This window comes from Tupaia chinensis, unplaced genomic scaffold (assembly GCF_000334495.1).
Source record: "Tupaia chinensis unplaced genomic scaffold, TupChi_1.0 Scaffold000002_1, whole genome shotgun sequence".
Classification (NCBI taxonomy): domain Eukaryota; kingdom Metazoa; phylum Chordata; class Mammalia; order Scandentia; family Tupaiidae; genus Tupaia; species Tupaia belangeri.
Window position 1 is genome coordinate 397120 of NW_006159428.1, and position 72089 is coordinate 469208.

Consider the following 72089-nt stretch of genomic DNA (forward strand, 5'->3'; position numbering starts at 1 on the left):
TACATGAGATATTTATAGATTTAGAAAAGGGCTGAAGAAGTTAGTGTTCAAAAGAATAGACTCAGAATCCGAAATCCCTTTTGAATCTTGACTCGAATAGCTGTGTGACCTTGAGTAAGGAAGTTATCCTCTCAGGGCCTCAATTTCCCCATCTGCATTTTGTTTTTATTTCATTGTTTCATGTAAGGATTAAATATAAGATAATATCATAAATGTACTTATAGCCCAACATTTAGTACCATGCTACCCAAAGTCTCCACACTCAAATTTCAGTTTACATCAGAATTACCTACAGGTCTTGTTAAAAAAACCAAAACAAAAAAACTACAAAGTCTGGTGATGGGGGCCAATACTAGCCTTCCTATAATTAAAGTATCAAAGCGGTACTGGTGCTGCTTCTCCTCAAATCACATTTGAGGACGACTGCTCTAGACCCCAATTAAACTGGCTTTGAAAAGTTTCTGAAAGTTGCTTAGCTCTCGGTCCTGAACCAAGTTATTGAACTTCTCTAGCCATCATGTATAAATAGGGTAATAAATCTCTTATGGTGTTCTGAAGATTAAATGAGGATGAATATACCATACAAACTACCATATGTTAAGCATTCAGTAAATGTAGCTGTTTACATATTTTGTTAACTGCTGTTATAATTAAGGTAGATTTCTGACCTAAATGTAATTGACAAGAACCAAATATAAATAACTCAATTTGGATGCCCCCTATATAGTATTCTCATTCTATGAAGACAGAGAAACTTCTCTGCCACCAGGTCGCATGTGGCGTGGTGGTTAAAGGCGCTGGACTCCCATGTTGGCTGACTATGGTTTGAGTTCAATCGGGTGGCTTGCTTTCTCACTTTGTCTATCAATCTGTCTCTCTCCAGTCAAATTAAAATAAATACATAAAAGTTAAATAAAATAATTCTTTTTTTAAAAAAAGAAACTTCTCTGTTGCTGCAGTTACTGGAGACTTCATTAGAACTTCTCCAGACTCAGTATCCTTGTTTGAGACCATCATGAACTCAACTGCCTGGGTAAGTCGTCTTTTTTCTCATTCTTTTACTTCTCCTGGTCAGAGTTACCTAGTCCTCAAAATAACACCTTGGATTACCCATCTGCCCCACACAGTACTTAGAACCCTCCTTTACCTGCACTAAACTTTCTTTCCAAGCCCTCCTTACAGCCCTTTCCTGGTTCCTACAGGGTCCCAAGGAATAGAAAATCCATACTCCACAAGTCAAAGGAAATAGGAGCTCCAACTCCTGTTCCTCAGCCTGACCACACAGATCTAGCTTTCCTGGAATCCCAATAGCATTTTCCAGTGGAAACATTATTATAAACAGTGGCTCACTTCCAGGACACTAATAGTACAGCGAATAGGATACTATTAATAAATAGACTTCACCAGGCTGGCAAAGGCAACATAGCATCATTTATAAGATTATTTACACAATAAAAGCCCATTCCAAGTTCCACACAACCTTCACGTTGATTTTTTTCCTCTCTTCAAACATTCATGCAATACCTTTCTGCTGAGCCCGCATTTTCTTCTGCCTGGAATTCACTGCTCTTTGGAAGCTTCTACTCCCCTTTCAGTGATCAAATTGAAGGTCATCAGCAAACGCTTCCTTAACCAGCACACTTCAGCCAAATCCCAAATACACACCAAAACCTCGCCCACCCTCCAAGACACAGCATTTTAAATCTATCTTTACAGTTTTCTGTCTCCAATGGTTAGGTTTTCTTCTTGCGCAACTTTTACTTTGCAAATGTTCAAGTATTCCTAAAAGCTGAAAGAACAGTTCATTAAACAATATATCTGCACACCCTATTAGATTCAAAAATTGCCAACATTGTGCCCTATTTACTTTCTCTCTATACACACACACACACACACACACACACACACACACACACACACACACACACACACACACACACACACACACACACACACACACACACACACACACACACACACATATTGCATTATTTAAAAGCAAGTAGTGGATATTAACACACTTCTTTTCCAGATACTTTACTATGTATCTCCTAAGTACACAATTACATCCACACAACCACAACACCATTTCCACCTAAGAATTCCCTAACATTATCTGTAAGTAGCTGCATGTTAACTTTTGGAGAACAAGAACTTCATCCATGTATTTCCAGTACTTAATTTGGTGCCTAACACTTATTTACCATCAATAAATATTCTGATTATTATTTCATACCCTGATAATGAATATTCTGCAAGTCGTTGGGTTTAAAATTTAAACTGCAATCTTTGACTGTACAAGTCTGCATCTCTTGCGCATAGGTGTAATTGCTTCCTTTAAATAAGCCTGTGTTGGATAGTATATTTTGAGGGGTTCTAAAGTGCTTAATTCTGCATTACAATACTGATACACAACAAAGACAGAGGTCATATCTGTATTTTGTCAGACAGCTAGATAAGCACACCAAAACTTTCTGAATAAATGCCTTCCGTCACTGAAAATGTGGGTGAAGAAATTAGAATCCAGGAAGAACAATAAGACAATAGCACAACACAGTCTGTGGAGTCAGACTCCTTTCTTAACAGAGATCAAATGTTTTCTTGTACCAAAGTTTACTACGTCGAGTTATCTGACTTTTCTAAGCCTCACTACTTCCGTGAAACGAGGATAATCTAATGTATCACCTGGGATTGTTGAGGGCAGTTAATATGAAACCATTTAGATAAAGCCTCGGCACACGTAAGGACTCAGTAAATGGCAATGATCCTTATTTCATCTACCTGAGATAAAAACGATATATTTTATTTAAGACTCTAATAGCAAACCAAAATCCTACCCAAGTATAGAGAGGGGATGCAAGCTGCTCAAGTCAGCCATATGTCCTACTTGTACAGCCAAGCCTTCCAGCACGCGAAAGCAGGCTACGCACGACCACCCACGGGACTCCGAAGTCGCCAACTCCCACGACGAGGCCGACCATCTCGTGAATGGGAGCCGCTGGTCATCTCCGCTCCTTCTCCCTCAAGGCGCCCAAGGATGCTGCACCCTCCAAACCTCCGTCCCTACTGTTAAAAGCTGCAACGCACAGGCTTTTGTTCTCGTGAAGTGGGTGTGGAGGAATAAAGGCTAAGGAATAAAAGGAGACATCATTACCGAAAGCCATCCCCAAACTCGAGGCTACCTACTTCGGTGGAGGGAGATGCGCGGCTCACGGCAGAAGCGACTCCCTTCTGGCTGAGCTGCAAGTTCTGGCGTCTCCAGCCCAAACAAGGAAAAGGGGAAGCAGTCCGGGGTGAGAAGTCAAACCGAGACAGGGCCCTCGAGGTTGTACTGTCACGCCTCCACGCCCACGGTGTCCTTTGCTCCGCACATGCTCCCAGAGGAGCGCGCGTCCAGGGTCCGAGAGCACAGCTGGATCGAAGCAAAGGCCCAGGCGCCGCAGCAACCCTCAGGCCCTACCCAAGTATAGAGAGGGGATGCAAGCTGCTCAAGTCAGCCATATGTCCTACTTGTACAGCCAAGCCTTCCAGCACGCGAAAGCAGGCTACGCACGACCACCCACGGGACTCCGAAGTCGCCAACTCCCACGACGAGGCCGACCATCTCGTGAATGGGAGCCGCTGGTCATCTCCGCTCCTTCTCCCTCAAGGCGCCCAAGGATGCTGCACCCTCCAAACCTCCGTCCCTACTGTTAAAAGCTGCAACGCACAGGCTTTTGTTCTCGTGAAGTGGGTGTGGAGGAATAAAGGCTAAGGAATAAAAGGAGACATCATTACCGAAAGCCATCCCCAAACTCGAGGCTACCTACTTCGGTGGAGGGAGATGCGCGGCTCACGGCAGAAGCGACTCCCTTCTGGCTGAGCTGCAAGTTCTGGCGTCTCCAGCCCAAACAAGGAAAAGGGGAAGCAGTCCGGGGTGAGAAGTCAAACCGAGACAGGGCCCTCGAGGTTGTACTGTCACGCCTCCACGCCCACGGTGTCCTTTGCTCCGCACATGCTCCCAGAGGAGCGCGCGTCCAGGGTCCGAGAGCACAGCTGGATCGAAGCGAAGGCCCAGGCGCCGCCGCAACCCTCAGGCGATCGGGTTCCGCAGGTGCCGTTCTCCTCCGGCCTCGGGGCCTCACCTGCCACGGCCGCGGTGGCCACGCGAGCTTTTGGAGACGGCCGAGCCCATTCAGGTCTCGGTTCCCTCTTTAATTCCAGAGGCAGTGGCGAGGCGTTTGTCAAGTGATTCCAGCTGTAGGTGTGGACGTGGTCTTCTCCCTTTAGCCGCAGCTCAAGGGCCACAAAGGGATACCCCGAGTACCACCGCACCTCACGGATCTCGGTCACGCCTCTTCACTAGCCTCGGGTCTCACACAGAAACCTCACCGGGCGGAACGATTTCCGGCAGGATCCAAACGATCCGCCCTAACCTTTCCTGGCCGAGGTTCCACGGCCCGCTGGAAGGACTCGCCGTTTAACGACCCGGGTAGTTCCGCTTCCGGCGGCACCGGATAAGTCGCGAGAGGAAGCTTAAATCCTGTCGCTTGCATTTAGGACCACCTCGGTGAGTGGTCGTTCTGGTGTGCTTTGTCATACCTACTGTTTTTTAAAGTAAGGCGTAACTTGTCAATAATTTCTAAATCATTCTTTCCTACTGGCATAATGCAAGGCTAGCGTCTGTGGTGACTTTGCGCAGGCGCCCTTCGGGCGGGAGGGCCTTGGGCGTTGCGACGTCCCGCGGGAACTGGGTGGGACGGAGCGAGTGCTGCTGTCGGGCCCGGGGAGTCCTCGACTCTCGGAAATCGAGTTTTATCTTTGCTGCTCATGCTAACCTTAGCGGGGCCTTGTACCCGAGAACCAGTTAAGGAGCCGTGGAAGGGCTTAGGAGATGCTCCCTCACCGTTGAAGTAGGGTCCAGGACTTGAGCCCTTGAACCAGTTCAACAGTGGAGTGTGGTATTTTCTGGCGCTGAAGAATTTTCTCCCGCTGCTTTTTCATAGTTGTCATTTAAAATGAAATTTTGCCCCAAATTCTTGTGGCCGGACGAAAAGCGAGTTCAAAAGGGAATGGGGACCCATAGTTTTAAAGGAAAAGGCCACCCTACTCAAGTGTGGATTTTCCTTAAGCGGATATATCTGAACCAAAATAGAGATTTTTTTCAAAATACAAAATTATTTATCTCATATTTATGCGTATGAAAATAAAGGCAGTTTTTGTTAAATGAATTTGCACGCTAAAGTGAAGCAAATTTTAGACAAGTGTCCAGTGTATTTAAGTTCCAAATCTGATGGTATATATTGTAGAATTGCACTTGGTCAGTTTTTCACTTAAAATAGATTAATTGAAAAGTCAGAATTCCCATCCCAAGTTACGTGTTTTTTTTTTTTAATTTTATTTATTGTCACTGTTTTTGATTCACTAGAGAGGGAGATCTGAGAAAGCAAGCCACTAGGTCCAGACTTGAACTGTGTTCCATCACGTGGGAGTCCAGCACCTTAACTTAAAGAATTATTTGCTTAATTTTATTTATTATCATTACTTTTTAATTTGACGAGAGAGAGAGACAGGGAGGGGGGAAATTAGAAAGCACACGACCAGGTATAGGAGTTGAACCATATACCACCACGGGGAGTCCAGCGCCTTAACCACCATGCCCCTGTTGGCCCCTAAATCCTAATTTTAATTAAAGTGATATGTAACTGCCTTCATTGAACACACAATACAGTTATCAAAGGAATTAAGCAATAAGTATTTACACAGGTACTTGTCATTTTATTTACAAGGAACATAATGTAAAAAGCTCAGCAAACATGACCCTCACATTCCTCTTGCAAAACTAGAGTTATAATCAGTCATTTCATTACTTTTTCTTATTTCTACATATTTAAATACATAAGTAGTTGACAGAAATTTTTGGAAATATGAGCACATCCAAGGAAGGCCTAAAGTAAATTTCACATATATAATTCAAGCCAATTCTCCTTTACCATTGTTTAATAATTTGGGTGAGAAGGATCAGCAGGTGGTGTGGTGGTTAAGGTGCTAGACACTCCCACATGGCTGACCATGGTTTGAGTCCTGAAGCTGGAGGCTTGTTTTCTCCCTCTCTCTCTCTCTCTCTCTCTCTCTCATCTCTCTCTGATCAAGTTAAAATAAACAAATGAATAAATAAAAGAATTAATTAAAAAAGTGAGTTTATTTGAAAAAAAAAGTAATTTGGGTGAGAAAGAATATATTTTATTTATGTTCGTCCTGTATATTGTAGCCTAAATGCACTTCTTCCATTAACTAATTTAAGACAAATGATTTCTAGGACACAAGTAGTCAATGGGCTTTGAAAAGGAAAAAAAAAGAAAAAACTACTAATTATTTTTGTAAATAAATACCAAATACTAACTGCAGAACTTTTACCTTCTACTTAAAAGGTCATGCTTTTAGTCAACTGATTTTTCTTTTTACAAATTTTTCTTTTAAATATTTTATTTACTTTTTTTTTTTTTTTATTTTTACCCGGGAGGAAAAGCAAGAGGAAAAAAGGAAGCCGCTAGGTCCAGGACTTGAAGCGCCCGCAGTTGGCCATATGGGAGTCCAGCGCCCTTAACCACCACATCACCTCCTACCCCTCTTTTTACAAATTTTTTATTTCCCCTTGTTGTCTGTCTCTATACTTTCCGACCAACAGTTTGTGAACTAAATGAATCTACAAAATCACTTCAAAGTATATGACTCTTGAGTCCTCTGGGTTTTATTGTTAGCAGTAAAACATAAATAAACATTGCTATAAAACGTTAATCACCGTTAATGAAAGGAAAGAGATTTTAAATTCTTTCTCCTTGTTAATGAAGATTTTGGGTAAAGGATTCTGTTACTCAAACAACATGATATGGATGATGGTAATATTTAAGTGTAACTAATTATACATTGCTTTACCATTTGAAAAGGCCTTTTCAAATCTATTATGATTCTCATAATTGTAAGAAGCAAGGAGAAATATTACATTCTTTTTGCAAACATAGATATTGAGATTTGGATAAGTGTCACATGCCTGAAGTTCTAACTCTTGAAGTCCATACCTCTTTAGAGACACATATATGTGCAGGAGAAGTTATGTTTTCCTAAGTGAAATAAGGAAAGTTTGCTGGTTTTGTTTTTTGGGGGAGAGGTTTTTGTTATAGGTGCATGTACGCTCACCAGAAATTCAGAGATAGGAAATGAGAAATCACTCCCCAGGGGGGTTGGCCACGGCACAGTCCCTTCTCTTCCATTCTCCTCTCTGGATCTTGGGCACGCACGTGCACACGCCCCCTGCATGGATTTAAGCCACAGGGTCTGGACTCAAACCACGGTCGACTACGTGGGAGTCCAGCGATATAGCCATTACGCCAACTGCTGGTCCCAAGTTTGCTGTTTTTTAAGTTAATGATTTGTCTCTTGTCAGGAAATACAAGTGATTTATTTATTCACAAATGGGTGTCCACTCTTCCAAATATTATGTTAAACATTGCAAAAATGAAAAATTAATATGAGAGATCTGCAAAAAGTTTATGGAAAGTAAGTATAAATACTATGAGAAAACTGCATGGATTTAAATTTTTTTTGCACCAAAACAAACTCCTTTTTTTTCCTTGAAAATTTTAAAGTCCTCTCATAGGTATTAAAGATAGCTTTTCCCTGTCTATGCTTTACTTTTTCATTTGATGGTACCTTTAAAATCTTACTTGTTATTATAATTTTTTTTTCTTTTATGGATAGTGTCTTTTGTGATTTATTTAAGAAACTTCACTTGTGGGACCAGCAGATGGCTTGATGGTGATGTCAGTGGACTTCATGGAATCAGCCATGGTTTAGTCCTAGACCCAGCAGCTTAAAACTCAGCCTGAAGCATGTGCCTGCATGCCCAAGATCCTAAGAGGAGAATGGAGGAGAAGGCATTGTAGCATGTCCACCCCCGCCCCCGGGGGGTGGGGGCCTAATTTCTCACTTTCTGTCTCTGTCTCTCTCTCTCCAGCAACTATATGCACCCTATAGCAAAAATCTCTCTTAAAATAAAATTTTTAAAAAGTGGACAGAAGTCTGACTCCTTTTTCCTATTTTTCCAAAATCTTTTCCAGAGGCCCAGAGGAAGTCCAGTCCACAAATGTTAACAGACCATTTTGACCCATTGGTAACAGGATTCTTTCTGCATCCTGCCCCTGGCATAGTATTAGAGTATCTTTGTGATGTATAAGCCTCTTGATCACTGTTAAAAGTACATTCTTTTCTGGGGCTTGCAGGTGGCATGGTGGTTAAGGGCACTGTTCTCCCACATGGCCAACCATGGTCTGAGTCCTGGACCTGGCAGCTTGTTTTCTCTCTTTCTTTTCTCTCACTCTGTCCCTCTCTGGTCAAATTAAAAAATAAATAAAGTTAAGTAAAATAATTTTTAAAAAAGAAAAGTACATTAGTACATTCCTTTCTGATCTCAGCAACCTTCCTTTTCCAATCACTACCCTAAAAACCTATAAGCCTCCCCCACACACACACATGTCTTGTTTTTTGGGGCCAGACCAATGAAAACCTTGTCACTGAATTCCAAACTCTTGTCTTGCTCTCAAAATCAAATGAAACAAACCCCTGTACCAGATCACTCCAAGACAAAGGCATGTTTTACCTCCTCTCTGGCCTAGGTCACTCATATTCTGCTTAGAAATAAACTGTATTAATTATTATTTTTACAGAGTTGGATATTTTCCGTCTATAGAAACTTCATTTGTCCCATGTTTTTTGTTTTTTTTTTTTGGAGAGATTTTCACTGTAGAGCGCGTGCGCTCGCCAGACAGACAGAGAGAGACAGAGACAGAAAGCGAGAAATCACCCCCCAGGGGGGATGGTCATGCCGCAATCCCTTCTCCTCCATTCTCCTCTCGGGATCTTGGGCACGCATGCACACGCGCCCGGCGTGAGTTTTAAGCCACCGGGTCCGGGACACGAACCGCGGTCGACCACGTGGGAGTCCAGAGACATAGCCATTACGCTAACTGCTGGTTCCCAATTTGTTCCATGTTTTTGAAGATATTTTCCTATGTTTTCCTCCAGAAACTTTGTTACTTACCTTTTATGTTTACGTTTATGATTTATCTGGATTAATTTTTGAGGACAGTGTGAAGTAGGAGGTTAAAGTTCATTTTTTCCTATATAGCTATCCAATTGTTCCAGCATCATTTATTGAAAAAAAAAAAAAAAACACTTTCCCCCATTGTGTTGATGAATTTGTTGTAAACTATGACTTTTGTGTGGACCTAATTCCGGATTCCCTGTTCAATGCCAGTGACCTATTTGCCCATCCTTATGCCAGTACGACAGTCTTACTTATGTATTGAAATCTGATCCATTCATTTATAAAATGTCTTAAAACTATGATAAGCCATATTTGTTTGATTTGGAACTATAGCCATCTGCTATAAAATGAAAAAAAATTATATACTTAATATTTAATTGAAAGTGAATTAAACTGGGATGAGACTAATTGTTTTATCATACTTTATAGAGATAATTAACCTAGTTTTTAGGTTATGATAAGACTATGTTAGCATTGCAGAATCTTTGCTTTTAAAGTGGCTTGTACTTTATGCTAATCCAAGGTTAAGGGATGTTAGAAGTACACAGTTATTCTTTCTGGAGGTTATAAGTAGATCAGAAAGAGGGTTATTGAGTGTGCAGAGGGCTACATCATAGGGAAAGAGCTCACTGGCTATTTGAGCCACGATTTACAAGCACTGTCTGTTCTGCTTTATTCCACCCTTCACATCTCTGGGGTCGTAGGTAATCGACTCATCCTAAATGCTTTAGCAATCAATAAACATCTGTATTGTTTTCAGAATTTCAAAATCATAAGCATTTGTATCAGTCGAAGTCCTAGCAGGAAACAAAAGATACCCTCTGTTGGAATTAAAAAAAAAAAAATGGACTGAAACTCCTATTCTTAGAAATATGGACTAAGAAACCAACACGGCACCTGAAGACTACCAACAGAAAATGGACAGGGTTGCTGGGTTGCACCCTAATTCCAGGAAGAGGCAGGAAATAAATATCCCGACCATTTTCTCCTGTGAAATTTTGATTTGCCTGTTGGTGCCTCCCATCAGACATTTCCATCCAGAAAACTATAAATTCATCTGTAAAGTTTAGTCTCCTAGGACATAACTAGATAAAAAGGTCACAAATAATTCGGGGTGGTTGGGGATGATGGGAAACAAAATACCAGCACGTAATAGTTGGTTTCAACTATTGTCAAAAATAAAAGGGCTGTTTTTCTTCTTAATTGTTTCCCATATTATTTAACAGTCTAAAATAGAGTTTTGTTTTGTTTTGCCAATATACCCAGGTTTTCATTTATAACATTAACAAAATATCCACAGGGCCCAAAATTACTTGTTTAAGAAAAAGCAATTTTGGAGCCAATCCCTTACCTTAGTAGCTAAGGCGAGCTGGACCCACATGGCCGATCCCAGTTCAAATCACAGCGCCTAACACTTAGAAAACATGCCAGGTGCCTGTGCTTGCCCCAGTCCCAACAGAATAGAAAAATGGAGAAGAAAGGACTGCAGCATGACCAAATATCATAGGAGGTTGCTTTCTTTCCCAGTGGTCTTTATCTCTGTCTCCTTGCCCTCCAGCAATTAAAATAAATAAAAAACAATTTACAGGTATTAATAGTTCAGAAGAGTGTGAGATATGGCTGTTAAATACATGATTTGAATAATGGGAATTTTTTTTTTTTTGGTAGTATGTAATGATCCTGAATATGTACAATGGAACTTCGAAACATTTGGAGGAAAATGGAATTAAAGTACAAGCTTATTTTGGCACAAAAATCTTTTTGAGATCTTTGCATAATATTTTTATAATATGCCTTTCCATTAATTTTTTGAAGACCTTGCATATTTGGAAATAATATAAAACTTTATTTCTCTCCTCATAACGTAACATTTATTTAAATGTCTTGTAACAGAACTATCCTATGTCAGCAACCTTTCAATTGATAGCAATGAGAGAACTTGAAGCAAACCTTTTTGCAGAGTACTACTTTGTTTCCTGTTTTGTCAGTATATGGAAAATTTTCAGCATTTCTTATCTCATGGAAAGAGACAGGATAATTTGTCATGATGTATCTCAAAAATAGCATTCAAATATTTTAGTTTGCATACATCACTCTGTGTTCCTTTCTGTACTGTAATTATCTCCCTCACAGATAATATTCTGGGAATGCTCAATTCCGGTGTAAGCAGAAATGTGACAGAGCCTGAATTGAAATAGCAACTGACATAGCTTATCAGTCCAGTTACATATTTTATTACCCTTTACCTAGGTTCACAATGGTCCGTAGTGGAAAAAATGGTGACCTTCATCTTAAACAGATTGCATATTATAAACGAACTGGCGAATATCATCCAACTACACTGCCAAGTGAGAGAAGTGGCATAAAGAAGAGCAGCAAAAAAATTTGTCTTCAAAGGTACAATTAACATCCCAGATCTTGAGTATGAGTTATAGATTCTTTTCCACGTGTGTTCTGTGTGTAATCCTGAAAAATCTCTGTACTAGTTGGTTGTTGCTAAATCAGGTGAGCCGATGATGACAATCAAAAACAAGATAAAAATTACACTGAAACGAATTGAAGACTGGTAAAAATGAAAAGGGCAGTTAATTATATACAGAAAGTTATACCATGGAAGAAAGCAAAACATTTACCTAGCTTTACTTCTGCTTTTTGCTCTCTGGTGGCTCCCATCCTAACGGTGCCCTTTCAAGCACTGTTGCCACTGTCAGTGGGGAATTGATTTGATGTTTCACATCAAACTGTTGACAGAGTTAACTAGTTTGTTTACCAAAGTGAAAAATGGAAGAAACTAACGTTTTTGTTTTTTTAATACTGACCAAGAGTGTTTCTTTATTTTTTTTTCATATGGTAATTCTATTTTTAATATTTTTAGCAACTGCCATACTGTTTCCCATAGTGGCAGCACCATTTATGTATTACCATCAACAGTGCATAAGCATTCCTATTTCTCCACATTCTTGCCAACACTTGTTGTTTTAGTTTTCCTTTTTTTCTTTTTTTCTTTTTTCTTTTTTTGATTTTTTTATTTACTACCATCATTATCTTGTTTATATTACATTGAATCACATATAACATTACAGCGTATTACATTTCTTTTTCCAGAAGGAATACCATTCATATCAGTCAAAACAGAGACATTGAAATCCCCATTTCATTATCCAATAGCTTTTCATTATTTTTCCCAGTCATCATTATTATTATTCCAATTATTTTTTTAAACAATCACTAAAACTGTTTTTCTGTTATTTCCCTCTAGCTACCAATACACATTCTTGGGATTATATTTATTTTGGGCTCAGATCTTCCTGAATGGATTAATATTTGAAAGGCAGTGAGATATTTATTTTGAAAAATCATTATTTTTCCATTCCGCCCCTCTTCTTTCAAAGGGAAAGATAATTTTGGGATAAGTAAAGCAACAAATAGTCTGTCATCAGGTAACCAAATGAATATTGGTGTTTGCGATTAATGGGAGTTTTGCCTAAAGGTATAGCATTGTGCTTTTCCCCAAACAAGCAAGAATATTCTAATACATAAATGTCTTCTCATGTCTCCCTAACAATAACTGCCATATACTTAAGAACAGGCAGACTCATTACCTCATAGAGGAAAGGGAGAATTCATTCACTCATTTATTTACCTAACAGAAGTTTACTGAGTTCCTGCTGTGTACTGAGCCTTGGAAATATATTGATAAATAAGATAGATGAGGTTTTCAGGGCCAGCAGGTGGCATGGTGGTCGGAGTGCTGGTCCCCTACATGGCTGACCACGGTCTGAGTCCTGGACCCAGTGCCTTGAGACTCCTGCTGGGTGTGCATGTGTGTGCCTGGAATCCCGGGAGAATAGTGGAGAAGGGATTGCAGCATGGCCATCTCCCATAGGGCACGGGGTGATTTCTCACTCTCTCTCTCTCTCTGTCTGTCTCTCTGGTAAGCACACATGCCCTATGGCAAAACCTAAAAAACAAAAGACATTTTTGCTCTCAAGTTGCTTACTTTATAACTTAATTAAGGAACGTTCCATTTGGCATGTGCTTAAGCACATTAGTAGCTTAATGATATATTCTGAAGCTTGAGTAAGCTACCCCATCTGTAGTGAAGAGGTGGTGATTCTCTCTGTCCCCTGGTTGCTCTCCAGCTGCAAATTCTTCTCAGATCTCCCAAGGAAAATAGAAACCATTTTGAGCATTAAAGTTCTTCCTCTTTCTCACTTTATCATCCTTAATTTCTACTCAAATATAGAGAAATCAGAGGTGGTTGCTTATAAAAATGTAGTTATGATGAAGTGCTAGTGTATTTTACAAAATTCTGTTCCCAGAAATTACTTATTTGTATGTAATTCACTTGCTAATTTATGCCATTTTCAGGAGAGTCTTACAAGTGTTTTCTTAGTTTGAGTATTCCCATAGAAAAATAATTTTATACTCCCATGACTGTTACATGCTTTGATGAACAAATAACTGTACTTCTATTGATAGCTACAAAAGTATAACAGCTAGTGTTCCTCTTAGATGTCTAGTAAGTATAACAGCTGAAGGCCTTTCAGATTATATGGTGTTATTACAAATAAATTCTCTGTTTTAAATGGATAAAGATATTGTAAAAATAGGACAATACTCATGGTTTTGATGCTAAGGCTGTGATTACCTTAAAACTAGATATAGTTTTGCAATTCTATCTTTTTGATATTATTTATTCTAGAAAAAAAGCTGTTTTATGTTGGAAAAGACAGAAAACAAAGTCGTTTGGTAATTGTTTCAGAAGAGGAAAAAAAGAAAGTCCTAAGAGAATGCCATGAAAATGATACTGGGGCTCATCATGGCATATCCAGAACCCTCACCCTAGTGGAATCCAATTACTATTGGACTTCTGTGACCAATGATGTCAAACAGTGGGTATGGCTTATGTATTTAGAATACTTTAAACAATATATTTCTAATAGATAATCAATATTCTAATAGATAATCAGTATTTATTATTGTTCCAGGTTTATTCTAGGTATTACCTCTTATTAAGTAACTGTCATTTTGTGTGGTTAGTTTCTATTCATAAGACATTTAAAGGGATTTTATTTCCCTTCCCAATTTCATATTACAAAATTATAATTTGAGGTAAAATGAAGCAGTATTTGAGCTACTGAAAAAATGCCATGTTTAGATGAAAGATTATTTAGAGCCAGATTTTCATTATAGAACTACTTTGTGTAGGCAGAATTTAAATGGGGCCGAAATTCATTTGACTGAATCATTACCTCTTTAATAGCAGTAACACAAGTTTGTCTCTAAAGGAGAGTATGTTCAGTAATCTGATCCAATAATCAGCCCACGATGTACCTCCATTTTTGAGGTAAAAATATCAAACACGGCAGAAACCTAAAAACCAAACAAATGCAAAATCAAATTATGAACATAATGAAGTGTGACTTCTGTAACTTTAAAACTCATTCTGACCTTCACCTTCTAATAGAAAATTCACATAGGAATTCTGAGGTCCTCGGAGTTAGGACACCTGATCCCTACTCTTTCTGAACACCTGAGTATATCCTTTCTCTTCCTGATACACTGTTGGGTATATATCTACAGATATATCATGACTTTGCCAACGACTCAATAGATGCCAAATAGCAGGATTTCCTCAGTCTATGTGAGCTCTTTTTAACAATTGAAATAGTGCATCAAAAAGACTAGCAGTTCAGCCATAAAAATTAAAATAACATTTAACTAAGTATCATTTGTGAGTTTTCATTTCATGGGTCTGTGCTGGTATTCCAAAGACCTTGATATTTGTATTTGCCTTCAGAAACTGCCACACCTTCTTTTACAGACATTCAGTAAAATCTTTGTCAAATCTTCATTATTTGAGAAGAGATTTGATTTTGGGAAATGATCAGAAGTTATTTGCAATGAAATAGCTTTAATTGGAAAAAAAATTTTAATTCAGATTTGTAAAACTGCTTTCTAGTATGTTGACTATATTAACATTTATGTATATTTTCTTTATTGTGTACCTGTTTTTAGGTATATTCTTGTCAGCATTGCCAAGTGGCAAAAAATACAGTCATTCTAGCACCTAAACAGCACCTTCTCAAGGTGGAAAATCCGTGGAGTATAGTTACTGTTGATCTCCTGGGACCTTTTCATACAAGCCACGGAAGTCATGTCTATGCTATAATCATGACAGATTTGTACTTGTTCACAAAATGGGTTGTAATTTTGCCTCTGTGTGATGTTTCAGCATCAGAAATTTCTAAAGCTATTATCAGTATATTTTTCTTATATGGACCTCCCCAGAAAGTAATAATGGACCAAAGAGATGAATTCATTCAACAGGTAAGATAAATAAACTACTTAGGTCCAGAAGAATATCTTATCTTAATATAACACAGTCTCCTTTGTGTTATATTAAGGTAGAGAGAATACTGTGTACCGTAAGAGTCGTTAATCTGGAAATTAGATCAGGATTTTAGTACTTAATTATGATACCAAGTCATTACAAACTTATCTTTGGGTCTCTTCAAACGAAAATGAGGATGTTGGACCAAATAATCTTTGTTTATTTACAGCCTAAAGATTCTGTGATTGGTCAAGGGAGACTTGACTAAACAGAAAAAATGTATCATATTCATGAGTGAGAATATTCATTATTCAAATAATATTAAAATGTATTTTTCCCTTGTTCTGCTATTTTTCCAGATTAAAGTTAATCTCTCTCTCTCTCTCTCTCTCACACACACACACACACACGCACACACACACAATAACCAAGCAGGCAGGCCAGCAGGTGGTGTGGAGGTTAAGGCAGCTGGATCCCATATAGTCGACTCCATAGTTCAAATCCCAGACCAGGCATCTTAAAAATCATGCCAGGCATGTATGCATGCATATCCAAAATTCTTAAAGGGGAATGGAGGAAAAGGGATTGCTGTGTGGTCATCACTTCTGGGAGATGATTTCTTATTTTCCCTCTCTATCTCTCTCAATTTGGTGAGTGTGTGTACCCTATAAAAATTAAAAAGCAGGCAAGAATTTATTTGAAAATTCTGAAAACGAAATAACTACTAGATTTAAGGCATATTTTTAAAATTTTATAATTGACATAGTATTGATAAAAGAAAAATCAGAGGTGTCAAACTTTCTTGGTTCATAGCACCCTTGATGACCCAATTCAAAAGAAATACCTGGGGAACCAGCAGTTAGCGTAATGGCTATGTCGCTGGACTCCCACGTAGTCGACTGCGGTTCGCGTCCCAGACCCGGTGGCTTAGAACTCACGCCGGGCACGTGTGCGTGCGTGCGCAAGATCCCGAGAGGAGAATGGAGGAGAAGGGATTGCAGCGTGACCATCCTCCCTGGGGGGTGATTTCTCACTTTCTGTCTCTATGTCTCTCTCTGTCTGTCTGGCGAGCGCACGCGCCCTATAGTGAAAATCTCTCAAAAAAAAGTACCTGAAGTTATATTAGTAAGTAATTTGGAACTCTCAGGTGTGCCTAATTGTCCCTGGGTTCCATTATTGGTCAGGAGAACTCACTCAGCGTGCAGTCACGTTTATGGCTAAGATTTAGTCATTAGTTATTCAACAAATATAATGCAAAAGCAGCCCAGAGAAAATGTGCATGGGGAGAGTCCAGAGGAAACCAGGTGTAAGTCTCCAAGATCTTCTGTCCCAGTGGAGTCACACGGGACATGTTTAGTTCCCTTAATAATGCAGTGTGACAGCACCTAAGGAATGTTACCTACCAGAGACGCTCATTAGGTATTAATGCCTAGGTTTTAATTTGGAGTTTGTCACATGGGCACCCTCTACCTGGCATGTTACAAAATTTCAGACCCTCTGAAAGAAGGAAGGTGTTTAATTAATCAACCACATTGTTAGCATGAACTGTTTAGGCATGCCGAGCCACCCTTACCAGTTAGGGAGTGATGGGAACCCTTTGCTGGTAACCAAAACCCAAGTTCCTAGACACTTGTCAAGAGCCATCCTTGTATGGTTGTCACTTTCAGCCTGAGGTAATGAAAAGCTCCTGCTCAATTCCTCCGTCTCCAGCCACGGGAAGTCACTGACTATTACAGATGCTGCACTATAGGATGATGGAACTTCTCTCAGCCAGGCTTGCTGAGGAACCTAGTGAAGAACACCTGCCTTGGAGAGGCACTCAGACCAAAAGCTGACTTTACACAGCAAGAAGTAAAACTTCGTCGTGTTAAGCCACACACAAGTCTTGAATGTGTTTTAAATGCAAGCTAATCTTGCCTCCCTTTACTGACACAATCCAGTTTTGGGGAAAACCGTTATATTTTTTAATAAATAAAAGTGATTTTAAAACTCCCATGTTTTAAAAATACTTTTGTTATATTAAAATATATTTATTTCTTTTTTAATCAAAAAGTAAGAAAGAAATGATGCTTTACTAATATTGATAGCATCCCAACTCACCCAACAAGGCAGATGATTGTGTTTTATAGATAACATGTGAACTTATCCTAAGAGAAAAGTGAGAACCCACAGCAAGAAGAAGCAATCTCAGTGATCTCACTTTTTCTTTTCGTAGTTAATTAAATGTAAGGATATTATCTGATTTTCACCTCACTACTCCTCACAGAATGGCTGGGGTAGCTTTAATTTCTTGCAGTGAAATAAGCTAATACTAAAATGCAAACACCTGTCAATCACAAGCATTGGCTAGAGATAATTATTCCATTTAACTTCTGGTATTAGGTGTTAGACATATTAATGCGATGAAAGTAAATGTTAATTATTAATGTGTTCTTTTAAGAATTGGCCATCAAAATTCAAAATTATCAGGAAGATCTGAAATAGTGATTGGTTTCTACCTTTAGTCATGAAGAGCCTTATCTTAGGTGAATAGAGTGTTCCGCGTTACTAGCTATTGGAGAATAAAGCTATTTTGATTAATTCATCAGTTTTTCCAGTAATGCTTAAAGTTGTGATAATCCAGAACTCTTTGAGATTTCACTAAACTTGGGACCAGCAGTTGGCGTGATGGCTATGTCACTAGACTCCCACGTAGTCAACCGTGGTTCGAGTCCAGGATCCCTTGGCTTAAACTCAGGCCGGGCGCGTGTGCGTGCGTGCCCGCCCAAGATCCCGAGAGGAGAAAGGAGAAGGGATTGCGGCGTGGCCATCCCCCCAGGTGGTGATTTCTCGCTTCCTGTCCTATGTCTCTCTCTGTCTTTCTGACGAGCACTCGCACTCTAATTTCACTAAATTTAACAGTAAATGTTTACATGCCTCTTTTGCGATGTTCATTAATAATAAATAAAAAGTCACATATTATTTAAAAAGCTTGTTCTTTTTGCATAATGATAGCAAAATAAAATGTATTATTTTGTCAGCAAATACTGACTGCTAAATCATCAAAATAAACTTAGAAGATACTATACAATGTGGGGGGTATTATACACTTGTATAAAAATGTGAACACTTCTAACCTCGGCTTAGCATATTTGCTAAATTGTTTAAATAAAATACTCAAGTACCTTTCTCTAAACCTCTGCAGGAAAGAGAATAAACATCCTCAATGGGAAAATTAATCTTCAAAAAATGCCTTGTGGAAAATTAAAATTTTAATGACCAATGAACTATCTAGTTGACTGGGCAGGGTAGGGGAGGCTCACCAGGCATGTATATCAAGATAGTATTTCATGAACATATTCACAAGATTATTCCTAGGTAACCTGTTGAAAAAAAAACTATGAAGGGTCATTTAAAAGCACTTATTAGGACCTCAGATTGAAGCTGACCCAAATAACAGCCTCAGGGATTTCTTTCTGTATTTTTTAATAAAAAGAGGCATCCTGCGTGAGTACAGATATGTCAACGAGGAACTGTGTTTAGCTACAACCAGCAGAGAGCACCCTTCCCTTCCCTGGTAAGTACACTCCAGTAGGAGTTCATTTTGTACTCAGATAAGAGAAGGCCAGGCTGTCCGAGGCCAAGGATAGCTCTGAATATTACTGGAAACCTATGTCCCAGCATCTTTGGGGTCTAACTCTCATCTCGTGTTCACATCATGACTGCCCAAGCCCATCACGCAGTATCTACATTCCAGTTAGAAAGACGTAGGGTTGGAGGGGCAATGAGCAAAAACATCTTGTACCACTTGAGTTTGCCCGTCAATTTTCACATACATCTTTTTGGCCAAACCTGTGTCACACCTCTATCCCTGCTTGCAAGGGACCTTGAGAAATATATTGGATTGTCTGAAAAGTCATGTGCCCTTTTTGCATAGAAAAATGAAAAAATACATCATCACTTTTCCAACAACCCAATAGATGAGTTTTTGTTTCTCTTTTATTAGCTTTACCATTTTAGTTATTGTCTCATTCTGAAATATTCTTCTTTCAAAATAAATTTATCAGCCAAATGTCTGCTCAACTAATAACGAGGGGCAACAGTCGGAAGGACAAGGTAGGAAGAATAGGTATGATCCATATAAGAGGCTTACTGTCACCAGTTTTCTGAACTCCCTTGACTTATTTGAGGCCCTGCACATCATATAACAGAAATAGAGCAACTAAGTGTCACCAAGTGCTTACTGCATGCCAAGGACTGTTTTAAGTGCTTTACAAACATTAACTCAGTCCTTGAAAGATTCATGGATGAGATTTTCCTCATTTCACAGGTGAGGAAACTGAGTACAGAGAGTTTCAGTGACTTGGCCAAAATCAAATACCATTTAAATGGATTATGTGACCTACTATTAGAGAGACTTACTCCTGGATTTAAAAATTACTTGAACTTAGAGTCATTGTTAAATTCTATTCATCCGTATCCTTAATGTATGTGTGTATTTGCCAAGGCATTTAATCTTCAGCTTCTTATCCTCTGTTATTTTAATGGCTTTGTGTTTGTTTTTTTATTACCAGAGGGTGCTTGTGCTCTCCAGAGGGCAAGAGAGAGAAATCACCTTTCCAGTAGGGCATGATCATACTGCAATCCTTTTTCCTCCATCCTATCAGGATTGGGGGCATGCAAGCCGCGCACGCGTGCGTGCACACACCCCTGGCATGTATTTCAAGCCACCAGTCCAACCGTGTCTAGCTATATGTCCTCTAGCTCAGCAGACACAGGGCTTACCCACTGCCGTGTGAAGCCAGCCCATTTCTTATCTTTAAAATGGGCTTTACAATACCTGATAAAATTGTCATAAGGTTTAATAACAATACTGTGAGGTATCTAGTGGGTGTTCTAACACATAGTAAGGGTTCAATAAATAGCAACTACTATTTTAAACAAAATTTGTATGTTTTAGTATGGAATGGCTATGGTCAGTATAAAAGGTAAGAGTCACATTTTTTCCAGGTTTTTGCTATAGGGCATATATGCACTTGCCAGAGGGAGAAGTGAGAAGTCACCTCCCTACACAGGATAGCCATGTGACAGTCCTTTCTCCATTCTCTTCCTGAGCTTTTGGGCACACATGCACCTGTACCTGGTGTGATATCCAAGCTGCTAGGTCCAGGATAAACCATGGTTGGCCATGTAGGGCCATGGTCCATCACCTTAGCCATCATACCACCTGCTGGCCCAGAATACAGATTTTTTTTTTTAATTTTTAAAAAAGAATTATTTCCTTTAACTTTATTAATTAATTAATTGATTAATTATTTATATTTGACCAGAGTGACAGAGAAGGAAAGTGAGAAAGCAAGCTGCCAGGTCCAGGACTCGAACCGTGGTCAGCCATGTGGGAAGTCCAGCGACCTTAACCACCATGTCACCTGCTAGCCCCTGATTTTTTTAAAGCAGCTTTTTTTTGTGCTTTTCAGATCAATGTTGAACTGTGTGGATTGTTTGGCACAAAGCAGATTGTGATCCCTCATGCCTCTGGAACTGTTAATCCAACTGAAAGTACACCTACCACAATCAAAACATTTCTCTCCAAACACTGCGCTGACCACCCAAACAACTGGGATGATCACCTGGCAGCTGTTTCATTTGCCTTCAATGTAATTCACTTGGTATGTGCCTTTTTATAATTCTGTACTTCTGAGTTATGAAAGTTTCTTGGCTAACTGTTTTATTTGCTGTTGTTTTCTTTAACATAGGAGCCTTCTAAAAGTACTCCATACTTTCAAATGTTTAATCGAAATCCTTGTATGCCCGATACTTCAGATACTGTTCACGAAGTGGATGGTGATAATACAAGAATGTTTACTAAAATTCTAGATGCAATTAAAGAAGCTGATAAAATAATGGAGAATGACACAACTTCAGTGGGCCAGGTGATTCTACTCAATGAAAAGCTATCGTTTAAAACTGAAGTGGTATTTATTTTTTAAATTTCTGCATGTATATGTGTGTGCTCACGCACATTATATCCTTAAATTGGTATCTTTTATCTGTAGAATTCTGCTTGCATTAAATAGGTATTAGCTATGAAATTCTGAGACAGTAGCAAGAAAACCTTGGAGTTTGGAATCAAGTGCTCCTGGATCCAAGTGTTCAGGTTGTTTCACTTCAGGAAATTACTTAACCTGTAATAATACTGACTTTGAAACGTTTTAAGAATTAAATAGGATCCATGCCTACCTATTAGTGCCATCTCAATAAATGTCTATTTTGTTATATTATCATTATCTGCATGTACCTTCAAGTAATTATGGCTTTCTCGTCTTCTGTTCTGTTTTTTTTTTTTTTTGCATTTGCAGATGGAAAACAATCATTCGAATGAACTAAATAAAAGCAAGATCACCATTAAAAAGAAACCAAAGCAATTAAATCCGTTTCATTTAAAAGTGGGTCATGAAGTTTTAAGACAAAGGAAAAACTGGTGGAAGGATGGTCGTTTCCAGTCCGAATGGGTCGGTCCTTGTGTTATAGACCACATTACAGAAAGTGGATGTGCTGTCCTGCGGGACAACACTGGGGCAAGACTTAAAAGGCCGATCAAAATGTCCCACCTTAAGCCCTATGTAAGAGAATCTAACGAGCAAGGTAAATATGTTACTTCTCTACATTTTTACTTTCTTTAGTGAGAAGCTAAAAATACCAGAAACATTTCTTCCTCCCTTTGTTTAAGTTTTCTTTTTCTTTCTTTTTTTTTATTAAAATCTGTATAGTTTTAGATATCCTAGGTAGTCTGTTTTGGATTGTCAGAAAAGTCATGATGCATTTTTGCATAGAAAAACAGCAAAAAAAAAAATACATCATGACTTTCCTGACAACCCAATAGAATGTCTCTTCTGCAACTGTCAGGCTTATGTGAGATGGTATTTTTATTTCCAGTATGCTTTTCACAGCTCATGTGGAAGATAATGAACCTGTTTTGCTAAAAGAACACTTGCATTTTCACTTTTACAATGCCCTGTTAATCACTTTGTGCCTTATTTTAGCATGAGAAAACAGCAGCTATGATCCTTAATGCCAAAGCAACATACTGTCCAGAATCCAGTTGTGAGATAAATATATTAGGGGACTTGGAAAATATATTTTTTGTTTGTTTGTTTTTCACAGAGAATTTTCATATAGGGTGTATACATTCACCAGAGAAACACAGAGAGAGGCAGAAAGTGAAAAATCACCCCCCAGAGTGGATGGCCATGTCCTAATCCCCTCTTTTACTTTCTCCTCTTGGGATTTTGGCCACATACACACATACACCTGGCATGATTTTCAAGCCACTAGGTCTAGGACTTGAACCATGGTTGGCCATATGGGAAGCCAGCAATATAACTGCTATGCCATATGCTGGTTCCAAAATGTCATGAAGTTTTAATGTTGATTCATAGTTAGGTCGTGGATGGGGACAGGTAATGATGCAAAGTGGGATTTCCTCAGCATGCAATTAGATGCTGTAAGAAGAGGTGTTAGCACTCTAAACAGTCGTACTTGCCCCAGAACATGACTGATCCTGAACCATTAAGATATCCTGATCTCTCTAACACTTTCTTTCATAGACTAGTTAAATGACATTTTTGCCATGGTTTTTTAATTAAGTTCTCCACTTTATCAGGACTTTTATTTTGTTCTTTTTTATCTGCTCCCTGGAGCATCTTTGAGGTAGGTAACTGAAAGGGAGTTAATTGATGCCTTCGCCAACTAGTTATGCATTTTCTAATAAAGAAAGTTAAAGCATTAATAGTATTTGAATATGAGTAACTTTTAATGGAAGATACATTGTGGTATTTTTTCAAATTAAACAGGTTTTATTTAACAGATGTAAGCAAATAAAAAGAAACGACACAAATAACCTATACTGACCCTGTATCTTTTTTAGATAGGAAGCCTTTCAGGGCTTCCAGTCTGGGCCAAAACTCTCATGTTAAAAGTTCTTGGTGCCTTTCCTTCTTGTATCAGACACAGTTGGTGTAGTAAGTGAATTTATCTTGGACTAAGTTTGAAGTCTAAAAACTCACAAGTACTTTAATTCTCTTTATTAGAAGATTAATGCTTTGAGACCAGCAGATAGCGTAATGGTTGTCGCTGGACTCCCACCTAGTTGACTGCGGTTCTACTCCCCGACGTGGTGGCTTCAAACATGCTGGGTGCCTTTGTGTGCATGCCCAAGATCTCAAGAGGAGAATGGAGGAGAAGGGATTGTGGTCTGGCCATCCCCCCTGGGGGGTGATTTCTTGCTTTCTGTCTCTGTCTCTGTCTTTCTGGCGAGTGCACAAGCCCTATAGCAAAAACCTCCAATTAACCTATAATAATACTGACTTTGAAACGTTTTAAGAATTAAATAGGATCCATGCCTACCTATTAGTGCCATCTCAATAAATGTCTATTTTGTTATATTATCATTATCTGCATGTACCTTCAAGTAATTATGGCTTTCTCGTCTTCTGTTCTGTTTTTTTTTTTTTTTTGCATTTGCAGATGGAAAACAATCATTCGAATGAACTAAATAAAAGCAAGATCACCATTAAAAAGAAACCAAAGCAATTAAATCCGTTTCATTTAAAAGTGGGTCATGAAGTTTTAAGACAAAGGAAAAACTGGTGGAAGGATGGTCGTTTCCAGTCCGAATGGGTCGGTCCTTGTGTTATAGACCACATTACAGAAAGTGGATGTGCTGTCCTGCGGGACAACACTGGGGCAAGACTTAAAAGGCCGATCAAAATGTCCCACCTTAAGCCCTATGTAAGAGAATCTAACGAGCAAGGTAAATATGTTACTTCTCTACATTTTTACTTTCTTTAGTGAGAAGCTAAAAATACCAGAAACATTTCTTCCTCCCTTTGTTTAAGTTTTCTTTTTCTTTCTTTTTTTTTAATAAAATCTGTATAGTTTTAGATATCCTAGGTAGTCTGTTTTGGATTGTCAGAAAAGTCATGATGCATTTTTGCATAGAAAAACAGCAAAAAAAAAAATACATCATGACTTTCCTGACAACCCAATAGAATGTCTCTTCTGCAACTGTCAGGCTTATGTGAGATGGTATTTTTATTTCCAGTATGCTTTTCACAGCTCATGTGGAAGATAATGAACCTGTTTTGCTAAAAGAACACTTGCATTTTCACTTTTACAATGCCCTGTTAATCACTTTGTGCCTTATTTTAGCATGAGAAAACAGCAGCTATGATCCTTAATGCCAAAGCAACATACTGTCCAGAATCCAGTTGTGAGATAAATATATTAGGGGACTTGGAAAATATATTTTTTGTTTGTTTGTTTTTCACAGAGAATTTTCATATAGGGTGTATACATTCACCAGAGAAACACAGAGAGAGGCAGAAAGTGAAAAATCACCCCCCAGAGTGGATGGCCATGTCCTAATCCCTTCTTTTACTTTCTCCTCTCGGGATTTTGGCCACATACACACATACACCTGGCATGATTTTCAAGCCACTAGGTCTAGGACTTGAACCATGGTTGGCCATATGGGAAGCCAGCAATATAACTGCTATGCCATATGCTGGTTCCAAAATGTCATGAAGTTTTAATGTTGATTCATAGTTAGGTCGTGGATGGGGACAGGTAATGATGCAAAGTGGGATTTCCTCAGCATGCAATTAGATGCTGTAAGAAGAGGTGTTAGCACTCTAAACAGTCGTACTTGCCCCAGAACATGACTGATCCTGAACCATTAAGATATCCTGATCTCTCTAACACTTTCTTTCATAGACTAGTTAAATGACATTTTTGCCATGGTTTTTTAATTAAGTTCTCCACTTTATCAGGACTTTTATTTTGTTCTTTTTTATCTGCTCCCTGGAGCATCTTTGAGGTAGGTAACTGAAAGGGAGTTAATTGATGCCTTCACCAACTAGTTATGCATTTTCTAATAAAGAAAGTTAAAGCATTAATAGTATTTCAATATGAGTAACTTTTAATGGAAGATACATTGTGGTATTTTTTCAAATTAAACAGGTTTTATTTAACAGATGTAAGCAAATAAAAAGAAACGACACAAATAACCTATACTGACCCTGTATCTTTTTTAGATAGGAAGCCTTTCAGGGCTTCCAGTCTGGGCCAAAACTCTCATGTTAAAAGTTCTTGGTGCCTTTCCTTCTTGTATCAGACACAGTTGGTGTAGTAAGTGAATTTATCTTGGACTAAGTTTGAAGTCTAAAAACTCACAAGTACTTTAATTCTCTTTATTAGAAGATTAATGCTTTGAGACCAGCAGATAGCGTAATGGTTGTCGCTGGACTCCCACCTAGTTGACTGCGGTTCTACTCCCCGACGTGGTGGCTTCAAACATGCTGGGTGCCTTTGTGTGCATGCCCAAGATCTCAAGAGGAGAATGGAGGAGAAGGGATTGTGGTCTGGCCATCCCCCCTGGGGGGTGATTTCTTGCTTTCTGTCTCTGTCTCTGTCTTTCTGGCGAGTACACAAGCCCTATAGCAAAAACCTCCAAAAAAAAAAAAAAAAAGGAACTTGAAATTGCTGGGCAGATTTGCTTTAGCTTTTCTAGTTAATCAGGAAGTGCTGATCTGGCCATCCTAAATCTGGCTCTTGATTTGGTCCTTTTGTTGTGTTTCTCTCAATTGCAGAAATTTAAAATTCATGTGATGACTGCCATCGTTTCCTCAGCATCATTTAGTCTCCTGAAAATCTTCACTTCTTAAGCTGATTTTTAGAGTCCTTGAGCTGAATTTAAAGCAAATAAAATGTCTTTGAAGAATCCTATAACTTTTTTAATTGACATAAATATGTACAAGCTATATCCAGATATCTGTCTGTCTACACTTGTCATTGCTGCTCTTTATCAGTTTTGAGACAGGAATTAGACCTAATAAGTAGGTAAATAGGACAGGGACTCCTTAGGAAGAGTCACTATTCTAGGAAATGGACACTCACATAATATATATTAAGATAGAGCCAGCTTATTAAAACAGACTCACTCTGGTCAAGCTTTTTTTTTTTTTTTTTTTTTTTGGAAAGGTTTTTGTTATAGGGTGCATGCGCTCACCCAAAAGACAGAGACAGAAAGCGAAAAATCACCCCCCAGGGGGGATGGCCACACCACAATCCCCTCTCCTCTCACAATCTTGGACACGCACGCACACACGCCCGGCGTGAGTTTAAGCCACTGGGTCCGGGACTCGAACCGCGGTTAGCTACATGAGAGTTCAGTGACATAGACATCATGCTAACTGCTGGTCCCTCTGGCCAAGCTTTTGAGAAGGGCTGTTCACTGATCTCACTAGAGATCAAGTATTAGCTCACTGTTTGCCCACAGGAGAGTTTCTCACAACGAGAGCTGTTTTACAGCTTCCTTAATGAATCACAGCCCATCAGGAAATGCAACTAGACCCATTTTGAAGATTCCTTTCTCTCACCCTTCCCACCTGGCTCTTGGCACCAGGAAGGTTGTTATTGTCCTTCTGCTGTCCCAAATAGACAAGCAGAGATTTGCCACTGTCATGGGACGCTAAGTCAACATCCGGGCAGTGCATCCAGATGTGGATGCTCATTCTTTCAGAGACCACCCTGGGCATGTGTGATACAATAATTGAATTTCTAACCTGAGAGAGATTTGCACAGGAAAAAGCCCAGGAAACCAAACAAAGAAGCCAGAAACTATGACAACCTTCCCCTGCTAATTAATCATTACCAACCTCCAGGATAAAAGTAACACCTAGGAACCAGCAGTTGGCATAATGGCTTTGTCACTGGACTCCCATGTAGTCAACCCGGATTCAGATCCCGGACCCAGTGGCATAAGTTCATGCTGGGCACGTGTGCTGGCGTGCCCAAGATCCCAAGAGGAGAATGGTGGAGAAGGGATTGCAGCGTGGCCATCCCCCATGGGGGGTGATTTCTCACTTTCTGTCTCTCTGTCTCTGTCTTTCTGGCTAGTGCATGTGCCCTATAGCAAAAACTTCTCTAAATAAATAAATAAATAAATAAATAAAGTAACACCTAACCTCATACCCAGTGTAATTAATTGTCCCTCTCAGGCAGCTACCCACCCTCATGCTTTTCTAGCATGGGGGTATATTTCCTTCCTATAAGAAATCTTTACTTTTATACTAAAACTTCTCTTTTTCTTCTTTACATGTGTTTGTGGTTTTTCATTCTCTGTTTTAGGACAGGTCTCTTAAAGATCTGGACCTAAAGAACCTGGGGTTTTACACCTTGCAGCTCAACTCCCCCTCCTACAGCAGCATGTCCTGCAAGTAACTCATCCTGCAAGCTCCTTTTGAGCACCACTAAGTTTGTCAGTGAGCTGGCTTTTCTCTTCAGTATTATAGCCAGGCCTCTGCCAGCTGCTTCTCTCTTCTCACATAAACTCAGCTTCTCAGAGACTGAATAAGCCTAAGTGAAAACAAGAAGTCCAAACAGCCCCTCCAGTATAGATTTAAAAATCCCTCACCTTAGCTTTTTGGGTTTTTTTATTTTTGAAAGGTTTTTGCTATAGGGTGCGTGCGCTCGCCAGACAGAGAGACAGAAAGCGAGAAATCACCCCCTAGGGGGGATGGCCATACCGCAGTCCCTTCTCCTCCATTCTCCTCTCGAGATCTTGGGCACACACGCACATGCACCTGGCGTGAGTTTAAAGCCACTGGGTCCGGGACACGAACCGTGGTCAGCTACATTGGAGTCCAACAACATAGCCATTACGCTAACTGCTGGTCCCCCTCGCCTCAGCTTTTCATTGGCAACCCATTTTCTGGAACATACTCCCTGCCTGGGAGCTCTGATCTTTCTTCCCTCCCTCTCCTAATAAACTCTTCACTTTACTATTCCTTCTATGTCCATGTCTCTACTTCAGAAGTGTGAGGTCCAGAATTGGGTTAGCTGCTCTTCCTGCACTGGGTGTTGGGCCTGCGCATCCCAACACCCTGCATCCTAATTCGCCACATCAGTTTCATAGCTCCGCTGATGACTCATTGGTGAAAGCAGATGTACTTCTGTTGCCAGCTTCTTACCCATTCTTATCCAGAACATAAGGTAGACAGGAAATATTATTAGGTCTAAAATAGTTGTCATTGCTATTTTAAGGAGATCTCTTAATTATATACTCTTTAATCAAAAGGCATTCAATCTCTGTTGATAGTATTTGCTATTACAGTGGCGATGAAATACTGTGAAATTATAGTTACTAGTTGTTATTTTGTCACAAGAAGAGACATGCTAGTGTGGCAATACATTCTAATAGTTTGAGGATCGATCGAGCTGTATAGCATTAATCACCTGTCTTCAGAATAAGAAGATTAAGGGCAGTTGGCGTAATGGCTATGTCGCTGGACTCCCATGTAGTCAACCGTGGTTCGAGTCCTGGACCCGGTGGCTTAAACTCATGGCAGGTGCGTGTGCGTGCGTGCGTGCGTGCCCAAGATCCCGAGAGGAGGATGTAGGAGAAGGGATAAGGGATTGCAGCATGGCCATACCCCCTCAGTGGTGATTTCTCACTTTCTGTTTCCCTGTCTCTTTCTGGCGAGTGCACATGCCCTATAGTCAAAAAAAAAAAAAAAAGAAAGAAAGAAAGAAAACCTCTCCCCCCCCAAAAAGAAAAGAATAAGAAAATTAAATATTCTGAAACCTTGTGTTTTTAATTCTGTTCAGAAGAAATAAATTAATCCAAATCATTCAGATTCTTTTAAGACTTTGATTTTATTCTTTTTTTCTTTAAGGAAATTAGAAAATCAATTTTTAATGCCCTTGTTTTACTCCTTAAACTACATTGTAAAAAAAAAGTCAAACTGCTTATAACTCCTCCCTGCAACATTTTGAAATAACTATTTTAAAGAAACTAAAGACTCAATTTCACAATCTGGTCAAATCTGAAATGATACTTGTATCAAACAGATGTCATATTCATAGCTGAATGAATAGAATGAGAAAACAAATTACTTAGTAAAGCTCATTGTGTCATGTAACTGAATAGAAGAGTCCTTTAACGTGGTATGTTTGTTTACATCTCTGTTTTGAAGACAAAAACTTTATCTTGTTCTTTTCTGCATCCCTAACTGTTGTCCAGTACTGGTTGAACATGTCCAATCCACAAATCTGAAATCCCAAATACTCCAAAATCTGAAACTTGTTGTATGCCTTCATGACACCAGAAGTGGAAGACTCCACACCTAACCGAATGTGACAGGTCAAAGTCGGAACATTGCCAGTGCACAGGACCAGCAGAGCGATTCCCATGTGGCTGAGTTCAGTTTGAGTCCCAGACCTGGTGGCTTCAGAATCACACCGGGTACCTGTGCATGTATGTCCCACATCCCAGGAGGAGAATAGAGAAGAAATTGTGGCATGGCCGTCCCCCCAGGGGATGATTTCTTACTTTCTCTCTGTTCTCCAGCAAGCACACATACCCTGTAGCAAAAATGTCACTCAAAAAAAAAAAAAATTTTTTTTTTGCAGTACAAAATTATCTCAGGGCACGTGTGTACAGTATATATGAAACATAAATGAATTTGTGTTGAGATTTGGGTCTCATCCCCAAGATAGTTCATTATATATGTCTAATATTCTAAAATTTTAAAAATTCCAAAATCCAAAAACTACTGGTCCTAGCATTTCAGATAAGGGATTCTCAACCTGTAGATATATACTAAGGCAGAAACAATGCAGTATGTCATTTTAAATTAGTGGACATATTTAAAAAGTACAAATAGATTAAAGTAATTTTAATAATATTTTATGTACCTCAGTATGTCCAGAGTAGTTTTTGTGCAGCATATATGTAAAGTCCCGAGAGTCTCTTTTCTGATAATTACTGAAATTAAAGAGCATTCCCGTTGGCTTCAGTGGATATGGACCACAGTAGGAGTTGAAACGTATTTGACCTTTGTGAATGAATGAGGATTTGTTTTTTTCTATACAACCAGTTCTTTTGTATCTTCACAATAGTTTTTCATGTGATTAGAGTGATTTGTGTAGAATTTGCTAAGTATAATGTAATCCTCATTCTTCACAGTTTTATTACAGTAAGGTATTTTGAAAGTTATTTAAATTGTTTATTGTAAATAGCAAGTACACTTGTGTGTGGGTGTGCATGTATGTATGTGTGTGTGTATTACTTATATTAGTTACATGTTAGAGGCTCTCCTTTGGGAAAGCCTGTTTCTTTCCAAGTCCCGTGTATCTAAGAAGTGCTTAATCTGAAGGTCTCTCTAATGCATTTCCAGCAAATCAAAGTGGTAACTTCTAAGAGCTTTATAACGAGGCATATTTTTTTCCTATTAACATATGTTTACTGGACATAGTTCTCTCAAAGAAGCCTACTTCATCTAAATGGAAGAAAATTTTCAGAAAAAAAATGTGTTCCATGGGACCAGCAGAGGACATAATGGTTATATCACTGGACTCCTATGTAGTTGACCATGGTTCAAGTCGCAGACCCTGCAACTTAAAACCCAACCTTGGGCGCATGTACATGTGTGCCCAAGATACCGAGAAAAGAAGGGATTGTGGCATGGCCATCCCCTTTCTGTCGCTGTCTCTTGTCTCTCTCTGGCTGGCTGGCAAGTACATGTGTCCAGTAGCAAAAATCTCTCTTTAAAAGCAAAAGGTGTTGGGACCAGCATTTAGCATAATGGCTATGTCGCTGGACTCCCATGTAGTCAACTGTGGTTTGAGGCCCGGACCCGGTGGCTTAAACTCACGCCGAGCGTGTGTGTGTGTGTGCCCAAGATCCCGAGAGGAGAATGGAGGAGAAGGGATTGCGGCATGGCCATCTCCCCTCGGGGGTGATTTCTCGCTTTCTGTCTCTGTCTCTCTCTGTCTTTCTGGAGAGTGCATGCGCCCGATAGCAAAAAACCTCTCCGGAAAAAAAAAAATAAATAAGTGTTCCATTAAAGATCTTTAAAAGTATCTTTGGAAAGTCCTTACTGCTACAGTATCTGATCATTTTGCAGCAATATATAGACCTTGAAGCTATGGAGATCTCCATGGTTTATTAGAAAGCTTCATCAGCACAACTTTTATAGTAGCTAAGCTCAAGTTCTCTTATAAACTTTTACCTGCCTTCTCTAATATCAGTAGGCTAATGGTAAACTTTTTTTTAATAGCCAGAAGGCATGCACACTCACCAGACAGAAAAGCTGAAATAGAAAAGGAGAAACCAACCCCTCAATAGGGCATGGTCACACTGCAAACCTCTTCTCCATTTGTCTGTCCTGTCGAGATTTGGGGCACGTATACACATGTGGAGTGTTTTTCTTTCTTTTTTTTTTTCTAGATTTTGCCATAGAGTATGTGTGCTCTCCAGAGAGGGACAGGGAGAGTGAGAAATCACTCCCCAGGGTGGATAACCATGCTGTAGTCCCTTCTCCATTCTCTTCTCAGGATTTTGGTCATGCACACACAGATGCCTGGAATAATTTTCAAGCTGCCAGATTTGGGACTTGAACCATGCTCAGCCATGTTTTAGTCCAGTGCTTTAACTACCACACCACCTGCTGACACACCCAGAGTGCTTTTCAAGCTGCTGGGGCCAAAACCAAACTGCAGTCTACCATGTAGGATCCTCTCATTTAACCACTCAGCTATAGGGCTGGCCACAGATAGCAGATTTTCATTTTTTACCTTTAGCAACATACTCCGAAAGTGTTTTAATAGCTTTCATTATTTTTCTTCCCTCTTGCTGCTATTGGACATAATACTACTCATCCTGCAAAATTTTGTTTTATCTTTCAGAACTACTTCTCTGGTCCAACAATTCATCCCATACTTTCATACAAAGATCACTTTCTTACCATCTTTAATTATCTATACTTTTATCCTATCATAGATAACTATATCTTCTTTTTTTTTTTTTTTGAGAGATTTTTTCGCTATAGGGCGCGTGCGCTCGCCAGACAGACAGAGAGAGACATAGAGACAGAAAGCGAGAAATCACCCCCCAGGGGGGATGGTCATGCCGCAATCCCTTCTCCTCCATTCTCCTCTCGGGATCATGGGCACGCACGCACATGCGCCCGGCGTGAGTTTTAAGCCACCGGGTCCGGGACGCGAACCGCGGTCGACTACGTGGGAGTCCAGCGACATAGCCATTACGCCAACTGCTGGTTCCCAGATAACTATATCTTCTTAACATCACTTTCTATCTAGTCATTGCTTTCACATTAATAAGAATTGGTGAGATTAAACTTGAGAAACCCTTTAAAACTAAAGTGCCGAACATGCTTTACCTAATGAAGAATTAATGGACAAAACTATATAGCGATGTGTACCTAATGCCATTACACCATATGTTGGAAGACAGTTTAGTTTTGTGTGATTTTTTTGAAGTTTGTAAATTGGAAGTTCCTTAATGTATGCTCAATGAGCTTTTCATGTATTATTACAAAGATGGTTCAGGATATAGTAGCAAAAGTATCAGCTCAGAGAAACTTTCATTGATCTCTAACTTAAATTAGCCATTGATCTTCCTTTAGTTAATTATTGAACTTAAAGTTTGAAGATTCTCTCTTTTTTTTTTTTTTTTTTTTGAGAGGTCTTTGCTATAGGGCATGCGCACTCGCCAGAAAGACAGAGAGAGACAGAAAGCGAGAAATCACCCCCCAGGGGGGATGGCCACACCGCAATCCCTTCTCCTCCATTCTCCTCTCAGGATTTTGGGCACGCACGCACACATGCCCAGTGTGAGTTTTTAAACCACCAGGTCTGGGACTCGAACTGTGGACAACTACATGGGAGTCCAGCTACATAGCCATTACACTAACTGCTGGTCCCAAGTTTGAAGACTCTTTTAAACTATTAAAATCTTTGAGAAAGATCTTAATGTTTTGAGGAAAAGTCCTAAAGAGAAAGGCAGGGGTCCAGGAAGTGAATGCTGTGGTAGAAGAGTTTCTTATTGTAATGAATTAAAATATCAGAGAGAGAAGAATGTTTTTATATAAATTAACCTTTGTAGAAAAAGGTAATGCTGCTACTTTGTCATCTTTTTAACATCATTTTAAGAATTTTTCCCTAATGGTGGTGATAAATTAGCTCAAAATAGAATAAAATGCTGACAAGGAAGATTTCATATTATTGCAATTCAGTATTATCCAAATATGGATTCTATAATGATTGGAGAATTATCTGAATCTATAAATCTAAGGATTTAACAATTCCATTTGTTAAAATATTTTTCATGCCAGCAACTAGTATGGTGGTTAAGGCACTGGATTCCCACATGGCTGACAGTGGTTCAAGTCCCAGACCTGATGGCTTGAAAATCAGGCTGGGCAAATGTTCATGCATGCCCAAAATTCTAAGAGGAGAGGGGAGTGCAGTGCGATCATCCCCCTAAGGGGTGATTTCTCACTTTCCCTCTCTTCCTCTCTCTGGTGAGCATATATGCCCTATGGCATAAACCTTACAAAAAAGAAAAAAATAAAAACAACTTTTATGACCCCACTGATTAACCCAAAAATACTTTACCAGAAACATATGAAGGATATCATTATAAGAAATACACTTTGGGGTGAGCCTTTGTGGCTCAGTCAGTAGCATTTTGAATTATAATGCTAGAAGCCATATGGCCAACCACAGTCTAGATCCCTGGGTCTAACAGCACACTGGGCATGTTTGCCTAATGATCTGGAAGACTGGGAATAGGGATTCCAACGTGATGAGACCCTGTTAAGGGTTGTGCATGCTGTCATGGCTTATCCCATTGCTCTCGCTCATGCACGTGTCATGAATAAAACTTTATTATGATGTTTTTAATCTGCACCATTCTTATTCTTTCTACCCTCTGACCCCATGTCTACCAAAACAGATCAAGGGAATAGGAAGAACTGGCTGTCTTAAAACACTTCATCTTTCTTACATTCTGTTAAATTTATACATCTTTTATTCATTCTTTGTCATGCATTTATTGAGATAGAGAACTCACCAAAAGTCAATCTTGATAGTTTGTTTTTTGTATTTGGGATTTGGTTCCTCATTTAACATGGTTTAATTTTAAAATGATGTTTAATTCTAATTCTAAAAGGTGAACTTATGATGTGTCTTCTTTCAGATAGTCTTTACCTCTTACAAGGTGCAGTAGTGGCAGATCATGACTACCTTGGATTGCCTGAAATTCCAGTTGGTGCCTACCAAACAAATATTCTGGTAGAAGATGCAGCTATTGGTGGAGTCGATCATGAATTACTGGCATCAAGCAAGGATCGTGAACTATTAGAATATAGAAATGCCAAAATCTCTCCACTGATAGAAGATCACACTACTCTTGAAAAACAGACTCAGTCTGCTGGACTCATCAAACCAAGTTCTTGAGTATTTAAGTTAGTAAATACCAAAACTCATTTAAAATGTTTCTTTAGAATGTAGAAAACCCTTGAATCTTGATATCCTATCAGTTAAAAAAGATTGTATAGAAGAAGTGTCTTGATACAATCTTAAAGACTAAACCCTTAAAGTTTATTTTATAATTATTTATTTAACGTTATGCTGCATTTGGATATCAGTATGTGTGTGTGTATGTGTATATATGTGTGTATGTGTATATATTGTGTGTATATATATTATATATATATACATATATATATGAAAGAAAATTCTGTATAATGTACAGAATACATTTTTCTTCCAACTCAAAACTTTCAATTATTTGTCTGGTATGAATACCACACTTTTAGTTTTAATTTTCTGAAATATGTTTCCCACTTCAAAAATGTATGAACTACCTAGTATGGTATTAATAAATATTGAATGAACTATGAGAATGAATGAGATAAAACTTCTTTCTGTGTCAGCAGATCTTGTAAAAACCAATACCATAGGACAAAATTTAAGGTTGTTTAATGAGCTTTTATAAGTATTGGTAATTTCAAATTATCTAGTTGATTACATAGGTTCAGGAACAGAGTTTGAAACTATTAATTTGAAAATATTTTTTCATTTCCGTATTATATATTAAAGCCTCTATTACTAACATTTTTTTCCTATAGTCTTAAAAATCTTGGACATGAAGTAAAGTAGCATTAGGTAAGGGGGACAACAAAGTTTTAAAAAGTAAGAGAAAGCCTGTAGAAACTTTGAATATTCTTACATCGTGTCCAGCGCAGCCAAAACGAAGGCCCTAGGGAAACACAAGCGAGCCACAAGGCAAGCAGTGATCTCTAACAGGAAGGCCAGAGGACTTGGCAGTCTTAGAGGAGTGTAGCCAATACAGGCCAATTCTTTGTATATTTATTGAGATGCATTTGCATTTTTGTACCTGCTGAGAGAACAGGAAATTCCGAGAGTGTTTAGGGAACATGCTGAACTCTCGATATGGCCAATGTAGCCACGTGTTCCTATTTTCAGGACAGAGTGAGTACAGTACTTTGTGTTTCCTCATTCTAATATGTACACATTAACCATTTCAAGGTTCGACTGCTCTGCAGTGCCATTAAGTGTTGGTATGTGTTCCTTCTAAAGTTCATATGTTGAAGTTATAACCACCAGCACCTCGAGTTATGACCTCACTTGGAAAGTATGTTTTTGTAGGTGTAATTACTAAAGATAAGGTGATATCAAAATAAGATATGGTTGGGCCAGCCCAATAGCCCAGTGGTTAGAGGAGCCAGATCCACATGGCCATCTGTGTGGTTTGAATCCTAGCTCTGGTGATTTAAAAATTACACTGAACCTATCTGCATATGTGCTCCCAATCCCAGTAACATGGAGAAACTGAGGAAGAGGAATTGTGGCGTAACCACACCCAGGCGTGGGTGCTTTAAGGAGTGCTTTGTCCTTCTTTTTTCTGTCTCTGGTAAGCATACCCCTCCACATTCCCTAGGAAAAAAAAGATGGGAAAGTTTAGGCCCTCGTCCATTATAACTGCTGTCTTTATTAAAGTGGGAATTTTCAACACACACTCAGAGAATGCCATGTGAAAATTAGGATGGAGACTGAGGTGATCCTTCTACAAGCCAAATGAAGGCCAATGATTGCAAGAAACCTAGGGGACAAGCTTGAAATAGATTCTTCTTCACCACCCTCATAGGAAACCAATCTTGTAAGTACCTTCATTTTAGATTTCTGCCTCCAGAACTCTAAGAAAATAAAATTCTATTGTTTAAGTCATCCAGTTTGCAGTTTTTTGTTAGAGTAGTCCTAGCCAACTAATACACATAACTAGCTACATTACTTATTTTCTAAGAATGAAGAAGACTGAGGGCCTTTGTAAAGAAAGGTGTCATGATTGGAGCTAATCTGGCAGTTAATAAAGAATATACAGGTCTGGAAGGTGGCATGATGGTTAAGGGTGCTGGGCTCCCACATGCCTGACCAAGGTTCAAGTCCCAGACCTAGTGGCTTGCTTTCTCACTTTCTCTCTCTGTCTCTCTTCTCTTTCTCTCTCTCCCTCTCTGGTCAAATTTAAATAAATAAAAGTTAAATTAAAAATAATACTTAAAAATAAGAATATACTAGAGGAGGGGAGGGAAAAGGCATGGAGATTAGTTTAGAAAATTTTACAGTGAGGCCAGCAGATGGTGTAGCAGTTATATCACTGAACTCCCACATGACCCACCATGGTTCGAGTCCTGGACCCAGTGGCTTGAAAACCATACCAAGCACAGTAATAATGAGCAATATGCTTACCTAGAACTATGGCATTGACAATAATAGTCTGTCTAAAAATCATTACAGAATATCTCACATTCTCTTTATTAGCGATAATGATCTGTTGTATGTGATAGTTAAATTTTAGATGGAGAGTTAACCAGCCATAGTGCTACAATATTCCACAATGCTGAGGCCACACTGGAAGAACCCAGGCTTACGTGCAAGGTCTCCCTTTGTACACCAGGCACACATGCCTATGATCTCAGCTGGCTGAAGCCAGGCGTTGGGTTGCAAAGTGAAGACCCTGTTGTCTTTGTCCACTCACCCCCAGGGATGCAAAGATAGTTCAACAAACTAAATAACTCAAAGACTTAAGTGTAAGATCCCAAATTATGTAAATATTAGAAGAAAACGCAATGGAAATGCTCCAGAACATACACCAGAATAAATGTGGTACAGCTCATCAACAGAGTAAACGACAAAAACTGATCACCTCAATAAGGGCATGAAATGCAGTTGGTAAAATTTAACATCCCTTTGATAAAAATCCCCAACAAATTAGGTGTAAAAGAAACATACCTCAATACAATAAAGGCCATATATGACAAACCCACAGCTGGCATTATATTGAATGGGGAAAAGTTTAAGTCTTTTTTTATCTAAGAACTGGAACAAAACAAAGAAACCCACTTTTATCATTTCTACATAGTGCTAGATATCCTAGCTAGGACAGTTAGGCAAGAGAATGAAGTAAAAGTCATCCAACTCAGAAGGGAGAAAGTCAAGTCGTTCCTATGTGCAGATGGCATGATCTGATATACAGATAAACCTAAAGAACTTACCAAAAATTCTTTGAACTCATAAGTGAATTCAGTAAAACAGCAGGATACAAAATCAACATATAATATCTAGTATCATTTCTACATAACAATAAAGGAGTAACTGAAAAATAAGCAGGCAGTCCCATTTACAATAACTACAAACAAACAAACAAACAAACAAAACCCACAACAAACAAAACCCCTGGGAATACATTTAACCAAGATATACCTTACAATGAAAGCTACAGAACATTGATGAAAAAAATTGAAGACAAAAAAACGGAATGACATCGCGTATTCTTAGATTGGAACAATTAATATTTTTAAAATATTCATATTACCCAAAGCAATCTACTGATTTAATAAGATAACAAAAATTTCAATGGGCTTTCCCCGTAATGCAGTGGTTAAACACTCTGCAGAGGAAGCCAAATTCTACATAGTAACCAGCGTTCAAGTCCCACCCTGGCAGCTTGAAAAATATACCAGGCATATACACATGTGCCAGGACCCTGAGGGGATGGAGAATTGGAGAAATCAAAGTATTGCAGTGTGACTAGGTTGGGAAGTACCATCTTTTTCTCTCTTGCCTGCATATGCACGTGCACCCTCTAGCAACACAGAACAAAACAAAACAGTCCCCCGGCCCTCACAAAATCACAAAGCTAGAGGCATCACACTACCTGACTTCAAAATATACTAAATATATAAAGCTATAGTAATCAAACAGTATGGCACTAGCATAAAAACAAACACAAAGACCAGTGGCACAGAATAGAGAAAGCAGAAATCTACATATTTATAGTCAATTGATCTTTGGCAAAGTTTCCAAGAATGCAATGGGGAAAGTATAATCGCCAGTCTTTTATATCACTGTTCTAATAAATGATGCTGAGAAATTGGATATACATATGCAAAAGGATGAGATTAGACACTGATTTCACACCATATACAAAAATCAACTCAACATGGATTAAAGACTTAAGTATAAGACCTGAAAGTATGAAACTACTAGAAGAAAACGTGGAGGAAAATCTTTACATTGATCTGGATAATGATTTTTTGCATTACTTGAAAAGCACAGGGAACACAGCTGATTCCATAGCACAACATGCATTGCTCAAGAGGCTAGATCTCTCATGGGAACTGTGGTTCAGGTCTTTTGTCCCATCAGCCTGAAATGCTCTGGGCTTGTGCATGAGTACCCAAGATCCGATGGGCTGGAGGACTGGAGGAAGACAATGGTGTGTCCACATCCTGTGGAGATTGCTTCTCTCTGTCTTTCTGTGTCTCTCAATCTCACATGAGCTCACATGCACTCTATGATGAATGTGAGGGGAGGATGAAGCTCAGGAAACAAGCAAAAATAGATAAATGAGATTGCATCAAACCAAAAAGCTTTTGCACAGCAAAGAAGACAACAGAGTGAAGAGAAAGCCTATAGCATGAGAGAAAAATGTTTGCAAAATGTATATGTGATAAGGGATTAATATCCAAATATATAAAAAACTCAGTAGCAAGAAATAACTCAGTTTAAAAATGTACAAAGATCCTGAATAGACATTTTTCTGAAAATGAAAACATAAAACCCCTCAACAGATACGTGGAAAAATACTGAAAAATGTGTCATCAGAGATACAAACCAAAAGCATCATAAGATTTTACCTCACACTTGTTAGAATGACTATTATCAAAAAGATGAAAAAAATAAAATTAAGAAGCAAGTATTAGTGAAGATGTGGAGAAAAGGGAATAATTGTTTGCTTCTGATGGAAGTGTGAGTTGGTATACCCACGATGAATTTCCTAAAAAGTTTTAAATAGAACTAACCTATGATGTAGAAATCTGATTTCTGGGTATACACATGGGAACTTCAACAATTCATGAAAAAATGGGGACCAGCAGTTAGCGAGCGTAATAGCTATGTCACTGGACTCCCATGTCGTCGACCGCGGTTCGGGTCCCGGACCCAGTGGCTTAAACTCACGCTGGGCGCGTGTGTATGCATGCCCAAGATCCCAAGAGGAGAATGAAGGAGAAGGGATTGCAGTATGGCCATCCCCCCTGGAGGGTGATTTCTTGCTTTCTGTCTCTCTGTCTCTCTCTGTCTTTGTGGCGAGCGCATGCACCCAATAAGAAAAACCTCTCCAAAAAAAAAAATTATGAAAAATTATATTAAAGTGCAAGTTTATTTTGGTGCAAGAAACTGTAATCTAAACATAAGGTTTTTTTTTTTTTTTTGAGTGAGCAATATATTTCTCCACTGATACACAACTCTGTAATGTACTGAAAAAGTTTTGGAATAACAGCATGATTTATAACATTACAACACTTTTGAATCACCTTTTCCCATCATCCTCTTTGTTCCACTGAGACCCTTCACCTCTTGTACTACGGTATACAATGAGATATTGATGATGACAAAAGACAAGGAAATAGTGTCACAAGCTACAATGGAGCCATCTGCATGCAGTTCAGCATAACTTTACCCTTACTTTCTTCAAATACAGACTCCATTACAATTTTGAACAATCCGTATGCTACAAATGTACAGAACTAAAATGAGTATCTCTGTATGACTAGAATATTTTAAAGTCTTCAGAAACTTCCTAAAAGTACCTTTGATGGATTCATTTCCCCTCCCCTCCAGCAGAACCCAAACAGGGACATCCTTTGAGCCTATGAGTCCTGCCACAACTTGTTTACTGTTTTAGTGTTCAGGATTTAGGTTCTCCTTATTCCTCCTCCTCTTCATCACCATCTTCAGCATGGCAGTGTGCAATGGACCAGTGGGAAGTGGTTGGGAGATTTAATGTCACTAATTGACTGTCAATTGGTGCTGCTTGTAGTCAGTGTCTTTAAAAAGCACTGATGTGCAGTTCTGGATGGCAAGGGGGGGGACTCCATCTCATTGATACCTACATGTTGTTGTTCCACCGTTGATTCATGAGCCATCAGGACGTGGGCAGCTCTGAAGAGTAGCTGAACCACTTGGTGAACAGTAGCAGGTTGATGAACAATGCAGAGTAGAGATGAGCATATCGCATCACTTGACTGACAAGGTCTGCTGGGAGCCACCGTGGAACAGGCTCCCGATCATCCCTTAGTATGTGTCCATGTCATGAGTGACTTTCTTAATATGTCTCTGGATGGAACTAATGTCTGGGCCTCATTACTACCACTGTCAAGGTCCTTGTAAAAGTTCAGTCAAGAAAATATCCAAGCTCTGAAGCTCTTCAAAAAGGACACTCTTGTCTGTCCAGACATGCAGCTCTTGCACAAGTTCAGGAATCACCAAGAAAGTCTGCTACCCTTGCTGTTTCTTTTATTTTAAAATGTCCTCAAAAACGTGATCTCCAATATACAAAACGTCTTTGCCCTTGGCTCCCAATAGATCACAGATTGTATCAGATGAACCTCCTGAGAACACAATGCAGTGCTGTAGAGGGCCTGAGTAGGTACCAGTTTCCAAGTACTGTAGAGGGCCTGAGTAGGTACCAGTTTCCAGCTTGTCAGTTTTAGTATCCACTTGACGCAGTACTGTTCCTTCCCCAAAGGAAAAAGGGGTGTTCAGGCATCCACCAAGATCAAGTGAAAGTAGGACTGCTATGGTCAATGGGAGCTACCAGGCTTGGGGCCACGTGAGAAATCAAACATGTAAGTCATAATTTTATCTGCATTTTATAGTCACTGTTGGTGACAAGAAATACTTTCCTACTTCCTTCATCCAGCTCAGAGGCAAAGGAACCCTTGTAATGAACTCAGTCAGCAGCACTTCTGACATCCTGGAACTTACTCTGGTAGGACATGAAGAGGTCCCTATTTTTAAATCCTGGTTCACAGCTGGTATATCTTTGACAATTAGTAAAAATATTTACTAGGCAGGCCAACAGGTAGGTCTCTGGTAGATTGAACAGTGTGTTCATAATATAAAATCTTTCAGTGTCATCTCATTGGATAAACTTAGTTGGATACTGCTCTCTAGTTTCTGATCCCTTTCTGAAGTTACATCCATGTGCACAGACCAAGAGGTTTCTATAGGCATCAACTTTCAAAAGATTTCCATATAGTGTGCCAAGACAAGCCCCCTAGTAGGAAATATGGCATCGTATGCAAAGCTGAGCAGCTCCTGGGGCTAGCCAGTAGGAACTAATGTCTCCACAGTGAGCTCAAACCCAGGGGGGGTTGGGGAGGGGGACTCATACTCCTGGGACTTGTACACAGCAAGGGTGGAATCCATATCAAAGCCAAAACACTTAATTTTTTCCCATGGCTAAACATGGGTTCACAAACACCCGATGATAGGCTTCTCATCAATACTTATTCAGGGTATGCTTATCCTTGTTAGCAGGCATATCTGTTGCATTCTTAACCGATCACTCTGAGAGGTTGACTTTTTATTATAGTTGGATGATGAATTCGGCCCTGTCGCACGGCAGCAACTCCAGCGTGTGACTCAACACAAGGCTTTTGTTAATGTATTTTATGTGTTTTCTGAAGCCTCGTTGTATTTGAAGGAACTGAAAACAGCATCTTGAAGAGATATCTGCACTCTTATGTTTATTGTGGAATGTTTCGCAATAGCCCAGATATGATGGAATTGACCCAACAGTGGATACTTGTAACAGCTGTCATGTACATTTATTTTTTTTTTGCAAATTATAGGCAATTTATAATGAAAACTGTTTTTATTTTGTGACAAATAGCTCATCAAGTTATTCAAATAAAATACCGATCTTACTACATCAAATCCAAACATATGAATGCAGATATTCTAAAGAGATTTATAAAAGAATTATTTTTATTTAACTTTATTATTATTTTATTTTATTTTTCATTTTAACCAGAGAGAGAGAGAGAGAGAGAAAAGGAAAGTGACAAACCAAGCTGCCAGGTCTGGAACTTGAACTGTGATTGGCCATGTGGGAGTCCAGCACCCTTAACCACCACGGCACTTGCCAGCCCCCCAAAGAGAGATTTTAAGTAAGAAATACTAATTATCTTTTAAAAGTTTATGGAAAGTATGAATTATGAAAAATTATGCATGGTTTTCCAACCAAAGTAAACTTATATATTGATTATGTGTATATGTATATGTATGTGTGTGTGTATAATTTGAACTTTTTGGCAGTTCAGAGAGAGCCAATCACAGAGAGTCCTCTTTGTCTAAACCCTGTCCTGTCCTAAGGACAACTGACCTCAGTTCCTGTGTATGTGCTCCTTGAGCACTCCAGCTGTTCATTTGCTCTTTGGGAACAAACTGAAAAGATTGGAAGATATCCTTCAGGTGAATAGGGGCACGTCCCTGGCTTGAAGGTCGTAACCTATAGGGAGGGGCATTCACTAGAGTAAGACACAGTCTAGCTCCCAAGCAAAGGGTCCAGAGTGGGGTCTTAAGGAAAGTTTTCTATAAGATAAATAATGAAATTTTAACCAGATAAGCTGGTGGGATGATGCTTAAGGCAGTAGGACCCCACATGCAGACAGTATGGTTCAAGTCTCAGACCTGGCAACATGAAAAACATGCTGGGTGCATGTGCATGAGTGCCCAAAATTCTAAGAGGAGTATAGAGGAGAACGGATTTTGGTGTGGCCATCCCTCTCTGGAATGCTTTCTCACTTCCCTTCTGTTTCTTTCTCTGTTGAGTGCATATACCCTATTCTAAATTGGAAAAAAAAATGATAATTTTAACTAAAAACAAATCCAGAAATGTCTTTATGAGGTTTTGTATGCCACCTTGTGGTATTTTTATGAATACTTAAAAACATGTTACAGAAGGAAATGAAGATTCTAAGCTACAATAAAGGAAAAAAATCTATTCTGAATGAGAATAATTTCATTGTTTGAAAAGGTATTTTTAAATATTATGATTAACATTTTGAGTGTAAAATGTTACACTCAAAAAAGTGTAAAATGTCACACTTTTTTTATACTGTCATCTAAAGAGGATATTTCTCAAAGATTTATAAATGAAAACTTAGTATATTTTTAGTTATGGGATTTATTCATCACTCAAAGAATCTATGTATGGCAGTGGTGCAGCAGTAATGGAGCTGGACCCACTGGGTTCACAGCCCTCGACCTCCTTGAGCACATCAGGTGCACACATGCCTGTGATCTGGGCCAGCTGAGACTGGGGTAGGATCACAGCATGGAGACTTAGAGAGTACCTCTGTCTCTTTCTCTATGTCTCTCTCCCTTTCTCATGGAAGAAATAAGAAAACAAACTTTAAAAAAACAATCATTGAACATCTGTGGTTCAGGTAGCATTCTGGAACTAAGCTTAATTGGTTACAAAAAAAAAAATCTCGTCCCTCTTAGAAATTATATTTCATTTGGATAGTGAATAATGACTAGTAGTTCTTATGAATACACTTCTTCAGTAAATTTGGTCTTAAAATTCTACTGATAATATTTTGCACATCATCTGTTGGCATCACTGTCTTGAGCCTTGAAAACATAAGTAGTGTGTTCTGCTTGTTTTTTGGCTATGTGGAAGCTGTAACAACATTTTGTTCAGAGGCCTAAACCTGATAGACCACTTTCAGTTTTAGGGATTTTAACCCTTGTAATTGATCATAAGAGCCCAAATAAGTATCTTAAAAATGGATTAATTTTGGGCCAGCAGGTGCCATGGAGGTTAAGGCACTGGCCAGCTAGACGGTTGAAGTCCCAGACTCCACGGCTTGAAAATCACCCAGTCAGGAGCCAGCAGGTGGCATAGTGGTTAAGGCACTGAACTTCCATAGGATCGACCATGATTTGAGTCCCAGGCCAGTCAGCTTGAAACTCACACTGACCGCATATGCATAGGTGCCCAAAATCCCAGGAGGGGAGGGGAGGAGAAGTGATTCCAGCATGGCCATTCCCCCTGAGGGAATGATTTCTTGCTTTCTCTTTGTCTGTCTTTGGTAAGTGCACGTACTCTATAGCAAAAATCTGTCTTGAAAAAAAAAAAAAAATCATCCAGCATGTGTGCCCAAAATCTCGAGAGGGACTGGAGAAGAGATTGTGGTGTGTGCATTCCCCACTGCCCCGCCAGGGTGATTTCTCACTTTCTCTGTGTCTCTCTGCCCAGCACACACGCCCTGTAACAAAAACAAAACAAACTTAAATCTTTTGCTTCTGTAAGTACATTTATAATAGAGAGAGAAATGTTAGTTTTGTGCAGTGTAACAACTAATATTAAGAAGGCAGGGATTAACTAAATATCACCAACTTAAAATGTATTTAAGTTGAGGTTGAGGCCTAGGCCAAGCTCTGCATCCTCCAATCCCTTAATGTCCTCCTCACCCCTTCTCTTCCTTATTCATCTCCATTAATTTGCTTTCTTCATTTACCTACCTCTGACTTTAGAAGTTAAGGAATATTGGACTCAGAGGACTTTCGTCTTTTTTTTTTTTTTTGGAGAGATTTTCGCTATAGGGTGCTTGCGCTCGCCAGACAGAGACATAGAGACAGAAAGCGAGAAATCATCCCCCAGGGGGGATGGTCACGCCGCAATCCTTTCTCCTCCATTCTCCTCTCGGGATCTTGGGCACGCACACACACGCGCCCGGCGTGAATTCTAAGCCACCGGGTCCGGGACGCGAACCGCAGTCGACTATGTGGGAGTCCAGCGACATAGCCATTACGCTAACTGCTGGTTCCCCAGAGGACTTTCTTTATCTGACTGCTTTGCTGTCCAGACTTTGAAGGGTCTTGTGAGGATAGTCCATTCTTTGGGCTTATGGGTAGGTTGAGAGGACCAGATAGCACATGACAAGCTCATTCCTCTTGCTTATACCCACATGAAGCTTCTGTTAGTTCTGAGAGAAGAGGTTCCAGGAGTAAAAGTGGAGAATGCTGGAAAGGATAAGGGAAAGGAAATTTGGATTCTCTTCTCTCTTTCCACTCTTACACTTTCGTGTAATGAGTCAAGGATGGGAAAAAGGCAAATATACAGGAAACAAGAAATGGAGAATTATTTGTTGACAATAACACATGTCAATGTGCTTGATTGAGCCAATATACAGTGTATTCTGGATGGAAAAATCTCATTTTGTAGCTGTGATGATGTACAGTGAATGAATGTAAATTTTTTAAAAAGTTAAAAAAAAAGAGATGTAGAATACCCCCAAAAAAATAATAATAAAAAAGTGAGCAGTTCTGTTTTTCCAGTATCATGTTTTCTTATTGCAGAGTAATATGTAAACTACAACCTCTGGGTTTCTGGACAGTATTTTATTCTGAATTTCTGCTCTCTCCAGTTAAGATTTCATCCTTAGTAATATATTCATACATTATTCACTTTTCAATTTTATATGGTCAATAAACATGGTGATAAAATTATCATAGTGACGAATTATGTGACTTGCTCATGGCTGAAAACAAATCAGTGATAAATCTGCCTATGCTTTAAGAATGGAATTTAGAGTCAGTCTTCTGTCTTCTGTTAATTCATATTGAGCACCAAATTTATTTAATAATCACTAACTTTACCTGAGGATAAAATGACTTTTAAAAACTGAATATAAGGGGACCAGCAGTTAGTGTAATGGCTATGTCACTGGACTCCCACGTGGTCGTGGTTCGCGTCCCGGACCCAGTGGCTTAAAACTCACGCCAGGCGTATGTGTGTGCGTGCCCAAGATCCCGAGAGGAGAATGGAGGAGAAGGAATTGCGACGTGGCCATCCCCCTAGAGGGTGATTTCTTGCTTTCTGTCTCTCTCCGTCTTTCTGACGAGTGCACGCGCCCTATAGCAAAAACCTCTCCAAAAATAAATAAATAAATAAACAATGTAAGAAAGGCATAATATCTAGAATATACAAAGAATTCCTATAACCCAACACACCAAAATATAAACAATTCTTTTTTTTTTTGAGCGTTTTTTGCTGTAGGGTGCATGCACTGGCCAGACAGAGAGACAGAAAGCAAGAAATCACCCTCCAGGGGGGATGGCCATGCTGCAATTCCTTCTCCATTCTCCTCTCGGGATCTTGGGCATGCACGCACATGCGCCCAGCATGAGTTTTAAGCCACCAGGTCTGGGTCGTGAACCACGGTTGACTACACAGGAGTCCAGCGACATAGTCATTACGCTAACTGCTGGTCCCATAAACAATTCAGTTTTGAAAGGACAAAGAACTTCACTAGATATTTCTCCAAAGAAGATATACAAATCACTAATAAGCACATAAAAAATGCTTAAAATCATTAGTCATTGGCAAATGCAAATCGAAACCACAGTGAGGTATTACTTCACACCTACTACCATGGCTATAATAACATACAAAAAAAAAAGAGAGAGATAACGAATACAGGCTAGGATGTGGAGAAATTGGAAACCTCATAAATTGCTGATAGAAAATTAGAACGGAGTGACTATTATGGAAAATAGCTTCACTGTTCATCAAAAAGGTAAGCCTAGAATTGCCACATGATCCAGCAATTCTACTCCTTGATATGTACCCCAAGAGTTGACAGCTGGGCCTAAACAGATATTTGTATGTCAGTATTTACTGCAGCATTATTCACAATAGTCAAAAGTTGAAAACAATCCAAATGTCCATCACCAGATGAATGGACAAGCAAAATGAATACATACATATAGGTATATCAATGGAATATTATTCAGCCATGAAACAGAATGATATTCAAGGCCCTATATCCTAATGATTAAGGGTGTAAGGTCCCACATGGCCAACTGTGGATCAAATCCCAGCCCCAGAGGTTGCTAGGGAGAAATAAAGAGAAATGGCAAGGGAATAGAGAGGGAGGGAGAGAAAGCATTCTTATCGAAGTGTGATCTTGCCCCAGTCCCATTTCCATTTCTCCATCCTGTTGGGATTTTGGTCACACATACACACACACACACACACACACACACACACAGACACACACACTCACAAGCACGTTTTTCAAGCCATTAGGGCCAGGATTCAAATCCTGTAGTCAGCCATGTGAGAAATTTTAACCCTTGTAATTGATCATAAGATCCCAAATAAGCATTTTAACAATGAATTAATTTTGGGCCAGCAGTTGCCATGGAGGTTAAGGCACGAGCTGGCTAGACAGTTGAAGTCCCAGACTCCACAGACATCAGAACTGGTCCTGTATACTTTAAATGATAATTTTTATGTATGTATTTTACAACTAAAAGAAATAGTAATGTAATACACCAGAAATCTATTAGATTATAAGCTGTTTTAAAGACTTTCTGGAGCCCACCCACAGTGGTACAAGAGGTAGAGCACTGCTACATGAGGCTGGTCACATGGGAGGTCTAGGTTCAGATTCAAGACCAACCTAAACAGGCTGGGTACAGAAAAGGGAAAAAGTGAGAAAGGATCCTCCCCCCACATTGGGGACGGTCATGCTACAATTGCATCCCCATTTCTACCTCCTTTCAGGATTTTGGACAAACACACCCATAGTATTTTGCAAGCCACCTGGTCTAGTACTTGAACCATGTAGTCAACCATGTGGGATCCAGCTATCTTAACCATCATGCCACCAGCTGGCCCTAGTTATTATTTCTTTTTCTTTTCTTTTTAAAGTAATTATTTTATTTAACTTTATTATTATTTTTTAGTTGAACCAGAGAGGGACAGAGTGAGTGAACAAGCAAGAGAGAGAGAGAGAGAAGGAAAATGATAAAGAAACCACCAGGTCTGGGATTCGAACCACAGCCACATGGGAGTCCAGCACCCTTAACCACCATGCCACCTGTTGTCCCCTGCCCCAGTCATTATTTCTTAGAAATTGTTTTTGCTCTTTTCTTTTCCTGCCTTTTTGTAATCCTCTTATCCATGTATTGCTGTGCTTAACATGCCGTATTTCTCTGAAACTGTTCATTTTACTTTATTTTGCTTTCCTCTCTGTACCTCAGATTGTATAATCTTTATTGATTCATCTTCAGGTTTGCTGATTCTTTCTTTTCCAGCTCAAAGCAACTGTTTAGCCCATCTAGTGAATTTTTTATTGACATTTTTGCACTTTTTTATTGAAGTTTTTACACACTCTACACTTTGTTTTTGAATTTAAAAGATCTATCACCTTTTCAATATTCTCTCTTTAATGAGATATAGTCACCATACCTTCTTTTAATTCTTTTAATACTTCAAATTCTGTCCTTTTCAGCTATCTCATCAACGGAGTCAGTTCTTTTACATTCTCTTGTGATCTGATGGTTTCTCCATTGAGTCAGCATTTCTTTTGAAATATCTCATGCCATCCTTTCTAGTTACTTCCCACTGTCACCCTCCAAGATCATGTTACTTCAAAAACTTAGGCTTCCTAACTCCAGACATTCCCAAACCTCTTCCAATGGAGACTTATGTCCATTGCCACATTCAGTTCCTTAATTAATTGTTTCTTTTCTTTTCTTTCTTTCTTTTTTTTTTTTGAGAGAGAGATTTTTGCTATAGGACATGTGTGCTTGCAGGAGAGACAGAGAGAGAAAGCAAGAAATTGACACACACACCCCCCCCCCATGGCCACATTCCTATCCATTCTCCTCCTGGGATTTTGGGTATGCATGCACATATGCCCAGTGTGAGTTTCAAGTCTCTGAGTCTTGGACTCAAATCCCAGTTGGCCATGTGGGAGTTCAGCACCTTAACCACTATGCTAGAAGCTGACCTCCTTAATTAGTATTTTGCTTTCGTCAATACCCATTGAAAAAAAATGTAATGATCCCTGCTTTCTATTACATAAACAAATGAAAACCCAAAACAACCTTTCACAATATCTACTCTACCCTGAACCTACAAAATAGTATTTTATTGTTTTCCAGCATAATCTATTCTCTTTATAAGGGTAACATTCCATGGATTTATTTTGTTCACATTAATTTATGCTTCTGTCCTTTATTCATAATTTGAAATCTCTTCATCTTTATTTTACCAGTCTACTTCTTATCTTGCTCATATTTAGGTGCTCAGCTCAAACTGTCTGTCAGAAAATTTTACCTGACAACTCAAATCTTCACAGTTTTTGAGTAAAGTAGAGCAGTCATTCTCAGCAATGGATAACATACACTGTTTTTTATGGTTGTCTAGTTGTTTCTTATTTGTTAGTCATTTCTTTTGAGGAAGGCTGTTTTTAAGGACAAAAACCATGTTCTATTTCCAGTTCTGTATAGTACATTATACAGAGCTCAGCATCAGATAGGCAGCTGATTAATATTTATTGTCTAGCTGATTGGTTTAATAACTTAAAAGGCAATTTAATATGGGTCAATATAAATTAGGCCAGAAATCTACTCAGACAGAAAAAACTATACAGTGATATATTAGCATTTAACCTCTTTGACAATCACTGGGTTTTTAAAATGTCCTTTGCGTTTTCATTAGCCAAATTCAGCACACCACAATCATTTTTTGAGGGTGCTATCAGTGACTGTTGGTGGAAAGGACATGGATACTGTCACTATGTGACATCTAATTTCTAGGTATTTTCAAATACTGGAATGTTTGGCATAAAGTAGATATAATGACTGGATGAGTGAAGCATTTTAAATTATTATTCTTGAAGATAGAATTATCATTCATTAAGTCGCCTTTTCTGAGTGCTCATATTTGCACACACTTTTTACCAAATTTGACCACCAGATGTCAGCCATTCACTGTGCTAGTAATAACTACCCTGCATAAAGTCGGTGTGGCTGTCTCCCTCATCTGTTCTTCTCTCTCTTTTACTCCTTCCTGTTATGGAATTAATTGGTTATGGGCTTTTTAATTTATTTTTATAATACGCATATTTATTCTAATCTAGCTAAATATGAAACAAATATACTATTATGAGAAAAATAACATGACAAACTGTTTATATTTTCTGTATACAAATAGTTAAATGATGCTCAGATATTCTACAAACTTCTTTCTGGAATTTAGGTTCTTTTCAGCCTAGTAACTTTGAGACCAATGAAATATTTGTGCCACCTTCATTTTTTTTTTTTTTGAGAGATTTTCACTGTAAGGCGCGTGCGCTCGCCAGACAGACAGAGAGAGACATAGAGACAGAAAGCGAGAACTCCCCCCCCGGGGGGGATGGTCACACCGCAATCCCTTCTCCTCCATTCTCCTCTCGGGATCTTGGACACGCACGCACACGCGCCCGGCGTGAGTTTTAAGCCACCGGGTCCGGGACACGAACCGCGGTCGACTACATGGGAATCCAGCGACATAGCCATTATGCTAACTGCTGGTTCCCTGCCACCTTCATTTTGAAACATAATTTCAACTATCACCCAAGAGCTTCCTCTTCTGGAACTTTGATTAGATTATTATGAATACTCAGGAACTACCTTTTTATTGGATGAGTGTCAGTAAAATAATGAGAAAATGATAAGAGTATTTGATTTTTAGATAAGTTCGAGGTTGATTTTTTAAAGCTAATTAACTCCTACAGAACTATGCAAAGCGAATTATCCACTGCCAACTACTGCCTACAACCTTAGCATTAATTTTCTTTCTGGTTAGTGCCTTATACATTACCACACACATTGTATGATCCCTCACTTCAAACATTTGTCAGGTGTCTGTCTCTACCAGCCATGACAGAACTTGGTGAATTCATGCTTTTATTCCCCCTCCAGACTGTGAGCTACTTGAGGTCTGGGTGCCTAGCAAGTTTCTATCAATTAATAAATTTTATTTTCTAAACATAGACTGTTACCAGCCTGTACCAGTGGTCTAAAAATAATACCATTCCTTTTGCTGCAGATGAGCTCAGAAATGACTGTATAATACTTGGCCAGCCCATGGCTTGGTGGTTAAGAAGGCTGGATCCCACCTGTCTGATGAAGTTCAAGTCCCAGACCCAGTGGCTTGAGAAACATGCCAGGCAAGTGTGCATATACGCCCCAAAGCCCCAAATCCCGTCGAGAGATGGAGGAGAAAGGATTGTGGTGTGACCATGCCACAAGGCGTGTGAGGGATTGCTTTCTCGCTTTCCCTCTGCATCTCTCTCACTCTTGCTTTGTTCTCTTTGTATCTGGTGAGCACATGTGCTCTCTGGCAAACAAAACAAAACATTTAATGCATGTAAGGGAAGTTTCTTCACTTCGAAAGAGTGAGCTCTGAGAGCTGGTAAATAAATCTTTGCAAACCTGGTGTCATTTCTGAAAAAGAAAACACTAGTGTTTTTATGTTTCTCAATCCTTTTGGAGAGGGTTGATACTTACAAAGAACAATACTCTGTTTCCTGAGAATTTGGACTAAGTTGAGATTTTATTACAAGAATAGTATTCTTTTCCATATCCTATTCAATAGAACATTTTAAAAAAATTTTACTAGCAAATTTCAGTATGTTAAGATATATAATAAAATCAAGTGTATCAAATGCACTTAAATCCAAATTCCCTTTTATGGTTTTGAAACCCTTCTTGTTACATCAGCCTGGCTTTTCAACCCATCCACTACTGTTCCTCTGAACTACGCTGAACTCTACCAAGACTAGCCATATTACTAATCCCCTACCATGACAAGCATCTTCTTTTTAATTTTGCCAGAGGGTGCATGCACTCGCTGGAGATGAGAGACAGAGAAAGAGAAAAATGAAAAAGTACCCCCTGAGAGGGATGACCATGGTGATATACCGTCTCTTCCATTTCTCCTTTTGGGATTGAGGGCACTCACACACACATGCCTGGGGTGTTTTTAAGTCCTAGGACCAGGACTCGAACCCCACAGTCATATGGAATCCAGCAGCCCTAACCATCATACCACCAACTGGCCTGACAGGCATTTTCATGTAACCCTCTTCTCCTTTACTCAGATATCACCTTCTTCATGAAGGCCTTCTGCTCGTCAGTGGCATTTGACAGTGTTTTGCACATGCTCCTCTTATGCCTCATCCTATCCATATTTAGAGAATTATTCTAGCTAACCAGAGACTCTGTAGGGCAAAACTGCCTTTCCCATTTCTACTTTGCACATAATGAGACTTCAGGTCTGTTGGCAAATCCTTCTTCACCTTCAGTTTATATAATTTTTGTTGGATTACCTGGAGACATATTTTGTGAGAATTATGGGTGCATTTTTAAGAAAAGATTGCTTATTTATTTATTTGTTTTTGAGAGGAATTTTTTGTTATAGGGTGCATGTGCTTGCTGGAGTGATAGAGAGAGACAAAGAGACAGAAAGTGAGAAATCACCCCCAGGGGATAGCCGCACCATAACCCCTTCTCCTCGGCTCTCTCCTCGGGATTCTGGACATGCATGTACATGCACCCGGCGTGAGTGTCAAGCTGCCAGGTCCAGGACTTGAACTGTAGTTGATCACGTGAGAGTCCAACAATGTAAACTGTATGCCATCTGCTGGTCCCAAGGATCACTTTCTTCTGAATGGAGGCCAAGGACTCCACTGGATAAGGACAAGGCTCTAAAAATATGACACTTACTGATTTCTGTGAATTCCCTGACTTCTGGGAAATGCAATAATACAAGAGAAAATAAACTGTGAATGCTAGAACTGCCTGAAACTAAGCCAACCCAAAGAGACATTGGGGTTATGTGAGCGATCATCTGGACGTGACCTGTTTCCTCTCCAAGTCTAACTCCCTTCTACTGTCTCCCTCGGGGAGCAGCCTCTGGACGAAGCTGTTCTCTGAAGAAAGTGCATGGCCCCAGTAATCAGTTGAGCTGAGGGGATATAATTAGATGTTTATAAAGCTCTGTAAGAGTCCAAGGAGACTAAATGTACCCGAGCTCGCTTCCCATTTGACAGCTATAAAAGTGCTGGCTGCTCTTCATCGAGGCGTAGACTCTTCACTGACCAGCTGCCATCAGGGTCTCTTGTAAGCCAAATACACTAATGTCTTTGCCTGAATGGACAAGTCGATTCCTCCTTTCAACCTCAGTCTTTTTTTTTTTTTTTTAAATAGGGCGTATGTGCTCGCCAGAAAGAGACAGCAGGGTCTCTTGTAAGCCAAATACACTAATGTCTTTGCCTGAATGGACAAGTCGATTCCTCCTTTCAACCTCAGTTTTTTTTGTTGTTGTTGTTTTTAAATAGGGCGTATGTGCTCACCAGAAAGAGAGAGACAGAGACAGAAAGCGAGAAATCACCACCACCACCCCCGGGGGATGGCCACACCGCAGTCCCTTCTTCTCGATTCTCCTCTCGGGATCTTGGGCACGCACGCACACATGCCCAGCATCAGTTTCAGCCACCTGATCCAGGACTCGAACTGCGGTGAACTACATGGGAGTTCAGCTACATAGCCATTACGCCAACTGCTGGTCCCCAGTCTCAGTTTTTAAAATTCTCTGACTGGATGGGTGGAGTATCCAGCCAGAGATTACATTTTAGTTTTCCTCTTGTTTAATAAGACAAGCAAATGAGTGAGTGCACAGGAGATAAAATGGACATGCCCCTAGGACGTAACACTGAGATGCTGTCCTTTTCCACTGTGTCCCCTCTGTGTTCCCATATTGTCCCCAACTTGTCAGACTTTTAGAGGGACTTACTAAATGACAAGCAGGTGTCAGAAATCGCCTTGAATTGTGGAAGGGAGCGTGGCTGGCCAGGATGGTTGAGGCACACGAGGCTCACCAGGGAGTCTGTTTTCTAAAGGAATAGGGAGCCCAGGCAGCCCGAGTCTCTGGTAAAGAAGGGCTGACGTACCTCCGGGTTTTGAAGTGTGAGAGGAAAAGCTCCTAACTCCTGGTTGGTTATGGGAAGGAAGGCAGGAAGAGATTCTGGGTCCAGGAAGCAGATACAAGTATCAACTCTGATGGAGGCTCTTGCGCCAGTTATGTGACGTAAAAGAGCCAACAGCTTGAAAGCACAGCCCCCAGAAACTGGGCGTAGCATTCTGGGCTGGCAGTCTAAATTAGGGCAGCTGGTAAGGGAGCAGCAGTTCTCTTTAGGACCAGTATTTTCAGTGGAGTCAAGAGAACATTCTACAGTAATTTTGGCACCATCTTCAACAGAGACACCACGAGGCAGGAAGCAGCATTCCAGCGAGGTCAAACCTCTACGATGTGCCTGTGCTGCATCTGGGGAGCTGCTAATTCATGCCTTTTGGGACCTTGGGGTTTTGTTTTTTACAGATCCAGAGGAGTAAAATTGGGGGGGGGAGGAGTCAACATTTGAAAGGTCGTTACTTGGTTTTAAGAGAGGCAAAGGACTTGTGCAATTAAGTAGGAAAACCATTATTTAAGAACTCCCTCAAAGTCGGGGAATCGAACAAGGTTCATCAATGGATACTAAAACCACTGGTTAAAATGTTTTCAGGAAGCAGGGTACTCAGAAGGTCTTAGAGCGTTTTCTTTTTAATTTTGCCAGAGGGTGTGTGCACTCGACAGGGAGAGAGAGACAAAGAGAGGCAGAGGGAGAAAGCACCCCCAGGGGGCGTGGTCATGCCTCAGCCCTGTCTCAGGGTGCGTGCACTGGACAGGGAGAGAGAGAGACAAAGAGAAGCAGAGGGAGAAAGCACCCCCAGGAGGCGTGGTCATGCCTCAGCCCTGTCTCCTCCACACCCCCAGGGGGCGTGGTCATGCCTCAGCCCTGTCTCCTCCATTTCTGGCTCCTTTCCTGTGCCGAGTATGATTTGAGCCATCGGAGACCAGGCTTCAACTGCTTTGTTGGCCTTGTGGGATACAGCTCCCTTAGTCACCAGAACATGCAGCGGCCCTCTCAGATTCCTTTCTTCCTATTTTTTATTTTTTATTTGCCAGAGGACACATGTGCTCACTAAAGAGAGACTGGGGTGGCGTGGATGGGAGTCCATAAAGCACTCCCATGGAGGATGGTCACACTGCAATTCCTTCTCCATTTCTCCTACCCTTTAGGATTTTGGACACACATGCACATGTGCCTAGAGAGTTTTTCAAGCTGCCAGGTCCATAACTCGAATGGCTCATGTGGGATCCAATCCTCTGAGCTACCGTGCCACAGGATGACCCCAGATATACCTTTTTTTATGAAAAGATATTTTTGCCATAGGACATGTGCACTCTCCAGAGAGAGAGTGAGAAATGACCCATTAGAGGGTGAGGACATGTTGCAATCTCTTTTACTCCATTCTCCTCACGGGATTTTGGGCACGCATACACACAGGATTGATAGGTTTTCCTGGCCACCAGATTTGGGCCTCAGACCATGGAGTAGGCCGTGAAGGACCCAGCATCCCAACCAACATGCCACCTGCCAGCCCCCAGAATACTTCCTAAAGACAAAGTGGAAGTGGAGTTTATATGATGAATGATTTGCCAAACATATTATCTGAGTGATCGAATTCAGCACCACCACCGTCATGAGCCTCCTAACAGGAGGGCAGCAGGAGGCAGGCAACATCACCATCGTGAGTCTAATCATGAGTGGGGGAATCTGGACTGCAGGCACTGTCCAAGACAGACAGCCGGCGGGGACTCTCCAAAAACGTTGATGTTTTAGAAGGAAAAAATGGCAAGAGAAATACTTCATATCAAAGGAGGAAAAAGTAGATATGATTAATGCACTGTGTGACTCTTAATTGGATCCTGGGTCAAAAACGTTTAAAGGCCTTCGAAGACATCGAGACTTTGAATATGGCTCTATGTTAGTTGATAATAAGGAAATAGTTCAATATCCTGGATGCAATAATGGTTTGTGGTGGCCTGGTGGTTAGGGTGACTAGCTGGATCCCCCATGGCTAACTGCATGGTTCGAGTCCCAAACCTGGTTACTTGAAGTACACTCTAGGTGTGTGTACGTGCATTCCCAAAGTTGTGAGTGGAGAATGGAGGAGAAGGGATTAAGGTGTGGGTATCCCCACTGGGGGATGTTTTTTCTGACTCCCCCACAACTCTGATGAGCATGTGAACCCTACAGGAAATGAAAAATAAAGAAAGGTTTGTGGTTATGCAGCAGAGTGACTGAATTCTTGGACAGTATATGTGGAAGTTTTTAGGATAGTTACGTCTACAATTTTTCTTTTCCAGTTCTTCCTATTGTCTTTTTTTTAAAGTAGCTTTAGGTGTAATTCATATATGTTACATTTTAATTTTCAAATGATTCAACAAAACTAGATAAATTAGAAATGTGTGTATAGATTTGTGTGCATCTATGAGATATTGCAAAATACTGCAAAATACTAACCACTGGTGAATTTAAGAGACACATTTATGGGTGTTCATTTGTGACAGGTTCCTTAAATACTTTAAATGACTTTAAAATTTTCTGAGTAAAAAAATGGAACAGAACAGCATAATTTGTTTGCATTTTTGTTTCAGAATAAATAGGACTGACCGAACACCATATTTTGTTGGTGATCTTTTTCTAATTAAGGCAGCTATCTCTTTTACTGTGTGGATGTTGTCTCCATCAGCCTTGCTTGGGTAGAAATTATAGTATAAATGATAGGTTTTAATGCCTCAAATCTCTGCTCCTGGTCCTATGTGCACTTTTTTGTTGTGAGAAACTAAAGTTTTGCCTTTTTTTCTTGTGTTTAGTATTGTTTGTGGAAATGTGAGGCTGTCTACATATATACATTGGTGTAATCAATGTCCCCCTTTGAATGCACTACCTTAAACAGCACACGAACGTCTATTTCAGGAAAACCTTTGAGAAATAGTATGGCTATGTGGTTAAGGTTTTAATGTAACGGTAGTGGCTATCTGCTATTCTTCCCGAGAACCTACCGTTCTGTAAGTAGCAACAGTATCCCAAGTGTTTCTGGGGAAACCAGTCTTCTACATCATCAGTGTGGCGACTGGGACCTGGCTCTGCCCTGGGCCCCATGGAGACCTGGCGAATGCCATCGTGCTTTTCCCGGCCCAGTGGCTGGTTCTGTGGTTGGCATGTGAACCAAAGCAGACCGGTCAGATGATTTACGGGAGCTCGAGAGAAAGAGAAGCCATCTCAGAGTTAATGCTGGCGGCATTTACACCTAGAGCTGCTGGCTGCCACCTTTATTCCCACATCCCTGGAGGACATGTGTGCAAGTAAACCCTATGTATGCGAGGAGGACTGAAGGAGGCAGGAAGGCAGGATCCTGTTCGCATCATCACAGTCTCCGAACTCAGCTTGCCTGGGCTTTTCAGCGATGTGGGTCTAGAACAGTAGTTTTTCTTAATAAATGAATTCTTGATTGTTATTTTTATCATTACTCATATCATTATTCTTAACAAGCAAGAATTTTTCTTAAATCTATTTGAATTGAGTTATAATTTATCATTCTAATACAATAGTGTAAAAAAAAATAATAAACTCTCGAGCTGGGAATTTCAGATCTTTCTAACCCTAAGTCCGTGTTCTTTCCAAACTCGATTAATACCTAAGACCAGGCCATACTCCTGAATAACACGCTCTTATCTGAAAGCAGATGTGAGTTGAGAGAACCAGCCCGACAGTGTTCCAGCTACGCATATGCTTCATAATCTCTTCCAATTATAGAGAACAAGTTAATTACCAAATATGTAAACAGAGAATCACAACTGTGGGAGTTTTCCTCACGAGAAAGTTCCTGCTGCGAAGGGAAAATTGTGAGGCAGAGAGTACAAGGCTAGAACCAAGATAAAGGGACTCAATTTACCCTTCAATTTTCCAGACATCTTTTCTAAAGACATGTAGTATTTTATACCACATTAGAGGAAACAGAACATTCTCACATGGCTAGTTCCTTCATTTCAAGACGGTTTGTATGTAAAATGTATTTTTCTTTGGAAGTGAAAAAGGTGCTATTGTCAAACTTGTTCTAAAAATCCCTGTTTATTTCCAGTTGGCGTATGTGAACATGAGCACCCTATCATTGGTAAACCCCTTCGCCATGACGGTACAGTGTATGCCCAGTTTGGGGGGCACAGGAAAGACATCCTTGCTCTGTCTATGTATTCTGTACATACGATTGACATCTTTGTTTTTGTGTTTCGAGGAGATTAAGGCTATCAGTGGGAGTCCCATTTACTGTTGTTGACATAGTCTCTAGAACGATATGCTCCCTTAATTAAATCATGATGATGGAAAAACATATGAGATACTGGGTCATCAGAAAAGTCATGATAGATTTTTGCACAGAAGAACCCATCATGACTTTTCTGATGACCCAATAGTTTACTTATTCTCGCCTTTAAATGTAATTTTAAAAAAAGTCTAGCCCCTATATTGGTCTTTTATTTTATTTTTTCTTTCCTTTTAGGTTTTTGCCATAGGGTGGTACACTCACTGGAGAGAGACAGAGAGAGAGAGAAAATGAGAAAGCATCCCCCGGGGAGATGGCCTAATCCTTTCTGCTCCATTTTCCTCTCAGGATTTTTGGGTGTGCATGCACATGTGCCCAGCATGATTTTCAAGCTGCCAACTCTAGGGCTAGAACTGTGGTTTGACCTTGTGGGAGTCCAATACCTTAAATCATCATGCCACCTGCTGGCCCTCCTATTAAAGGACGTCCTAAGGAGGTCCCAAGAATGCTTTCTATATATCTAAGTTATTTCTCTTGGTGAAACAGTCAAGGAATTAAAGGGAGAAACGGCTAAATTTCTGGCCTGGAAAATAATTTGCATCTGGGTTTTTTGTGATTGTAGTTTGTGGAATTGGGGTCAATAATTTCTGGATCTAACTATCACTCTACAGAGACCACATATTTGAGAATATGGTTTGTGTGCCTGATAATCTTTTAAGGCTCAGGTACTCTGCAGGTCTGTGTTTCTTAGAGATGGGACATGGAACACCTACATCCAAATCACCAGGAGTGCTTCTTAAAAATACAGATCAGCAGTTAGCATAATGACTATGTCTTTGGACTCCCATGTAGTCGACCACGGTTCGAGACCTGGACCCGGTGGCTTAAACTCATGCCAGGCGCGTGTGCGCGCGGGCCAAAGATCCCTAGAGGAGAATCGAGGAGAAGGGATTGCAGCATGGCCATCCCCCCTGGGGGGGGGGATTTCTCGCTTTCTGTCTCTCTGTCTCTGTCTTTCTGGCGAGCGCACACGCCCTATAGCAATAACCTCTCCAAAAAAAAAAAAAATTCAGATCACTGGGGCCAGCAGTTAGTGTGGTAGTTAAGGCAGCTGGATCCCACACTGCTGCCTGTAGTTTGAATACTGGATCTGGCAGCTCCAAAAACACACGAGATGTGTGTGAGTGCATGCCCAGAATCCTGAGAGAAGAATGGAGAAGGAACTGTGGCATGGTCATCTCCCCACCACCCCCTTACCCCTACACATGCACCCTGTGTAAAAACAAAACGATAACAAAATGCACCTCTCTAGGCCCCACCCAACATAGTGAATCTGAAACTCTGGGAATGGAACCAAGTTATTCCTCTTAAGTACCCCGGTTGATTTTTACCCACACGGAAGTTTGAGAAGTATTGCAATAGGCTTTGACCTACAACACATTTGAGTTATTGTGTGGGTAATAGTCTGGCAAATAAACCCTAATATAACTGGGCTTCTACTGTCATTGAGCTCCTTAAATCTTTGACTTATAAAACATCTGGGCGGGAGTTTAAAGATGCATGGGAATCTTGAAAAATAATATGTCGATTCAGGGTTGTTGGAAAAGTCATAAAGTATTTTTCTGCTTTTCTATGCAAAAAAACATCATGACTTTTCCCATAACCTAATAATAAACTAAAAGAAGCTTAGAACAAAAGATCTTATCTATACAGTAATTCAGGGCCAACTCAGTGAATGACAAAGCTATTCTCTTAATTTTCTCAAATTCTCTTGATAATTTAATGTTAAAAAAGCACAGCTGTTTCCCTTTGCTTTTTTTAATAAGTCAATTATGCCTGTTTTAATTATCCAATTTAACACACCCAACAATTAAGGCGTTCAGATCTAATAGCATCTCAACATACCTCAGATCCTATCTTCCCACTTTAAACGTCTGTAAACTGTAATTCCCGTGAAAATACAGTTATCCACTGATATTGGCAAAATACAATAGCCATTCTCAGACAATGCTTTTCAGATCTGGTCGAACATTAGAATCACTTGGAATAATGTAAAAACGTGACCTCTACCTGTAGCTCGCTATAAACCAACTAAATCATAATCTCTAGAGAGTGCGACACCTTTTCTTCAATTCTCCAGGTGATTTTACTGTGAAGTCAGGGCTGGGATCTTACTTCTCTAGGGTATTTCCCAAGTGCAATCTCTATTTCAATAAATGAAATTCAGTTAAGAACAATAACAGGGGACAGATTGCTTGAATCAATGTAATTCGTTTATTTCTAGTCTCCCATCTTTAACAGACCATGTTAGGAGACCAAGGGCAGTGTGCTAGGACAGGATAACAATGCCCTAACAGACATTCTTTTTTCCAAGGCTCCCTTCTTATAATGCCATGTATTTTATTAAGGGACATACCTAAGAACAGACCTGCATGTCTACCTGTCTACTCCACGGATATCGTCAATGACATGACCTGGTGCTACTTTTCAGAAGATATCTGAAAGCAAATTTTTCTGGTCTTATTATTATAAATGGCAAATGTTCGATAGACTCCTGAGTTATGCAACTAGTCAGTCTGTTTTGTTCTAAACAAGCTGCTGGAAAATTTGGAGTCAAATTTGTTCTCGATAAGTAGATACAGTAGAAATATCCCTGTCCCAATTTTCCATCTTTGTATTTGTTTCCCCTTTTTCTTTCTTGCCTCACTATGACTTATCACTTTGATCTTTTGTTAGCATTGACTGAGCCATTGGAAAACTGGGAACAAGATCAGGTGTATGAATCCTTTAAACAATGTAGCTAATGGAGCCAGGGTCACACGATGTTCCTCAAAAGATGGCTTTGGTCCAAGTTGACTAATTTCCTCAATGTAAGAAAACTTGAACAGCATCAAAGCCAATCTGTAAAACATGTGTCATGGGCACAGGATTAATTCTGTTGTTGAAATGAAAATACGTGAGATACACTGAACATGTGCACATGTATTAGAATGGCGTTGTGATTCTGTGTTTACCACTGATACTGTAAAAGCACAAAGGAACGGCCAGAGAGAGGGCAGGGCAACGTTTTCTTCATTTGACAATAAAGCTCGTAGGCCAGGCCCATGGCCTGATGGTATGTATGCTGGATCTCACATGGCTGACTTCGTGATTCTGGTTCTGGACTAGCAGCTTAAAAAATGTGGTAGGGGGGCTGGCAGGTGGTGTGGTGGTTGAGGCAGCTGGATTCCTACATGGCTGACTGCAGTTCAAGTCCTGGACCTGGCAGCTTGCTTTCTCACTTTCCTTCTCTCTCTCTCTCGTCAGCTTCAAAAAATAAAATAAAAAGGACAATGAATACAAGTAAATAAAATGATTCTTAAAAAAATGTAAGTCTTCAAACTTAAAAAAAAAAAAATGTGCTGGGACCAGCAGTTAGCGTAGTGAGTATGTCGCTGGACTCCCACGTAGTCAACCGCGGTTTGAGTCCCAGACCCCATGGCTTAAACTCACGCCAGGTGCGTGTGCGTGCGTGCCCCAGATCCCGAGAGGAGAATGGAGGAGAAGGGATTGCGGCGTGGCCATCTTCCTTGGGGGGGGATTTCTTGCTTTCTGTCTCTCTGTCTCTGTCTGTCTGGCGAGCGCATGCGCCCTACAGTGAAAATCTCTCCAACAAAAGAAAAAACAATGTGCTGTGTGTGTACCTGCCTAAAATCCAGAGAGGAGAGAGAGAGAGAGGAGAGGGGATTGTGGTGTGACCATGCTCCATGGGGAGGTGCTTTCTCTCTCTCTCTGTCTCTCTCTCTCTCCAGTGAGCAAATGTGCCATCTGGTAAATTAAAAATAAACAAATAATAAAGATTGTAGAAAAAAAAAACAGTGAAGTTCCTAGTGGGATGCTCAAATTAAGTTAAACAAAAAGGTGAGGTAAACAGAAAAGTGACAAAATCTTTGAGTCAGATCCTCTTTGGTATCAATTAGGAGGAGGGGAACAAATTACAGGTTAAGGGGCCAGCAGACGATGTTGTGGTAGTTGAGGTGCTAGACTCCCACATGGTCAACCACAGTTCAAGTCCTAGACCTGGTGGCTTGCTTTCTCACTTTCCCTTTGTTTCTCTCTCACGTGAGTGTACGTGCCCTGTAAAAAATAAAAAATAAGAATAACCATAAAATTAAATAATTATTTCAAAAAATCACATAGCCAGAAGACATTTATATACATATTCGTTTAAGAATTCTATTTGCAAGTTGTTTTGCAAATGTTTATTTATATATATGAACATAATATATATATGTGTGTGTGTGTGTGTGTGTGTGTGTTGGAAAGGTTTTGGAAAGTACCTTGCATTGTTTTTATAATTAGTCAGTTCTAATACTGCAACTACTAAGATGCCCAAAATGCAAATAGACTTTTTGAAAAAAGGATCATGGAGTTTGATCATTTTAAAATGGAAAATTACCAGGTTTTTACTAAATAGCACTCATGGATGATAAAAACAATCTGCAGTCATGGAGGAGATGAAAATTCCTATAGATACATGAGATTTGGGTGAAATTCTCTGGAAGGAAAACTATTAGTAATCTACACTGATGGGGATTTGCATATGTAATTTGAGACACAGGTTCCTCTTAGCTATGATCACCTTTTATTAAAGCATTTAACTTCTGATTGATATACAGGCAAAAACCCTCCTTGAATTTTAAAAGATATTCTGGTTTTTACATATGTATGTAAACTCTTAGGCTGGTTTTTAACTTAAATTGACTGCATAACAAAATATCTTCTAAATTTCATACAATATAACACATTTGTTTTGGTTGAAGACATTGAGTAAGTTGCACTCCACTTGTGGTTTGTGTAGTTATTACAAAAGTTGTATACAAAACCCTGCAAATATGCAAAAATTGCAAAATACACTCTGACAGCTAATGCTCTGAAAACACTTTATTACACAAATTACATTCAGATTCTGAAAATAGTGTTCTAACAGTGTAACCATCTAAAAATAAGACATCCCAGAAACACACCAACCAAAGAAGAAAATTGGAAAAAAAAAAAAAAAAAGAAACAATTTTAAATAGAGGCTTTTTTTCTTTCCCTCATTGCAATATAATGTTAGTGATTTTAAAAAAATAGGAGATTTAGCAGCTTTGCCTTCTTGTAGCACAAAGTTTCTCTTTACTGCCACAGGCTGAGAATGCTGAAGAGGAAAGGCACCAAAGAAAGCACTGCGATGGACGTGGGGCCGGGGAAGTGCTGTGATCAAGCAGAGAGCGGGGCTATTTATATCACAGGACAGTCTCAACGGCGCCACGAGCAAACCTTCCAGGAGGAGACTGGCCTAGGACGGAAGAGGACGACTGCTTCTTTTACGTTCATGGAAAGGCAACGGCACTGATAGGAACTTCTAGGAAACTCTGCAAGTAGAAACTGAAGCCAACTTAACCAAAACCAAGAAAAAAAGTGTGTATAGTCCCACATAGACTAGGACGGTTTACAATTAAATACACAAAACTTTAAACGTGCTAAAGGGAGAGGAATCTGGCATTCTTGGTAAATCTCACCCAACCTAAATCAAAGCCTGGTTTTTAAGAGGAAGAAGGTGCCGGCGTGGGCAGGGGTGCTGAATACTCCTCTTCTGATTCACTGCCATCGTCCTCATCTTTCTCGTGGTCACTTCCCTCTGTGCTAAGGCGGTCAAACCCTTTCCGACTGTAGCCCTTCCGGCTTGCGAAGAAATTTCCGAGGTTTAAACCTCTACTTCCCTTTCCTGAAGAAAACAAAGAGAACAGAACTGAGGTGAACACCACATGCTTCTCAGTTTCCTTGCAAATTTTTCAGTGGCAAACAAAGTCGGATGTGGGAGATGGGAAAGGGTGTATGTTAACACCAACCTGTGACAGGCGGGGAGAGACTTATCTTACAGAGATTCAGGTTCTACTCCCCAGACATAGGAAAACAAAGATGAAAAAGCAAAGCATCTCAGGATTATGTGTTTCTGCAAGAACATTTCAGATTCACATCTCACCCCTGCTTTTCCCCAGCTCTCCAGAACTGGCACCCCTCCAACACCGCTTCATTTCAATGACTTTATGAAAAGGTCATCTTCACTGTGACAAGCACTGACATACCCACAGGAGTGACAGAAAATTGAAGACAAATGAAGCCAGATAAAAAGCAGGGGAAGAGAATGTGATAATACGGACTGGCAAAGTGGAAAACTAAAGCTGGGAAGTGTGCTGCTAGAGCCACACACGTGGGTGAGCTCATGGCTGCTCCCTGCATGTACACCGGGGACTGCTGTGCAGCATACCAGGTGTTTCACTTTCAGGTACAAAACAGGACGCAGCTCCTTGCTCTGGAACAGATAGGAGCTTCTTGACTTTGAACCAAACACGAAGGATTCTAAAAGGTCACAGGCATACCTCTAAATCTTCCCAGAACTCTTCCAGAACTCGCCTCAAGTTTGTGTTCAGAATCTGCGGGTAAAAAAAAAAAGATGGCACGTCTCAAAATGAATCCCAGCACCCCTTTCTGAATACCTGGGCTCAACTTTCAACACAAAATCAGGAACTGAGAACTGAATGACAAGGTCTGGCGCTTGTCTGTATAAAATCCCACCAAAGAAAGGCAAAATATTATTGATATCATACACACACACATATCTGTATGGGCTTGAGCTAATTTCAGCTCCTGCCTGTCTCTCACGAGCTGTGCAGTCTTGATAAATAACGTCCCTGAGCCTCAGTTTTCTCCTCTGAGAAAAGAGAGTTCAACCTATATCCCGACGTGCTGTAAGGTTTAGACAGGACACTGCATGAGACACGCTTAGAAGTGTGTCTGGTACATCTATAGTAAATGCCCAGTAAATATTAGCTACCAATACTTTGTGAAAATTGGGAGCTTTGGTTATTATTGTAGGAATATTTATCTTAGAGTCCACCCTACCAAGGAACCCTGCTTCAGGCAGCTGGGGTCCACACACATCATTTCCCTTACGTAAGACTTAGTGAAGGCAAAGGACATGAAACCCTAGTGTTTTCCAAGCATACGAGGTGTCTCCAGCACTCAAAGCTCTCCTTGGGTCTGCCTGTCTACATGCAGGATGGATTCTCTTTCCTTAGGGGAGGCAGAACTCCCAATGCACCTTGTCTACTCTGTATCTCCCTGTGTATTTCCCCCTTGCTTCCACCACTCTCTCAAGGGCTATGGTGGGAAGCCAGGCTTGGGATTCTCCTGTTATGTCTCTATCCAGGACTAGAGGCAGCATCGCGGAGAAAGCTAACAGGCAGATGACCGAGGGAAGGTAGGAAAGTGAACGGGGAAAGAAATAGGCAAGAAATGAAGAAGAATCAGGTACAACAGTAAGAAAGCCCACCAGTTAGACTGTGAGTTCCACGAGAAGGTGGGCTATTTCTTGGATGTGTATCCCCTGTGCTAGCTAGCAGTGTCGAATGTGGAGCTGACACACGGGAATGCTGAATAAATGGTAGCTCTCCCATGACATGTCTGGACACCTTGGAATAGACCGGATAAAATTTCCCAAGAACAAATGTTGAAGAAAGATGAGAGGTTCATTTATTTTTAGAATGAACTGTATTAGGCTGAACTATATCGTAATTTGTCTAAATCAAACATGTGTGACATGGCAATACCAGAGGGTGACACCCGGGTCTCTGCCCTCCTCACACGCGTATTCCTGTAACATCGTGTTACGGAACAGTGCCATGTCACACTGGGTGAATAGCAAACAGGAGAGACCAGAGTTTAGTGTATTCCTGTAACATCGTGTTACGGAACGGTGCCATGTCACACGGGGTGAATAGCAAACAGGAGAGACCAGAGTTTCTCCACCGCCTAGCCACGCCCTCTTCCAGTTTGGGATGGAAAACACCATTCCTTCCACCTGCCCCCAAGCCCTGTGGGATCCTAATACGCTGTGCATTCATCACTGTTTTCTGCCCTCAATTAAAACTTTATCTTAGGGGATCCTAATATTCTGTGCATTCATCACTATGTTTTCTGCCCTCAATTAAAACTTTATCTTAATGATAGATGGTTTAACTAAAACAATCTATTTTGTGAGCTTCGCTTATTTACTCCTTCATTCTTTTAACGACGACTTAGTGAACCCTGGTGGTGGGAATGGTTGGTTGTGAGGGGGCACATCAGTAATCAAGGCCTACAAGATTATGCTCTTTTCAACCTTCCATCTGACTCCATGAAGACCATGGCTGTGTTTATTGCTCTTTGCTCTTGCTTATGCCATTTCCAGATCCTTAACACGGGCTCCAGAGAAGTCCTTTTCAGGCAGAATTAACTTAACTATATTTTTGCAGAGATTTATTGATTGCAGAAGAAAAGGCTACTAAAAGTTCTTTCCCAACTTTAAAACAATTTTCTATTTCTTGTTTCAGCATCTTTTTCTGTGTCAGAACTTGGCCATGGGCACTGAATTCCCGCCATGGCCGACTGGACCTGAAATAGGATCAGATGCTGTTTCTTGGCCAGCACTGGCTCCCACCCTGGCCCATGGCTTCTTCCCAGACTCAGCAGCAGACTCTTGCCTTAGGGCCTGGATACCGAGCCCAAGGCTGCTATGGAGAGGTGGGAATCCTGTAGGGCTATTTGTTATTAATTTGCATGTCCTGATAGGAACCCAGCTCTGGAGCCCCACAATGTGCTCAGCATTTTCTAGAATACTGACTCCAGTAATAGCCTCTGCTTTGCTGTCAGGAAAGGTTGTGGCCTAATTAAGACTATTCAAAACTAAACTACCAACTACGAGGTTGATGGTAAACACATGACTTTCTTTCTGTTTCTCTATGCAAAAATGCATCATGACTTCAACGACAACCTAATACTTTGTTACAAAAATGGCTGGTTTCCTGAAAAAGCCGAGATTTAAGTCAACTATCTCCTATGACTTTTTAGGCCTTTTATAATTTTATTAGCAATCACAGGTCATCGCTGTCAGTGGTATTAAGTACGTACTAGGTGCCAGAGTGTGTGAGAACTGCTTTATGTATATAACTTCATTCTTGATCCAACCTCACAAGGTAAGTATTCTGCCCCCGGTTTACTGATGAGGAAACTGGTTTTGAGAGGTAAGTAACTTGCCCAAGGTCATGTGGCTAGGGGGTAGGACCCATCTAACAGGCGGAAAACTACAACTCCAAAGTAACTGACCCAAGGACTCTGAAAACTGGGCCTGTTCCTAAAAGTAGGGATCTCTTTTTTCCTCCCTGACCTTGGAGATCATTGATCCTGACTGTGCTATTGTCACAGTTTCAGAAGGAGACATTAATTGGGCTCAGGCTAATTGTTAGAAGGCAATACTGAGTTTATATTTTAATCTAACAATCCAAATTTCAGGGGCTCCCTATATATTTCCCATTCTGATACTAACTATATACAATATTTCAACCAGACAGTAACATCAAAAAAGGTAGAGAGCATTTAAAAAAAAAATCCAAAATAACAAAAAACAAAGACATGGAGGAAAAAAATCACAACCAAACTCCTGCAGAAATTAGGACTCTTTCAAAGGCAGGTTCCAAGTTCCAGGGGCTCATTTTACTTGCCTCCAAAGGCCCTTGATTTTTTCCACCGAATAAATATGGCGATGGCCAGCAGGACAGCCCCCGGGATAACCAGAAGGGTGGTAATGAGAACCACGGGCACTCCCGAGCCCGGGTCTTGGATCAGTTTCTGTTTCTCTTGCATCTTCTGCAATTCTGAGGTGGGTTTGTTCTCCATTTTGGTTTCAACAACTGCCTCGGCTTCTTCAGGGAAAGAAGAGTTTACAAGATTCAACTCACTCAAAGATTCCAAAACCCTCTCACCTCCCCAACCCAGTCAAATCAGCAGCTGTTCACAGAGAACTTACTGAGCCCAGTGTACGTGGGATTCCCGTTTCAGTATCTGAATCTACCAGCAGGCGTGACGACTCCCACTGCGTGGGGTTTTACCTTCGATGGATCTTCTTTGGTTCTACCTTTAACTCCTTCATCAGCTATTGCCCGTAACTTCAAAAAGCTCATGGAAAATGCACTTTATGACCAAGTATGTATGTATTTCAAATTGTTTTGCACCAGAATAACTTGTACTTTAATTCCATATTTACATAAACTTTTTGAAGTCCTCTCATCTACCCTTCTTTTGCATTTTTCTAGAGTTATAACTACCAGGCAGTGTTGTCTATGGGACAGAATGGGAATGCATACTGGAACCAAATAAATATCAACTCAACTCCCAGTTCTCCTACATATGAGCAGTATAACTTTGGGCAAGTTACTTAAACTATCTAGGCCTTAGGAACCTCATCTGTAAAACTGTAACAATAACACCTCCTTCATAAAACTGCTGATGTAAATGCCCGTCATAACGAAGGTCCTTAGTATTTGTTTCCATCGTTAGCCTATGAATATCTTTCATGTTCTGCGAATTTTTTTTTGATATTTCACATTCATAGTTACATTCATTCTAGGATTAGAACAGAAAAAAAAAAATCCTGTCCTTTTCCAGTTCTTCTATATAGTTCTCAGCAAAATGTACATTGTATGCCCTACTGGGGGTGATAAAAATAACTTACAGAACTACTCAGTGAAATTGGTGGGTGCTGGGTAGATATCAGGCCTAAGGCCCAGTTCGAGAAATTGGTGCAATGAAACTCTGAACTGCTGAAGGTTCTTAATAAATAAGGTTACGCCTGGCGGTTTCCTTGTCCCCCATGTGTGCAAAGGCTGATGAGAGTCTGCCCCAGCTAAAAGTTACAATCACATTTGCTGAAAGATGCACAAGGTTTCAGGAAATTCCATTTCTTAGTGTGCTTGTCTGCCATCAGACAGTGGCCTCAGAAAGATTTTGACCAAATGGCAGGGACAGATGGGGTAACAGAATCAGGGAAGTATTTGGTTGATGTTTAATAATGTGTAGACTCGGCATGAGAGCTTGCTGGATACTCCTCAAAAGAAGTGTTTCCCCAATTACTCAAGACACTGCCAGCCCAGTTTACGATAGAAACACGAGACAGGTCCCAGAATATTGCTTCAATGATCTGGGCCAGCCTCCATCACATCCCCTGAGCTCTTGCCACGTCCCTACGGGTGAGGGGAGAACACACTTTCTCTCCTCTCGTCCACTCAATGACTCTTGAAACTCGAAGGGAGGAAAGAAAAGGGATTGGTTCAGAGACCTAGGTGGCCCAAATAGAACCATTCCAAGTCTCAGTTTTCAGGAGGAATAGAAGGGTGATTCTCACTTCCCCCATCACCGTTTTGTCTTTTCTTTGTTACTATAAAAAAAGGTACACAGAATTGCTCTATATTTAAGCTTGTGCTGTATATAAGTAGAAAAATAACAATAAATAGGTAAAAAGAATTAAAAATAAGGGCCAAAAAAGCAGCTTGCTGCCATTAGAAGAATTTGTTTCTGTTGAAGGCAGGTATTACCGGAGTAATTTCCTACTACATTCTGCATTTAGTGGGTTTATCTGCATCTAACCAACGGTTGTACCAGCTTGTATCTAACTTATTTGATAAGGCAGAGTCAGGACTGGGCTCCATGAAATGGAGAGACCAACTGTGGATGGCGTAGGTGACAGACTGAAAGAATCCGTTTCGCACTCGTTATGAGGAGTGTGATGAGGACAAAATGGACTTGTGAACATACACACATGGCACTTTAGAAATTCTTCATTTCCACACCACTTGTGGTACTTTGAGTATCATATCCTAGAAGTACTTGGACATTCTAACTCTTGGGATCACTTGAAGTATATTTAAGATTTAGAATATGTTTTGAAAAAGAAGGCTAAAAATTTCAAATTTCCCAGTCTAAAAACAAACAAACAGAAAGAATATTGCCCCTCTCTCTTTCAGGAGCCTTTATAGAAGGAGTAAAAAGAGCCTACAACAATAGTTAACATGTAAGTGTCTCTGAACTCCCTCAGAGCATAGAGAAATCTAAATTCTGCCCCTAAATTCTTTTATTAAAAGTCTCAGTAGTTGGGAGTATCCCTAATGAATGAGGAGTGAAGCTCACTAAGGTACGTTAGGAAATGGGGCTTCTGGAAGATGCTGGGTGCCTGTGATGCTTTTCTGTTATCTAGGAGCCAGATGTACGCTATGTAGAACACGTCGTAAGTTCTTACAAGAGTACAAGCTCTTGCAGCATTTCCGTAGGTATTTAGAAATGGCTATGGTTTTGAAAGCTAATGTAGAAGTGTCTGTTTCTTCTTTAAAGCAATACATTCAGGGAGGGAGGCTAGCTCCACTGCTTGGTGAGCAGACACATCCAAGTACATGTGCCTCTCTCCCCCTTGGTAGACAAGAAGAGGCCCAACAACCACTTGGAATATCTGGGACAGAAAAGGAAGGACATTCTTTTTTTTTGGAGAGGTTTTTGCTATAGGGGTGCGTGCACTCGCCAGAAAGACAGAGAGACAGAAAGAGAGAAATCACCCCCCGGGGGGGGGAATGGCCACGCCACAGTCCCTTCTCCTCCTTTCTCCTCTCAGGATCTTGGGCATGCACATGCCCGGTGTGAGTTTAAGCCACCGGGTCCAGGACTTTAACTGCAGTCGACTACATGAGAGTCCAGCGACAGAGCCATTATGCCAACTGCTGGTCCCAGGAAGGACATTCTTAATACAACATGTGACAGGGTTCCATGGTTCACCCAAACAGAACCAAAGGCTGAAGGTTTGAGACGGTGTGCTAGCATGTGAGTTTAGATGACATGAAGAGGGTGTTAAACAGCAGTCAATCTGTACTTTTGAAACGTGTTTCCCTTCGGTGTGTTGTACTCCGTAAGGCCTAAGAAGCTAACTGCACTAAAGTATTTTAGTCTGGTTTTGTCTTTTAATTTTCCTTGAGACTGGTTCATCACCATCATCATTAGGGGATGGGGTGTGAAGACTATGCTTTTGGTGGAATATTGACTTACCGATTTCATGTCTAGTAAATTTATTTGAAAATTTAAATCCCTTTCTTAATTTTCTTTAAAAGACACAGTCCCTAATTCGCCAATTCCTGCAACTCCCTTGGAACTCTGGTTCTGAATCCTGTTAGTACTCATAAACTACATGACCATGCAGAGTGGGGATAGGTAACATAAACTTAAAGATCTACAATTAACAAATAGCTACTGCATCTAGGTTGATGTTTCTCCCTCTCTTTTGTAAAGGGTGGTTTGAATTAAGCGTCACGATACTGATAAAAAATAAGATCTAGAGATCCAGCATGATTTATATCCTTTGTAATAAGAATACAATCTTAAACAACCACAAAGGTTTAATGGGAGTCATAGAGATTCAAAGAGGAATAGAACAACTTCATTTAAGTTTGGGTCCTTCTAACTGCTAAAAATAAACTGTCATGGCAAGACATTTCAATAAAAGTTGCAATTTGAACTGCT

General features: G+C 40.1%; 3 protein-coding genes and 1 pseudogene across 30 annotated transcripts in view; 1 reads left to right on the forward strand and 3 right to left on the reverse strand.

Annotated features, from left to right (window-relative positions):
- Positions 1 to 3824, reverse strand: part of PPIP5K2 (diphosphoinositol pentakisphosphate kinase 2) — a 93636-nt gene extending 89812 nt beyond the window's left edge. For 19 of the 23 annotated variants that reach the window (XM_027772079.1, XM_027771993.1, XM_027771868.1 and 16 more), the window contains exon 1: positions 3187 to 3417. The gene's annotated coding sequence lies outside the window, so the exon portion shown is untranslated. Of the gene's footprint in view, positions 1 to 1524; positions 1790 to 2685; positions 2782 to 2837; positions 3150 to 3186; positions 3418 to 3809 lie in introns of those variants that run through there. The other 4 variants (XM_027771798.1, XM_027771765.1, XM_014588896.2 and 1 more) reach the window with 4 other exon arrangements.
- Positions 3825 to 7441: 3617 nt separating this feature from the next.
- On the forward strand, positions 7442 to 34906 carry GIN1 (gypsy retrotransposon integrase 1). Its single transcript, XM_006172316.3, is given in 9 exon segments — positions 7442 to 7536; positions 11333 to 11447; positions 11449 to 11479; positions 13788 to 13981; positions 15104 to 15415; positions 20876 to 21067; positions 21155 to 21331; positions 21758 to 22043; positions 34462 to 34906. Coding segments are annotated over 9 exon segments (1596 nt in total). The 5' UTR covers positions 7442 to 7507; the 3' UTR covers positions 34722 to 34906.
- A 5648-nt stretch (positions 34907 to 40554) lies between these two features.
- On the reverse strand, positions 40555 to 42125 carry LOC102499496 (cytosolic purine 5'-nucleotidase-like; annotated as a pseudogene).
- A 21173-nt stretch (positions 42126 to 63298) lies between these two features.
- Positions 63299 to 72089, reverse strand: part of PAM (peptidylglycine alpha-amidating monooxygenase) — a gene marked incomplete at its 5' end in the record, with an annotated part of 212106 nt that continues 203315 nt past the window's right edge. For 2 of the 6 annotated variants that reach the window (XM_027772253.1, XM_014589192.1), the window contains 3 exon segments: positions 64259 to 64440; positions 65096 to 65149; positions 68255 to 68452. In XM_027772253.1, coding sequence (XP_027628054.1) covers positions 64259 to 64440; positions 65096 to 65149; positions 68255 to 68452 — 434 coding nt within the window. 6 annotated transcript variants of the gene reach the window in all.